The 72089-nt window shown below is 27.0% G+C and overlaps 6 protein-coding genes across 8 annotated transcripts; 5 read left to right on the top strand and 1 right to left on the bottom strand.

The window, feature by feature from the left end:
* The first annotated feature begins 2659 nt into the window (after positions 1-2659).
* Positions 2660-16125, top strand: LOC119666709 (myosin-9-like). The gene is made up of 7 exons (XM_038075992.1): positions 2660-4850; positions 5094-6144; positions 9355-9543; positions 13983-14124; positions 14199-14351; positions 14464-14836; positions 15760-16125. Exons 1-7 carry the CDS (start codon positions 2688-2690, stop codon positions 16036-16038), a joined length of 4350 nt encoding a protein of 1449 aa, XP_037931920.1. The 5' UTR covers positions 2660-2687; the 3' UTR covers positions 16039-16125.
* A 2941-nt stretch (positions 16126-19066) lies between these two features.
* LOC119666708 (carboxypeptidase B-like) lies at positions 19067-26038 on the top strand. Its single transcript, XM_038075991.1, has 6 exons — positions 19067-19112; positions 20249-20596; positions 24709-24906; positions 24993-25134; positions 25199-25730; positions 25802-26038. Exons 1-6 carry the CDS (start codon positions 19067-19069, stop codon positions 26036-26038), a joined length of 1503 nt encoding a protein of 500 aa, XP_037931919.1.
* A 10407-nt stretch (positions 26039-36445) lies between these two features.
* On the top strand, positions 36446-52842 carry LOC119670145 (carboxypeptidase B). Of its 3 annotated transcripts, XM_038080285.1 has the most exons (6): positions 36446-36818; positions 36888-37047; positions 42283-42647; positions 42732-42926; positions 43113-43266; positions 48131-49083. In XM_038080285.1, the coding sequence occupies exons 3-6, from the start codon at positions 42338-42340 to the stop codon at positions 48891-48893; spliced, it is 1422 nt and encodes a 473-aa protein (XP_037936213.1). In that variant the 5' UTR covers positions 36446-36818; positions 36888-37047; positions 42283-42337; the 3' UTR covers positions 48894-49083. The 3 variants fall into 3 exon arrangements, with proteins under 3 accessions (XP_037936213.1, XP_037936217.1, XP_037936212.1); XM_038080289.1 differs by lacking the exon at positions 48131-49083 and adding an exon at positions 52040-52842 and having other exon boundaries at positions 36446-37047; XM_038080284.1 differs by having other exon boundaries at positions 36446-37047.
* A 2168-nt stretch (positions 52843-55010) lies between these two features.
* Positions 55011-57015, top strand: LOC119670144 (inhibitor of growth protein 3). Its single transcript, XM_038080283.1, has 5 exons — positions 55011-55041; positions 55204-55275; positions 55345-56242; positions 56305-56872; positions 56924-57015. The coding sequence occupies exons 1-4, from the start codon at positions 55014-55016 to the stop codon at positions 56840-56842; spliced, it is 1536 nt and encodes a 511-aa protein (XP_037936211.1). The 5' UTR covers positions 55011-55013; the 3' UTR covers positions 56843-56872; positions 56924-57015.
* Positions 57016-57724: 709 nt separating this feature from the next.
* LOC119670146 (mpv17-like protein 2) lies at positions 57725-58594 on the bottom strand. The gene is made up of 2 exons (XM_038080290.1): positions 58565-58594; positions 57725-58503 (listed from the first exon to the last, which is right to left on the bottom strand). The coding sequence occupies exon 2, from the start codon at positions 58481-58483 to the stop codon at positions 57884-57886; it is 600 nt and encodes a 199-aa protein (XP_037936218.1). The 5' UTR covers positions 58484-58503; positions 58565-58594; the 3' UTR covers positions 57725-57883.
* A 1068-nt stretch (positions 58595-59662) lies between these two features.
* LOC119670141 (phosphatidylinositol 4,5-bisphosphate 5-phosphatase A) lies at positions 59663-61414 on the top strand. The gene has a single exon (XM_038080281.1). The coding sequence runs from the start codon at positions 59731-59733 to the stop codon at positions 61186-61188; it is 1458 nt and encodes a 485-aa protein (XP_037936209.1). The 5' UTR covers positions 59663-59730; the 3' UTR covers positions 61189-61414.
* The last annotated feature ends 10675 nt before the right edge of the window (positions 61415-72089 follow it).

Below are 72089 nucleotides of genomic sequence, written 5' to 3'. Positions count from 1 at the left end.
TTGATAGCAAAAATTTGGAATAATGTTAATTTTTATACTTAAAAAATAAATTATAAATTACTATTAAAAACCCTCTTAGTCAAATATGTTAAACAAATCTTCTTAGTTTTTACAGCAAATTTCTATTAAATTCTGACTTAGCTTTCTATGCAAATCTAAAATTGTTGAAGTAAAAGAAGTAAAGCGAAGAAATAGATTTTACCAATTGATTATATCAAAAAACAATATTCCAACACCAAAAATCTGCCAAAATACTAATAAATTTCAGTATACTTCGTTTCATCTTGGGCTATATTCTTCTCAAATATAAGCAATCCAATGATATTCCAGCCTTTCTATAAAAAGATATATTGAGATCCTCAATAGACCTGTATTTGATGATTACTTTTTCATACAAGATATATTTTTTTACTAGGAAAAATTGGTTTTCTCATGAACTAAGTATGTGATCAAAATTTTGATTTTAATTTTAGCTTTAACAGCTAAAGCATAATAGAGTTCAACCGGTTTGGAAACGTATAGTAGCAGCTGTTCTTATCACATTATAAATCTATATATTACTTTTGTACAGTTAAAGTTTTGTTAAAAGGAAAAATAAAATACAAGAAACGGTGAGCATCAGGTTTCCGGCAGTAATGGAAAGGAAAAAACTAATGAATTGCTGTCGCAGGCTCATAGCCAGAAGGTGACCTAAGATCGATCAACTCCTTTACCACTCACAACAGTTAATATCGTATTTTGTTATTGAAAAAATAACAATTTTTTAACAAAATTTAATGCATCATAAAACAAAATGAGTGCACTCGAATAAATTAATTTACGTGATTTATTCTATCGTTATTTGATTTTCAACCTGCCAGATACTTCCAAAATAAATATCAATTATAAACAACTACGTCTGAGTACGGACGTGTATCACCTATTACATGCAATTATGACTAACCAAATAATTGGTTGGAATTTGTACTGCTAGTACTCTTCGGGTTGAATAAAAAAATATATGTTAAGATAGACAGAATTGTACAAGGGAAAAGATGTTAGGTTTTATCATGGCTTCGCTAGACCACACATACTTATCTTTAGAAAGTCAGTAAACTAAAAGGACTTGGATTTAAAAGTTTTGTTGTATCAACCATAGATGCTATAATAATACCGTCAAATAACCATTCATTTGGACTTTTAGAAGTCTATTTTCATGTATAAAATTTATTTTAAACGAATATTTTAAAAACATCTACGGCAGTTTATCAAATATAAGAATTCTACTTTAAAGTAATGTTGATATTAGCCAGAAAATTAAGGATAATTATAGAAAAAGTTGTCTATATTTTAATTAATAATAGCGTTCATGAAAAAAAAAATTTGTTGACTTAAAACAACCAAAGAATTTTTGTTTATTTAATATTTATTTATTGTTTATTTAATTATTTATTGTTTATATAATTAATATAATATTTTTTTAATATTAATGCATCTACGATAGTTTTTCAAAGATAACAATTCCACAATAAAATGAATTTAGCCAAAAAAAATTAAAGATAATTTTGGAAAAAGTCTACATCTACATCTTCTACATCTTGATTAATAGAACGTTTTCTGGTGAGACCGTTTCCGAAAAAAGAATTTTTTGACTTAAAATCCGAATAATTCTTGTTTATTCAATAAATTATTTAAATACACTAAAATAAAATAAATTAATATTTTTTTTAATGTTAATGTTATTAATTTTAATTTTAATATTATAATTATAATATATATATAAATTTAAAATATAAAAATTATTTTATAAATTATTATAATAATATGATCTTACAATATTATATAAATATTATTTGTTTATCTAGTTTGAATAAGATAGTATTATTAAATTAATAAGTTTTTAGTTTTTGGACAAAATATTATGTTAAGAGTATATATTGTATTTTATAGTTTTCAAATTTGCTACTGAATGCTTTGAAATTTTTTCCTCATTTATATAGAAATGAAAAGAATTATACATTCATGTCACAGCTTCATGCAAACAATTACTTTGCTGGACCTATTTTAATACACAACATATCTGTAATAATTTATGCATCAAAAGAAAGCGACAAAGCTCTCAAATCATTTATAGTAGCAGAGCATAAGAGAGGCTTTTACCCAACTGCACCGACTATTGCAAGTACTGCGTCTTAAGCCAAGTTTAAAGCTATAATGTTGTCGGTTTAAATAATTTAGTCGTTTAGCATAATATTGCGTTTCATTTCTGAAACTTAAATATGTAAATATAATATATTTTAAAGACATTATATTCGCTCTCTTGGTTTAGCTATTAGTTTAGGCCAGCACTGGTTAAGAGATCGAACGCATACAAACATGTATGGTGTTGGAAGTTGACCAGAGTATGGCTCATGTGTGCGCATATTCGCCCGCATTTAGATACATAACACGATTACTTATACGTACCGTTGAATTGTTGAATTGTAGATACAAATAAGCAAATGCACGCACACATTCACACACAGTAGCATAAACAATAGCAACAACAAAATGAAGAGATAAATGAAAAAAATGTAAAATAGTAAAACGTTGGCGACAATACAGCCAAACGACAAGAAATGGGGAATTACTTTCCCAAATGTGGTATAAAAGCGCTTGTCCAGCTATAGCACATGTCTCATTAGTGTTTAGTGTCAGATCTCGTTAAGATGTCTCTTGGGAGATCAATGTCGTGCGCATCGTCGTTATCATTATCAACGCGTTCGGTTGTGACGTTTATCGCGTTTATTAGTTGCATATTTCTAATTGTCAACGATATAGAAAATGTGTCGTGTATGTCATTGGATCGTTTAGGTATCGAAAGAAATGAATTACTAGCAGATAATGTTGAGGATTACAATCCTATTAAAACCGCAGTGTTAGTTGATGACATGGAACTAGAAGCAGTGCCATCGGTTGGTAATACGTATATGCTTGTGCCGGCCGGTAGTGCAAGTGAACGTGAAAGTGTTGAAAAAAATATTATTGAAAGTGTGTCGGGCGGTGAAGAAGAATTCTTTAATCCAAACGAAAATGCTGGTGATATGTTAATGATGGAAACGAATGATGCACCAGCTATGCAAATAGTGGAATTACCAGTTAATGTTGCTGCTGCAATTGCTGAAGAACAAGTTCAAAAGGAAAATGAATTCTCAAATGTTGAAAATGAAAGTATTATGGAACCAGTTGTTATGGAAGAATTACAAGAATCTGGTGAACCAATTGCGTTAGTAATGACAGACTCGTCAATACAGGAAGCTAATACAAATGAGTTAGAAAATAATAAAATGGAGGAAATTGCAGAGATAGTGCAAAAACTTGATGAATTACCAAATGAAACTATCGAACTAGCTGCAGATATGCCAAATACAGATAAAATGGAAAGCATAACTGTTGAAAAAGAACCGGAAACTAGTGCCAATATTGAAACAATATTGGATGAAGGAATTGAAAGTGCACCGGTAGAAATTATTGCTGTGCAAGAAAGCGCAAATGAAAACTTAAGTGCGCCTATGGAGACATTTGAAACTGCAGAATTAGTTGAAAGTACTTCACAAGAACAAATTAAGCCAGAAATACAGATTCCTGTAGAAGTAGGATTAGACTTAGATAATACAGAAAATGCAGAAAAACAAGAAGAAAATAAATTAGTGCTTGATACATCTGCAGTTGTTGAAACCGATGCAGCTAAACCAGAAGTGCTCTCAGAAGAAATAGTATTGAATCTACCAGTTCAATCTTTACCAGAAAATGAAATGGAAGATAAAATGGAAGAAAATGTCAAGAACGAAGAATTTGAAGTTGCTGAGACCATTGCTAAGGCTGACGGACAAACTGTCACTGATACAGTAGAAGAAGAAGAAAAGAAAAACCTTGAAGTACTTGAACAAGTTATACAAGATGTCGAAAAAGAAATAGATACAGCATTAGAAAATCAAGAAAAATTAGAAAATGAATCTGTGTCTAATGAATCAAAATTAGAAGAACCATCAGTTGAAACTGCAGAAACAGTTGAAGAAGCAGCTAAAGAAACTGAAGAAGTAGCTAAAGAAACTGAAGAAAATAAAGAAACTGAAGAAAATAAAGAAATGGACATTGACAGTAATGTAAAAGTAGAAAATAAAGTTGAAGAAGCTGATAAAACTGAAACTGAAGAAAAAACTGAAACTGAAGAAAAGAATGAAACAATGGAAAAAATTGAAACTGAAGAAAAGAATGAAATAGTAGAAAAAGATGAAACGGAAGAAAAATCAGAAATGGTAGAAACAAATGAAACTGCAGAAAAAAATGAAACACAAGAAAATGCTGAAACGGAAGAAAAGTTTGAAACAATGGAGGAAAATAAATTGAATATGGATGAACCAAAAGAAATAGAATCTATGCAAGTAGAAACTGTAAATGTAGAAAACACAGCTGATAAACAACTAACTGGTGAAAAAAATGTTGATAAAATTGAGGATGAAATTGTTAAAGAAAATGTAGAAGAAGATATATTGAAAACAGAAGAAATGATAAATACTGAAGATAACAAATCTGAAATTGAAGATGGAAGCCAACAAACAGAAAATATTTTTGAAACTCTGCAGAATACTAATTTAGATGACAATTTAAAACTAGAACCAACAAATGAAGCTGCTGAAGAAATGCAAAATGAAAGTGTTTCACTTGTAGAGGAACCAGTACAACAACAAGATAAAATCGAAGAAGCTGAAACAGATAAAGTTAAACTGGAAGAAACTGCACTAACACAGGAACCAGATAATAAAATGGAACAAAATATTGCTCAAAACATTCCAAATATTGCAGAAGATGAGCATAGTATGTCTGAAATGGTATCTAATGAAAATGATCAAATTAAAGAGGAAGAACTTGAAAAAGAAGATTTAAAAGAAGAACTTCAAAAAGAAGAAATAACAGAAGAACTCGAAAAAGACGAATTGAAAGAGGAACTTCAAAAAGAAGAAATGAAAGAAGAATTTAAAAAAGAAGAAATGAAAGAAGAACTTGAAAAAGAAGAAATAAAGGAAGAAGAAATTAAAGAAGAAGTTAAAGAAGATGAAATTAAAGAGGAAGAAATTAAAGAAGAAATCAAAAAAGAAGAAATTAAAGAAGAAGAAATTAAAGACGCAGTAGAACAAGAAATCGATATGCCAACAAATCAAGAATCAGAAAAAATTGAAGTTATTCCAGAACTTAAACCAGATGCTGAAATGGAGACCATTATGGAAAGTGAACCAAGTGAAGAAGATGTAGAAAAAATCAAAATTGAAAGTGCGCCTTTAGCAGTAGAGAACTTAGAGACACTTATTGAACAACAAGATACTTCCGCTTCAGATATTCAACAACCAGCTCAAGTAGCTGATATGCAATTGGACACTAATACTTCCGCTCAACAAGAAGAAAATAATAAGAGTGAAGAAATTTTAGAGCAAATAGTCGGGGAAGTATTAACTGAGAAAGAAACTGAAAAGGAAATTGAAAAAATTGCAGAAGAAAATAACAAAGCTGATATTACACAAATTCAAGAAGAAAATGCAGATGCAGAAATGAGTGATATTTCAATTGCTGCAAACAATAATGTTGAAAATGTTGAAATTACTGATAACACAGATACAATGCAAAATCCGGAAAATGCAGTGTCTATGCAGGAAACCCAGCCAAGTGATATGAATGAACCCACTTCCATATTAACAACCATTGTACAAGTACCTCAACAAGAAAATGAACTAGTGCAACAACAACAAATGCAAGCTCAAGTATCTCAAGAAGAGCCCACGCAACCATTACAAAATGTTGTCGCTGAATTAACCACAACTAAATTGGAAAATGAAATGGAAACTGCAGCTACCCAACAAACGCAACCACAACCACAACCAGCTGCAGCAGATGCAACAATTGAAAGTAGCACTCAAATGCCACTAAACGTCATGGATAGTGTGCTCAACTATGTGAACGCCTCATTTATGCTACAAAATAATAATAAACAGCAGCAGTTGCAAGAATTGCAAAACAGCGATGAGATATTTAATTCGAAATTAAGACGTTATGATGGTGCTCAAGTCTGGAGAATTGTTGTGCAAAATGATTTCGACAAGAAAATGGCAGATGAGTTACAAACGAAATACGGTAAGTTTAATTAAGATTTAAATAATATTCATTACTGAAATAGAGAAATCTAAGTCCTTCTTCTTACTTGACGGTAAGCAAAGCAATTATTTTCAATGCCATTTAAGAGTAGGTATAAAAATATGTATGCATAAAAGCAACTTTAATGATTCATATTCAAGGAATAACCACTGTGCTGCATATAGAGTAAATAGTCACTTGTACAATAGTCATGCTATAATTAAAACAAAAGGAAAAGTTTTGCATCCGATGCAGCCAAACCATGTTGCTTGGTATTTATCTCAAGCGGTTAAGTTTCCTTTTTGCATATGCTAGTCAAGCGACCGACCAAACGACCGACCCGTGCCATTTGGTATGTGAGCAAAATGCTTTCTCGACTGGAATTCGTTTTTATTTTTGTCGTATTATTGTTATTATTATATGTTTTTTTTTTTTTGTATAAGTTACTTTTTTTCGTATTTAATGTAAACAATAAAAGCGTCTTTAGCAAAACGTACACGAGCCAACGACAAGATACATAAAAAAATAAAAAAATAAAAAATAAAATAAAATAAAATAAAATTCCAAAGAAAAGCGATTTTTATGTAAAAACAAAAGCTGAACAGCTTTCTATAAAAATATTTAAAAGACTTACAGCAGGCGACGAATTTCTAATTAGGACAATGTTCCAATACAAGCGTATCCGAAAAATTGAAATTCTGCTAGCATCCGAAACAGATTCAGATACAATAATTCAAATGAGTAAACAAATTCGATATTAAACCTAACGATAGCACAGCACAGAAACAATCAACGTTAAATTAAAACTGCAGAAAAAATGGCAGATGATGATGAAGAATTTTCGAAACGGTCAAGGTTAGTGAGTCAAAATCGTTGATGGGTCGAAATCATTAACACAAAAATAATAAAAATGTTATTGGACGGACAACGACCGAATGAATGTGTCTTGAATTCGTAAAATAAAAACATTGAGATACGCTTTTCACTGAATTTAATGAGATTTTTCATAATAAATAAAAAATTCATTAAAACCACACTCAGAACCTTAAACTCATTACTGTTGATGCCTTTCAATTTAACTGAGATTTATATTAAACTTTAGAAAAAATAAGTGTGTCGTGTAAGGGATTTAAAGGAAGAATATTGACCAATATTGTGGATCAATATTGGCAAAAAAAGCATTAAAAAAATAAAAATTAAAGCCATTCTGCTCAAAAAAAACAGAATCTTGATGAAATTTAGAACGCGGTATCTAGAAATATATTCCACAAATTTTTAGCATTCTTAACAGTTTCCATGTTTGCTTTTGCTAACTGATTAAGCTTAATGTATTATTATCGGTGCTAAGACTTGGGTTTATTAATAAAATATCAAAATTAATCATCTATCAAAATCAAATATCAAAATAAATTTTTTAAGTAACATAGTACTTTGAAAATAAGTGAGATGAAAGAATGAGTATATACCATAAATTATGATTTATGATTATCCTTTCATGATATTTTATAATATAAAGGCAAAATATTATAAACAAAAATAATTATTTAAAAATAAATAAAATTTAGAAACCATACCAACTGATAGTTGCTTCTAATCTCATGAGAGAATTCAAATATATTTTTAAGTATTTTCAATTTAAATCTTAAGTGTAGAGTAGGTGTATTTGTAAATACCAGAATTTGGAATTATATGGGGCCTTCAATACATCGATAAATAGCGTGCTGTTAGATTACGTATATATGGACAGCGAAGAAAAAGTGTTTCCCGGAAGTCGATATTAGTGGTAGACTTTCTGTAGACTCTAGTTGAGTAAATCTATCTTGATTTACGCAAGCACAGTAGAGGTAACAAACCTCCTTCAGATATAAAACTGTTAGAGATTTGAGTGTCTATAAGAAATATTTTACATTTGATTCAATAATGAATTATTAAATAAAAAGATAAAGAAATGAATTAAAAAATGAATAAATAAATAAACAATTATATAAAATTAAAAATGTAATTTGAAATGAATGAGTTGTCTACCACATAAAATTAATAATAATATATTAAGAGACTATTTAAAATAGTAATTGAAATTATAATTTAACACTATATTACATATGATTTGCCCCATTTAATTTTATTCATATAAATTTTAAAGTAAACTACTTGACTTTGCTTTCGCATGCAGTTAATACTCAACTTAGCTTAAATGCATACATTAAAATAAGCAAGAGTCAATATACCAGTTATTACACCAAGAAATTGAAAATATCGCAAAGAATAGAAACTTAAAAATCAAAAAACTCTTAGCTAACTTCTACATTAGTAAAGAAATTAAACTGTCAGACTATGTTCCATATGATTTGCCCTATTAAATTCTGTTCCTGTAAATTTTGAAGTAAGGTACTTCACTCTCCTCACACATTTAGTTAATACATTTAGTTAATACTTAGCTTAAATGCATACATTAAAATAATCAAGAGTCAATGTACCAGCTATAGCACCAAAAAATTGAAAATTGAAAAATTGAAATTGAAAAAGAATAGAAATTAAAAACTAAAAGAATTTCCAACTAAGTGCACTAAAAACGAAATAAAAAAAAAGAAAAAAAACAAATTTTTTAAGAGTCAAAGTACCAGCTAAAGCACTAAAACATTAAAAAAATTAAAAAATAAAAAATTTTCAACTAACTGTTTAGTGCAGTAAAATAAAAATAAGAGAATAACAAATTTTTTCTGTAGCTCTGTATAAACATAATGAATGTCAAAAATTTATTATTATATCAAGTAAATTTTAATCTCTCTAATTGTTGTTTTGGCACGAAAAATTACTTAACAAAACTTTATCTTTCAAATTAATTTAATTTACTTAACTTAATATTGTAAAAATATTATGTAATATCTAGAAATTAACATAAAAAATTATAACGTTATTCATTTAGAAAATTATCCGGCGTCAAACTAAGTTTTCAAAAACAAAACTTTTTAGAGGTGAAAACGTAATTGATTTATCCGTCCGAACTTTTTTCTCCATCTTCCCAATACGACAAATCAAACCAATAAATTTTAAAATTATAACATTTTTGCACTTTGTAAATTATATTTTTAACTTTTACTTATATTTTTATTTTTACATATTTTTTTTTTTTCAAATAAACTTGTACACTTGTAAACAATCTACAATCAACTAACCGATTGAACGATTTCAACAAATCAACAATAAAAGATGGACAACTATGGAAGGAGGTCAAGCAAGAGGTTGACTACTTGTTGAAGCCACAAGTTTTGGCTGAAGCTGAGAAACATATTCGGGCAGCGAATCTTTCGCGTATTGTACTCATTGATAATCTGCAAAAAGTCATTGAAGTCGAAAATCCACCAGCAGATGAAATCGCACAACTACAAAATAGAAAGGGTAAGTAAATCTCAAAAAAAAAAAAAACAAAAAAAAACTGAAAATATTACACTAAAAGCAATTTAATTGTGAGACACCTAAGTAAATGCTTTTATAAGCCATCAAACCGAGCCAACCAAGCAAATTGGTAAGTAAATGTTGTACACTTAAAATGGGGTAAAAGCTTTTCCACGTTACCAGTCGAAGTATCTACTCTATCTACTGTATCTGAAGGTGTTTGAATGTATGAGGCGCCTAACTGAATGGCTTAAAATCAGTTCAACAGTTAATAGTAAAAGTTTTGCTACAAAAACAAAAAACACACTAAATGTAAAAAGTAAAAATGCGAGTAAACGTGCAAGGTTTATTGAAATTCCTTAATTTCTATAGACATTTTGTGTCACCAATGAGGTGATAAATGCCATAAAAGTGGCATTTAAATTAATGTAGTTTCTTCTATTGCATTTTTGTTTACTTAAAAGAAAAACAGAGTGTAACATGCACAATAAAATTCAACGAATATGTGCATGCATGAATGGACTAATATACATAGTTCTTCCAATGTACGATAGACGATATTCAAAAGGAGTAAATAAAATATAATTTTAACCTAACACCATAGATACGAACGAAACACATATGTTGACTGGTAAAGCCAATTTCACAACAGTGTAACCCCTTCTAAATGATACTCGGGCTATAAGATTCTTTTAAATTTCCACATAACTTTTATGAGGGGTGAGATAGTCATATCATTGAAAACCAATATTTATATCTAAATAAAACTTATTCATATAAAAAAGATATATGGAAGAAGTATGGAAAAAATATGTAAAAAATAAAAAAGAAATAGAGTAGAAGACTTTTTATTAATTTTTATTATTTTATTGCGATAAATCTAAAAGTCATTTGGTAAACTCTTAAAAACACATTTGCTTTCAGTGTTGTAATTTACACTTGTGTTTTTTATCCTTGACATTAGTTGCATGTTTCATTGAAATGTTTGATTTGTTTGGCCAATTACCAAAAATTGTTTAAAAAAACAAAAAAGAAATTACAATAAAAGTTTAACTTATATTTGTTTTCTTATCAACGCCAAAAATAACTTTTTGGGTTTTTTGGGGTTGTATTTTTTGACACCTTTCGCTAAGTAATTTTAACGCCCACCCTTTCCTTTAAGGATTTTCGCCTTACTTAATGCTAATGTAACCAATTAGAATTACAAATGTAATTTTGCGGTAAAGTTTTATTTGATTTTTTTATAGAATGAATTTATAACTTTTAATTTAACCTTCGCAAATAAACCTGAAAGCAATTTCAGATACTTCAAAAATAAAATTTTTCTTACAATAAGGACTTTATATGACTTTTGTATAATAGCGATAGTATTATTATTGTTAGGGGATATGGCTCTGCGACCGTCGGATCTATTGTGCCACCTTCTAGGTTTAGAGTAGGTCTTTAAGCCCTATTGCTTCAATAAAAAGTAGTATAAAATCTACTTTACAGAGTTTTATTGCCATTTCCGTAAGAATATACATTCCCAGGAGCATATTCCTGGGAATGTATATATTTATTTTCTAATTATGTGTACTATTTAATTGATAGACTTGATATCAGAATAGTAATCAAGTACTCTAAGAACTTTAGGTATTATGATTAAACAGAAAAATAGTATTATCAAAAGGTTACCACCTGTGTATGTTTATATGAATATATGTAGAATTTTAAAATTAAAACTAAAAATAAACTTGACTCCACGAGCAAATATTTTTACTTAAAACGTTTTGCTCATTTACTTAGTAATATTAATTTTAATTCAAATAAATTTACTTTATTTGCAATGTTAATATTTTAATAATATTAATGATAGTAATAATAGTAAATAAATAAAACAAATTAACATAAATTTAATTTTAATAGTCGTAATAATAAAAATAATGAACAAATATGAGCATTTTCTTACATTTTTTCATTAAAAGAGCATTATAAGCGTTTTAACTTAATTTTTTTATTGAAAAAATATTTTTTAATCTTTAGGAGAAAGAAACTGAAAATATATTAAAATAAAAAATAGCAATTACACTAAAAACACACATTTTTGTTTAAATGTGGATACTATGCAAGACATTGTATGCATCCAGTCTTTAAAATATATACGCAGATTCTCTTTATGATATTTCACTTATTTTTTTAAAAATAGGTCAATGACCATAAAACATTTGGTACAATCGGTATTTAAGTGTGTCTCTGTACCTTACAGACGATGATGAATCAATCGTTTGCCAACTGACCAATTTATAAAGTAATATAGTATTGTTTAGTTTATGTCGACCTGTCTGAATGGCATAATCCATTAATTCCATTGAGGTCTAAGATGATGAATCAATCCTTTATAAAGTAATACGGTTTATAAAGTAGTGATCAGTTTATTGTTAAACTGTCTGAATGGCATGATTCATTAATTCCATTGAGATATATATAAACTAGTAGTAGTTTCAGCTTAATAAATAAATTTTTATACATATTCGAAAATATTTTCAAAACAAACATTATAAATTTTATTGTAGTGGTCTATTCGGAATCGGAACTGATTTTTCTTTAACATTTATAGATAGCTGAGTTATTATTTTAAATGTGTTTATTTTTAACAAGAACCGAAATTACTTATAGTCATAGTTTATACTTATATTTTAGTATACCTTCACCTAGGTAGAAGAACACAATACTATTTATAAATAGTATTCTTAACAGTAATGTGAAACATCTAAAGAGATTTTATTCTTTTACCATTATTTTTAAATCAAATAAATTAAAATAAAATTTTAATTAAAGATTTGATATCCTATGACTAGAAACCTATCTTCGCATAGAAAGAAAAAATTTTTAAATTTAACAAAATGTTTAATTACGGAAAATCTTGAACTGACCATACAGTTGTTCCGAAGATTTTATATACCATAGATCATAATACTATAAAATGCTAAAAGTTTCCATTACTATCAAATAAAATGTTTATTATATTGATTAAACGTTTAATACCATATGACTAGGAATTTTTCTTCGAATAGGGAAGTTGTAGTAATGAAATTGTAAAAAAAAAGTGTTTAATCGGCTAATTTTTTCAGCTGACTCTACAGTTGTTCCAAAAACTTTATATACCTGGATCATAATAATAGAACGGGTCATTTGCTTTTAAATAAAAATTACCATTTCCTTTTAAATAAAGTGATTATTATTTCAATTTAACATTTGCTGTAATATGACAAGAAATTTATATTCAAATAGAAAGGAGAGTAGTACTGAACAAATTTTTCAGGTAAAATCTTGAGCTGACCCTACAGTGGTTCCAAATATTTTGTATATCATAGATTATATTATTATTAGTAACAAAAACTTAATTATTGTTTTTTAAATATGTTAACTGAAATATCTTTATGATGGTTATTAAATTATTTATTATTATTATTATTATTATGGTTATTAAATGGAAAATTTATTAATTAATTACTTTGCATTAATTCTTATAATCATTGATAATAATAATATACATAATTTCTTATGTTTAAAAAACAATATTAATTTTTTATAGATATTAAAAATATTTTAAATTTTATATTTTTAAATACAAAAATAGTTAAAAGTTTGTATTAACACTTACAACGTATAGAACTTTTTATACATGGAGTTTGTCCTATTGAAGGCAGGTGTTTCAGTCTTTTATAGTTCACATTGTATAAATCGTAAGGATATCGGCAAAATTGCGTAAATTCAAATCAAATTAATTGTGCGACAATTAAAAGTTCAAGCAAACAATTTTACTCACATCAATCAAAAGGTAAACATATTGTTTAATCAATAAAATAATTTTTGTTGATAGACATTAGCAATAAATAGGAATCCCTTTTAACATGTTTACACAAAAAGTATTTGCAACAATAATACTGATGGAAATATTTTGCTAGAGTAATCATTTTTTTAAATGTTTATAACCACGTTAATAAATATTTATATTGAAGTGTTTTGATGGTGATTTTAGCACTTTAGCACAACTTAACTTGTTTACTTCACAAATTGTATAGAATGACTGGTAAAATGTTGAGTTTATTTACAAGAAATGTTTTGTGAAATACTTTTACAAATATAAAATCAACAATTTTTTTAATAGTGCATATGCGCAAAATAATGCACGTATCCAAGACTGCGTGTAAACGCGGCAATTTCCCTTCACACTTATCGAAAAACAAAAACTTTTTTCCCTAACAAAGCAACAAATTTCAAATTAAAACCCCACTAAGGACGAAGAAAAACCAAAGCTTTTAGGCGCTACACCATAATTACGATAGGAATAAAGGCGAGGGTGTTAAATTTAAGGATTCGTGCAAGGTTTCAAGAAACCTTTCATGCTTGATTAGTTTTCTTACTTTGATAATAAGTTCATGGCTTTTTATTTCTTCTAGGACATCGTTTGACTTGGCAAGCCTATCACCGCTTAGATGATATACACGGTTTCTTCGACTATTTGGCTAAGACTTATCCTGATATTTGCACTGTCGAAACTATTGGTTATTCAATTCAAAAACGTCCATTGAAAATATTGAAGTAAGTCGGAAATATGAAAGTAATATGATATTTTATTAATTTCCTTTTTCAAATAACTTGCAACCTTGCAACAGAATATCGAATGGCAATGCAGGCAATCCTGGTGTTTGGATTGATGGTGGCATGCATGCACGTGAATGGATAAGTCCTGCCGCAGTTACATACATCGCAAATCAAATTGTTGAAGGTTGGGATGATATGCCAGCACATATGAAGAATGTCAATTGGTAAGTTTTGCAATTTCATTACAGCACCAAAATGTGCATGAAAATATTGTAATAAAAACATTATTCCGGAAAATCACTTTCAATAAATTATATTGATGTTTTGCTTTTTCAGGCACATACATGCTGTTGCTAATCCTGATGGTTATGAATATTCTCACACCACAGATCGTTTGTGGCGTAAGAATATGCGTTCACATGGTCGCAACTGTCCTGGCGTTGATTTAAATCGTAACTTTGGCTATAAATGGGGTGGTAAGGGTACCTCAGCTAATCCATGCTCACAAACATACCGTGGCAGCAAAGCTTTCTCCGAACCAGAAACATTCTATATTTCTAAATATATAAGCAACTTCCCACGTAATACATTCCAAGCTTACTTATCCTTCCACAGTTATGGACAATACATATTGTATCCTTGGGGCTATGATTACCGTGTAACGAACGACAAATCAGATTTGGATCGTGTAGCTAGACAAGCTGGCACTGTAAGTTTTTGTTTATATTTATACAGACTTATATATAAACTTATTTCAACAAATCAAGTCAAATTTTTTCTAACATAAATGTTTAAAAATTATACATTTTTATAAAATTCAATTACTAAAGGCAATTATAACGAGAGAAAACTATTTAACTAATAGAAATTTCTTTGAATAGTAGTGAATAATCACAAAATTTTATTTTAATTAATAAAATTAAATTATTAAATTTATTTTTTGGCTGATAGTAAAGAATCCATAACTTTTTAAAGTGTTAAGCTACCGTTAAGGCTTAAGATGCAATGATTTTAACACACATATCCCATTGGAATCTTAATAGTTTCCATCGATACCAATTAAAGGTTTACGTTTGGATACAGTCTTCTCTTTAAAAGACAGCAAGACCTATCTAACACGTCTGTTCTTTTTTGGGGCAAAGCACACGGTCAGAAAATGCAACGTGATGACTGTGATTAAAATCTAACTATTAAATTGGAATATCTATTAGTTAGGACACCGAATCTTTAGGCTCTGATTTCTGTGGCAGCAGATATACATCTCTAATCGCGTGCCGAAAGTGCAACTCACTTTTTACTATTTATACTCCAAACAGTATCGGATGGTGCCTACTGTTTTTTAGTCGCCTATTACGACAACCATGTCTTACCTTCGGAGTATTCTTATTCCTTCCCGTTGGGTGATTTACTATACAATTGCTTTAAGTATGAAAACCAATTATTATTATTTCAAAGACCATGATGATAAGTATTTGGTAATATGTACTCATGCCAGCTGTATGGTCAGCCAAAATATTTAATGAATTCAAATAAAATTTTGTTGTTGAAATACACTACTATTCAAAAACTCTATAAATAAAAAATTTTACTTAAAAAATATACTAATAATATTTATATATTCTTCCATGACAGACAATCACAAAGAGCACTGGTTTCAAATACACAGTCGGTTCTTCTGCAACAACATTATACCCAGCTGCTGGTGGCTCGGATGATTGGGCTAAAGGTTTCGCAGGCATTAAGTACGCATACACCATTGAAATGGGTGACACTGGACGTTATGGTTTCGTCTTGCCCGCAAGTTATATTGAACAAAACGGTAAAGATGGTTTCACCTTCGTCGAAACTGTGGCACGCGCTGTGACAAAAACAAAGGACAGTCGACGACGTAAAATACGTAGACGTAGTTAAATTAGTTACATAAAAAATTTTAATTAATTTAATTTATTTATTTATTATTTAATTTAATTATTTAAATGGTTTTGTCTGTTTTGTGTGTTGAGCACACAAAGTGTGCCTTTTTTGAGTTATAACAAAAAAAGAAACTTTTAATAGTTTATTTATTAAAATATTATTTATTTATTTATTTATTTGAATGTTTATTTAGTTAACTTATGTATTTAAATTAATATATTTAAATTATTTATTTATTTTATCGTATTAGTTCAATTACTTAAGCATAATGTGAAAAATTTAAATAGACTAAGTTTATTTAAAAAATTCTCATCAAAATAAAAGAAATTTGTTTGAAAAATCTTAAAAACTATTTTAGTCTTTACTTTCACATACTTTTATACTTCTTTGCATGTCCACATACGTAGTGATTTAGGAAAAATTTAGTTTCTTTGTAAATCTTCATATAAAATCAACAAGACTCAACACAATTGACTTGACATCATGGCAAACTCTTGAAATTCCTTCAGAGCAACCTTGAACTTTTACTTAGCGTCCTCTTTGGCTACATGTAAGGAGACCGCTGATTTGGAAAGGAAACAAAGCACATTGTTTGGTATCCTTCCTTTCTGTTAGAAAATTTATTAAAAAGCTACAGGCAAAAGTCAAATGCATAAATTTGGCAAATTTATGAAAATCCAATACAGATACCAACTAAGGCTCCGTCCTATTGTTTCCACTATTCTATTATATGAAGCAAAATGTTGTAGAATCAGGGCGAAGTGGTTTTAGGTAAATTGCACTCAAATCACTGTCGGTAAAAAGTGCAATGATAGTCTAAGTTGAGTGCAAATAGAACATTGCATTAAAATTAAATTGATATTGAAGCAATATACTTAATGAAAACAATGCGAATATACAAAGTTATATATATTATATATATTGGATATCCTTAACGTTCAACAAAGTATTTTTTCCTCCAAATAGAAACCTACTAATCTTTTTAGAAGAACAGAAAACGAATCATTAAGTACAGTAATGAGAAACTGTACAGTAGGGACACAAAGTTACATAGTACCCTAAAGCAGAATAATTTTTATTAGGTAAATTTCTATTCTAATTCTAGTTTTAATTTCTAATTTAAAACAAAACAGATAAAAAAGCGGAAAAAAAACTATTAACTTCACACTTTTTATACAGATGCCGAACCATAACCAAGAGTGGATTTAAAATTTATGGAATCTCCTTCTTAGTTAACTCCGAATAACCATCAAAAATTTTTATTATTAGCAAAAAATAAAAGCACCAATTTGAAGAATACATATAAATTAAAGAACTGCAGATAACTCATGAATCAGGAATGCACGTGAGATGACTACTATATAGATTAGTTTCTAAGCCACTAGAATGGAACAAATCTAATAATAAGCGACATTGTTGTGTTTATTACACATCAAACCCAAAACAAGCTGTCTACGTAGAATCTGTAACATATTCTTCTTGCCTCTCTTTATTTTTATTGTTAACTTTAATAATTGTTATTAATTTAATAAAATAATAATTTAACAATTATTAAAATTAATATGATAAGGGATATATACTTTTACTAAAACAAAACGCTATGATCTATTTAGATCCTTTGTGTTATCAATAAACAATCAGATCTACATAACAATTTAGAATTAATGAAATTTAGAAATACAAAAAAATATGTTTCTGTAATATTTCAACATCGTAGTTGAAATTTACACTTGGTCATTCAAGAAAAAACTGTTCCAAAGAAATTAAACTATAATATAACAATACTTATATTAAGAAAAAGACAGAAAACCGGAATATGACTAAAGAAGTATAACACTAGTCAATACCACTCTTACAATTTTTACAAAACAAATAGCAGTGTTTCTTTAAAAGAAGAAAGCTGACACCACAGAAGGATTCCGATAAAACAGTTATGATCAGGTCAGCTTTAGTGCTACCACAGTTTTCTCTTCTAAAATCGTGTAATATCATATTATCACCACAAAGCCGGTCATGATAATCTTAGTTTGAAATGCAACCTGCGTGGTTGATAAAGGAAGTTATTTTTGGAAAATCTACGTTTAGGATGCTCGTCAGTCTCATTAGTTCGTAGACATCTTAGTGGAATGTGTATCTTTCTTTTCTCTCTTCTTCCTTGCAGTTTGTGCATTTCTGTTTAAATCGGTTACCCAATTTTTTGTCATGGGTGCTTACTAGCGACTGGCCTCTCTGCACTGCCACGAGTATTGTCATTTTTATATAAAAGATCTAAATAGACGCAGTTTTTACCACTAGACAAACCAAAATTGGAAAAAATTGAATATCGTTCAGTAATAAAATTCCTCCATTTAAAAGGAATGAAGAATGATGCAATTAAATTGGAAATGGATTCTGTTAACGACAACCTTTTAATATCATCCATTCAAATGGAGAAATTTTATTACTAAACGATATTCATTTTTTTCCATTTTATAAAAAATCACAAAGGTGTACTATTTCAAACTAAACATCTGATAAACGCGAAATTTTACAGCTAAGCTGTCGTTTAAAATTTGCCAGATATACAGAACATAATTGATTTTATTCTGTCGTTGCCACCTGTTATGGAGTCACGAAGAAATCAGATAAGTATCAATTCATTTAGTACAGACACCACATATATGGCGCAAATGTTCACAGCGACAGAAACGTAAGTTATCCATTTTATTACCAGTTCAATACATCAAGACAGAATTTTGATCATAGGGATCCAACAGAGGTGCGGTAGATATTCTCAAATTTAGCAGAAAACACTAAATGGACACCTAGTGAAAATGACTATGGCAAAGAAGAATGCTGAGTTATACATACGCATAAGTATAGCCATATTCTACCCAAATGAAATCTGTAAATACTAATTATAACTGTATGAAAGAAGTATAAATAATCAAATGAAGAACAAGAACATTTAAAAATTTTATTCCATATAGATGAAATCTATATTAAGTATATTCATATTAACTGTGCCACTATACTTTGTGCCACTATGGATGCTTATGTGGTTGCTCGCTGCGGTCCTCATCTACGCGAGAGTAATTATATGAAATACAGTACAATAGTTGAGTAAATGACAAGATATCTATTTTCGTACAGAAAAAATGTTCAATAGCAAAAAAAAAAATTTAAGAATAAAAATTAAACATTAAACATACAAGAAATTAAATAAATTATTAGTTTAAAATAAGTAAATATCTATATGTCATTATATGAAAAACTATATTAAGCATGTTAAATTAAGATTAAATAAATGATCGAAATCATTTAAAAATTAATAATTATTAATAAAATGTTAAAAATATTATGTAACCTAGTTAAAAGAAAATAAATAGCCGTTAGTTATTGTTTCATAATAAAAGAAATTTAAAAACAAAAAATCTAAATTAACATAATTGTAATGTTGTACCACAATTTGGCAAAATTGAAAAAAAAACAATATCTCATAATAAATTATAAAATTTATATTAATACTAATAAAAGATAAAAGATGAAGATACGAGATGATTTTGGCCAACTTTCTCACAAAACCTAACTTAACCACATTAATTGCGATTTCTTGAAATTTATGAGCTCATATGATTATATATAATGCAAAATGGACCAAAATCAAATCTTTATATTATAATTAGCATTGAGTCGCATAAATTTTATGAATTTTATAAATAAAAAAAAATAATTGCAAATTTATTGTACATTAATTTTACATATCATTTAAATAAATAAATTTGTAAATGATAAAAATTTTGAAAAGTAATGATAGTGTATGTGAAAAATTATCTCATTATTTATACAAAAATAAATTTATTTATAATTTGTCTAGAGTTTATCTGCCAAATACAATACAAAACTTCTTTATTCGAAGAGGTGAAACTTTTGCACATAACTTTGAACCGCTTTAACCTCTTGAAGTTAATTTTGTAAAAAAAACTTATTAATGAAATAAAAAATATAAAAAAAAATATTTTTAATATTTTATTTTCATTGATTTGAATATGTTTGGTAATTTTTTTCCCATCGATTTTTATGCTTCACAAAAATGACAAACAAAATATTTATTGATGAAATACTGAAGACATTCATAATTCAGCACTACTTTCGTCAACATCGTCGCATTTGCCGGTAATCGGTTGGCAAAAATTATTTATTATTCATTCATTTAGTATTTATTTAGAAGTAGCAATGCGTTTCATTAAATATTATTGCACAGTTTTGCTTTGTATATTTTTTCAACTAACAACTGTCACTGTATGTCAGAATGAAAATATTAATTTAATTCCATTAACACGAAAATACGGGCAAGCACGGTTTACGCTACCATTTTTTGGTAGCTTTCGTAGTCTACTACGCGTTCTACGCCCCAACACTCATATAGGTCGGAAATCTGATTATCGCAGTGACTTTGATGAAAATTACATAAATTATCATGGAGCACAATTATGGAAGGTACTCTTTCATCCAACAACAAAACGTAGCAATGGCACGGATCTTGGACGTTTACAAAAATTTATCGAAAAATATGGTAAGTTAATAATTTAAATCTATAATCCATAGTGGAATCTTAATTAATATACTTTATGTGTTAGTTTGTATTTTTGATTAAATTATCAAATTTTGTATAATTAATTAAGTATTGTTTCTAAGAAATCAAAAGAAGTAGCTTAGAAATTTACAGTTGATTGTGTTTCCTAACATAAATATTAAAAATAAAATAATTATAGATTATGCCAAAGTCAGCTGTCTTAAACATTTATAAAAGTAATAAATATTTAAATTTATGTATGTTAATGTACAACATTTTATAAATATTATTTAAATCGAAAACATTGACCTTTCACAAGCTTTAACGAATTGTCTTAAGGGCTTAAATAGTCAGAAACGTTAACAAATCAAAGTAAAACAGTGGGCAAGAAATGTAAAAAAAATAAATTTGTGTTTAAAAATAAACTAAATATCAAAATAAATTTGTAAAAATATTTTGTTTTATATTTAAAATGAAATAATAAATAATATTTAGAATAGTAATCATATAAAACTGATGTTTGGCAAGAAAATCATAATAGTTAATACAATTATGTATAGCTGTGGTTTATGCATTTATACCAATATACGAATAGCAAGCGAATTTGTTAGTGAAACCTCAAAAAAACGCCAAAACTAAGCTGGAACTACAAAAGTACAGAAAAGCCTTCAGTAACGTGTCTAAGAAGTTTCTCTGTGGTGCAAATACGGGTGGGTTCGAGTTCTATCCTTCTTAGTTAAAACCTAAAAACTTTATATATATCATATTTTTAAAAAAAAAAATATGTCTAAAAGCGATTAATGATGGTCATTTGGCAAACTGTTATATGGTCAGCCAAAACATTTAATTAATTAAAAATAAAACTGTCATTATATTTATGTTCATTATTATTATTTGAAAGGTTGTTTTATTTATTTTTTTATTAATGGTTTAATAACTAAATTAAAGTTGAACTTATGTAGCTATAGCTAACTAACAGTAGCCGTAAGCTTTTTAAAAGAATTTATGCCGAACGTTAATAACAATGTGATAATACCAAAAATACTGGTGAGCACATATATCTGAAAAGTTTTCCAAAATGTTGGCAAACATTTTACGTAGAGTTAAAAAGATAAGACACATAACGTGTTTATATTAAAAAGCAGATTACGAGAAAACAATTACATAAACTTTAATGAACTTTTTAAAAAGTGTTGATTAAATGTATTTGTCAATTAAAAAATTGGTTAACTCTAGTGTAGTCCAACTAATTCGATACTCGTTACCAAAGCGTAAAGGACCATAGATCTCTCGAAGAATTTTTCTTCCAAATGCGCCTAACGCTTTCTCATTATTGCTGCTAATTGTCCAAGCTTTTGCACCATACATCAGGATAGGCATGATAAAAACCTGTAGAGCGTGATTTTTGTCGAGAGAGAGAGCTTTATTTCTCAATTGTTTATCTAGCCCGAAGTGACATATGTTGGTTTGCAAGAGTGATTCTTTGTTGAATCTCTAGACTGACGGCATTTTTGGCGTTTACGTTGGTTCCCAAATAAACAGTCTTTCACAACTTCGGACTTATAATTTCCAACAGTGACATGGGAGATTTGCTTGTTGACAGAAAGTACTTTCTTTGTAGTGTAATAACATTGTATAGTAACTATATTAAATGAACATTTTCAAAAACAGTATTTACCTATTTTCCCCTAATTAAATCGATTATCTTCAATATAGTAACAAACATTTATAAAAATTACAATAAAAGCTGTATTAAATGAACGCTTTTTTAAAACAGGCATCTCTCTTTTAACCGGGCAAATTTGTTGGTCCCACGTGTGCTCTTAAAAGAGCTTTCACTGTATTTATGAACTCAATCGCTACAAAACATGAGCAGCAATAAGCAATACCTCGTAAATTTACTCAAACACATAAATTCAAAATATTTTCACAATTAATGTTTTTTTCACTACAAAATTAATTTTATTTTAAATAAAATTTATATTTGAAATTCGATCTGTTCAGTAGCGGAAGGAATAGCATAACACATAAAAATTTATAATTATAATACACAAAAACCACATATCATTTCTTTGAACCCAGCATATCTTAACATAATCTGCTTCAAAGCATCTTGCAAAAAATGTTAAAAATACTATACAATATATTAACATAAATTAATATTATTTTAAACTAAAAGAATGACCAAAAAGAATTTAAAAGTAACAATAACTAAGACCTCTGAGTTTCAACAAGAACACATTTCAGTTTAGTTTGATTGTAAGTTGCCGTACCGTTGGTTCTCTTTCATTCGGAGTAGAAAGTAGTATTAAGAAATTTAACACATTTAATAAAAAATAAAAAAAAATGTTGCCAAGAAAATGGCACTATAATTTCGTTGTAATTTCCTTAGGTTTACTAACAATCATTCAAATAACTAATGCTAACAAATCAACGCATTCGCCCTACGTCATATTTCGTAGCTTTCCAGGTTTACCATCATTTTGGTTTTCAACCAATGAACTCTACGATGATACAATAGAAAATCTACAATTTATAAGTCCGGTGGATTTAAGACGTTTTAATATATTTTCACCTCAATCCACTTATCAAATAAACCGGGTCTATCGTAACGATCCTTCCGTGAAACGTTACAATAAATTCGAGCTGTGGAAAATACACTCAACCGATGTGGAAAATGAAGTTATAAGAGCATTTTGGTGGCAATTTGGTTAGTGATAAAGTGAAGTGAAATTTTTTAGTTTGCCAAAAAATTTTTTAACCTAATGCGGTATTTTGTGTTCTTTTTATAAGAATATAAAATAACAAAATTATATTCAGAAAAAATTTGTAATTCTGTATAATACCGTAATTTATGTAAATTATAAAAATCAGTGATTTATGCAAATGAAAGTCGATTTCTTTTAATAATATTGTTCATAAAAAGAATTTTATATTATTGCGAATTCGGTTCACATTTCATATTTTAATTTTTATCTGAAACTTTTAAGTAAAAGTGAATTGAACCATTTTTTTTTTAATAAATATTTCTTTAATAAAACAGCAAAACGTTATTGTAATCTAGACATGGAAATATAAAATCATTACATTATCCGTAAATTCCGCCTAGAACTATAAAACAATAATGCTCTATATTATTTAGCAAAGCAATTATCTTATATATTAAACATACTACTAAATTGAATTCATATCAATTACGAAGAAAATCCGTTAACTTCACTTACTAATGAAAGTAAACCTTTTTATATATAGTATATTAACATATACAAAAATCAAAGTATCAACAAACCGCATCAAAAATCGAAAAGAATAAAAAACAAAAATAATAATAAATAAAAATAATAAAAAATAAAAATATTAAAAATAAAAATAATAATAAAAAATTAAAAAAATAAAAAAATAAAAAAATAAAAATAATACAAAATAAAAATAAATAAAATAAAATAAAGTAACAATAATTTAGATAAAAATTATTCGATAATTTTATTCTAGCCAACTAGCTGTTGAAAAAAATACCATGTCTTAGTCTGCAAACAGTGCATTCTTTAGGGCACATCTGTAACATATGGATCGCCTGTATCTCCTTTACTTCAAACTGTTTTTTACTGCAAGACTGTTTTCTTATTAAAAATCTCCCTAAGCATAACTTTATGGACCTCAGTAAATATTTTTTTTATTGAAAATTATTTTGGCTATATATACATACGAGTAGACAATCTACAAACACTGCTTGAAGTTTGCTGTTTGCTGTAACACCTGTTTGAATGCCGGTGAATATATAAAAATAAGGCACGCAAAAGCTTAAACCTAGTTCTAGACAAACCTGGTCATAAACACAATAAGTTTTATTTACAATAAACTAAAAAAATAATATTAAAATATTAACAACTCTGAAGCTATTTCCAGCTTTACTGAGTCTAGAATTTTTCCATATGAATATGTAAAAAAAGTTTAACGTAATAGTAATATTAATTATTCATTCTTAATATAAAAAAAAAAGAAAATGAAAATTCCAATAATTACCTACAATGAAATGTAAATGTCTTAAATGTATTAAGTTGAACTCATTTCATTTACAGTAACAAATTACTAACAATATACTTTTTTTTCAGGTACTGAAGTATGGAACATTAATCAAGATGGTATTGATATATTAATTGATTACAAACACACTGCGGCGGCAAAAGACTTCATATCGAAAACAGAATTTACATACAATATTATGATCGATGATTTAGAAACGGCCATCGATGACACTTATATGGAAGTGAACAATAGCAACTCAAACATGCCCTGGTTGGAGAGAGAAAGTAAGTTGAATTCAAAAAATACAGAGAAAAAAAGTTACAATTACATTAAAATAAACTAAATACAATTTTTTTTTGATATTTTAAAGGTACAATAATGAATTGGAATCGATATCACGACATTGGTGATATACAACAGTTTATGCAGCACATACTAGAAACTTATTCAGATTTAGCAGAAATTGTGCAGATTGGGCTAACAAATCACAAAAGACCATTAGAAGTTTTAAAGTGAGTATATACGTTAGACATTTATTTTTATTAATTTATAATTTAATTAAATTTTTATTTAAAGAATTTCAAATGGTGATCCAAATAATTGGGCAGTTTTCATAGATGCTGGAATGCAAGCCCGAGATTGGTTAAGCCCAGCAGCTGTTACTTATGCCATTTCTAAATTAACTTGGCTTTGGGGCAATTATACAGAACGAAATGCTATGCGTAACATTGATTGGTATTTCTTGCCAATTACAAATCCTGACGGTTATCAGTACTCGAGAATTACAGATCGTCTTTGGACTAAGAATCGACATTTTGATAGACAAACTGGTTGTTATGGTGTTAATTTGGATAGAAATTTTGAGTATCAATGGGCTGGTGCAGGATCTTCAGAAAGTCCATGTAAAAATTTATATCGCGGGCCTACAAAATTTTCTGAACCAGAGACTAAAGCAATACGTCAATTTATGTTAAAAATGCGAGACTATTTGGGTGCTTATATATCATTTGGTGCTTACGGGCAAGCAATTGCTTATCCCTGGGGTGATGCAGACTATGTTACCAATAATCAAAGAAGTTTACACAAAGTTGCACGCAAAGCAGTTTTAGTAAGTTATATTTATTTAAGAGAATATACAAATTAAATTATTAAATTATTTTTTTATATCTGTTTTTATAGAATTTTCGTAAACTAAATCAAGCAGAATACCGTATTGGTTCTGGTTATCGTCTTAAACTGTCACACGCTGGTAACTCTGCAGATTGGGTGCAGCATCGCCTCAACCCAAAATTCGTTTATAATGTGTATCTTAAAGATCAAGGACGTTACGGTTATTTAATGCCACCACATTATATTGTAGAATCGGGTGAAGAAGTTTACGAATTTATGAAAACTATTGCTGCAGCTTTAAGTTGAATATTTTTACGATGTAAAAGACTAAAAGAATTTATAAATCACTAGACAAACTAATTTATTTAATTTATTTTTTTGAACAAGTAATTAATAAATAATTGAAAAAATTAAATTATTGTATTTTATTAAAATTAGAATATAATTTTATCACATATATTATATTTGAAAAAGTGAAAAAGAGAAGTGTTGCAAAATACTTTCTTTTTTTTGCAAAAGTGAAAATGTAAATTATGCGAATAAAAGCATACTTTTAGGAAAAAATATATGTAATACAAATAGCTTGAAAAAACTCTTGTTATGAATATAGATTTTATTATTTTAAATCATGTTATAAACTTACAGTATGTTGAATGTGACAATTGTATAACTCTTAAGTAACTTGTGGATCTCAAAAACTGAAAAAAGTAAGAAAGCCTTGGGATGTCTATCTAGATAAGCTGAAGATTATAATCCACTATCTGTTGACACACGATAGTATGTGTGGTAACGTAAAAACCTTAGAGCATTTATCTATATAAGTATAGAATCATAATTTAAATTTGTTTCAATCCACTGATCAAAACATAAATGACAACATGAGTAAAACAAATCAAACTCAGATTTATGTTTTCACATTCATAGTTTCTTACTTAGATATAAACTCACTAAACATGATTCAGTTATATACTTAATATTGTGTCATATGGTTAAAAGCAAAAATGTGTGTTGAATAACTTTAACCTATTCATATTTTTAGTAGCATTCATTTCTAGAATTGAGAAAAGTGTAATTTTAATAAACACAAATCGAAAACTTAAAAATATACTTATATGATACCTCAAAGCGAGTATATAGAACTTACAGATTACATTAATCTTTAGGTTTTAAACCACATCGATACTTTTAAAGTTAGTGCCGATGCTAGAACAGTCGTGGATGTCAACGAGATCAGTTCAGCGAGATCTTTCTCATTTCCAAGAGTTAGAAAAAAACATTAAATAATTTATAATTATAAATATATAAATAAGCATAATCGTTTTTAATTTTTTTTTTAGTACAATAAATGCTTTAATTATGATGTAAAATATTTTTCTGAGACCCCTGTGAATGCCGATAACGGGTCGTAATGCGTATCAGTCTCCAAAGCATTACGTTACCACTAATCAAGTTAAGATTTGAATTGGTATTTATAGTGTAAAATATATTATCAAAAAGAATGCACACTTATTGATTTTAATGAATATTTTAAATGAAAAAAGTAAAAGAATACTATCAATGCTATTTTCATTTTTGTTACTGAAGAAAAAAGAAAATCAGGTGCAAATGGATGAAAATGGATATAATGGATATCAGCTAAAATAGAATGCAAATCACTTTATTAGTTTCGAAAATCTTAGAGTAACTGCAATTTAAGCAATTTTTATTACTACATCAGTGTTAAAAAGTATAATAGCTTAATAGTGATGGCTTAATATTTGTGTTGATTATATATCAAAGAGTAAAAGTCAATCGTGAATCGTTTATCTAAATCATATTTATCTCCAAAATATAAACCATCTTTTAATCGTTAATTATAATAGTAATTCTCTTCCAGTAAGGCACATTAAGCAATAATTTCTTAGTTATGATTATTCACACATATTTTTCTATGAACATATTTTTTTATTTTACTGAGCTGCTGAATTGTATACTACAATATAGCATCCCATATATTTAAACTTCTACAAGTTTAAGCATAAGGCTATAAGGCAACTCTAACTAACAAGTCTAACTTTGGTTTTGTAAATGAAGTTGAAAAAAAAAATTCTACAAAATTTTTGAAGATAGAAGGTACTAATTATATGCCCATCAATCAGAATTCAAATGCTTCTAACATAAAAATTTTTATCACAAACATACTTTGGTTTTTATCTTTGAAATCTTATATATATATATTTTAAAAGTAGTAGACAATTTTATCTCGGTACTTCTATTGGAAACATAGATATCAAGTATTCAATAGTGTAAATATTACATTTTCAATGCCATATTGACGTTTACTTTAGCTAGATATAACATATATAACTATTATGCAAAAATTATTTCAAAAAATAATTTTTATCTTTTCTGTCAAATAATTTTAAATAAAAAACTCACTTCACTTTACAAAGTCTGTTTTGTAAACTTAACTATTGGCATTTAACATAAATGTGTTAAATAATTTTGCTAATTCCCAAAATACAAATTCATAAGGCAAATAATATTAAATATTCAAAGAAATTATGTAAGGGAAATTATGAATAAATAATTTTATTAAACTTATATATAAAAAAAATATATAAACAAACTTAAAAACAAAAATAAGAATATTGTCGTAACCACATAATAACTCCACTCCGAATTTGAGATTATGGATTTAATAATAAAAAAGTATAAGTATATCAAGCCAAAGAGTGGAGTGCTTCTACAGTCAAGTAGAGAAAAAATTACTAAAGTAAAGGCAGAAAACTTTCTCTTTCAAAAATATCGAAAACTTCGAAATTTATTTGATTAAATATTCAAATTAAATCGGCAACAAAATTTCATGATCAAATTTTACACAAAAGCATAAATACACCATTAGGAATGGATAAAAATTGTGGTAGAAGCGACAGTAGCTTGCTGAGTCATTAAGTATCTGAGTTTAGCCGAATAGTCAATGAATCGTAAACATAAAAATAAATTATTTATTCAAGATAATTAATTTAATCTTAACAATATAAGTATTGAGTGATATAATTAACACAAATATACAATGGAATTAAAAAAATAATTATAATGCCATTATGATTTAATAGAGAACTAATATAAGTCGGCACATGATTGGGAAAAGTAGCTTAAGAAGACGCTTATGGGTCGCTTTTTTGAATGGAAACAAACACTTGACAAAAGTGTTTGACAATATCAGTTAATAAAGCTCAAAATAGATTTATAAAGAAAAGGAAAAGTATGACCGATTTTAATGTATTGTTAATTGATTTAATATTTTAAGCAGTTGCCAAAGTGAAGAACTTTAACAAAAATGATCGGTCATGTTGACTTTTAGATGCAGGTATACACAATATTATATACAATATTATATACCGATTTTTTCCCAATTATGGAGTTGGCATTGCAGATTATGATTTTTAGGTTATTTTGTTGTAGCATCATATTAGATTGACGGTTAGGCAGAAGTGTCTGCAGCATGGATTGCATACCTATTGTTAATCAAAAAATTATTTACTCATTTTTCATTCAATATTATTTAAGACTAATAATAAATTTATAATTTACTAAAATATGAGCAACAATTGCACGTTTATATAAACTTATTTAAATAATAATTATTCAAAATTATTAAGGAAAAATTACAAAATTATAAATATAGAATTCGTCTATCTATAATACATCTTGTAATTTTTTTGCTTATATTAAATAATTATTTTCAAATATTCTCTTCATAATAATTTATATACTATAATTAGTATGTATCTTTTTGATTAATTGTGTGCTTTTTCATAATAATTATTTATAATTAATTAAAGTGTTTTAATAATATAATATTTTCAATTAAATACTACTATTATATAGGTATTGATAATATTGTGTGGAAAAACAAATACAATATAGACAAAAAATAAATATATATTTCTTAGTTCGTCTTCTGAAGGCTAATCTATAGTTTAAATAAATTTATTTTACAACAAATAATATAAATATGAAAAAAAAACTATATGAAGTAAGAAAGAAATGCTAAATAATATAACAATATTGAAAGATACATATAATTTCAAATAAATCACAGAATACATTGAGAATACATGATAATATTTTTCATCATATATCTATAGTATATATGGTATTCTGTTGTTTTTACATTGCTAATTAAATAGCTTAAACATTTTTATATAATTTTACCCATCTCATAAAAAAAATTGGAACAATAAATTAGACCTGAAGAATCTACAAATTTTATCAAATCACATATATGACAACCGTGCTACGCTCAGTAATTACGTCTCTTGATTTATAATCTTCTAATGTAGTATTAATATAACGATGGTTGCTACACACTTAAAAACTTATTTATAATATTAACTTCAACATTGAAAATATTTTAGAAGTTTGCTCCGGTGTTACCCGTATTCATATATGGTATAGCCCGAAACCACATATCTTCTTAGCCTCTCCTTTTCTAAAATGTCTGTCCAATATCACTAGTATAGGAATTAAAGATATTGCTTGTTTCTCCATTTCTGAAATGTCTGTTCGATATCACTAGTATAGGCATTAAAAATATTACTTATTTCATTAAAGCGACTTTGTATGTGTGTATGCACATATATAGATATATGTATATATAAACGGCCTCAATTCCCGCTCCTAAGTGTGCCTAAGTGGTAAGACGAGCTGCTATGTGTACCTTACTTCAACCTTAACTCTGCACAAAAAAAAATTTTTACTTCATTTTTATTATAAAAGTATTTTCTGTAATTTTTTTACTACTGCCGCTAATGTAGTCATTATTTTGATAATGTACGAGTTCGTCTGTATATTCCGACTTTGTATTAGCTCGGTTTGTTCCTACCTGAATTCTTTCAACTTCTCAACGTTTAATAAGGTGTTCATTTTTATTCCAATTTTCATTTACATTTTTTATCACTTAAATTTTAAATTACTTAAATTATCAAGTCTTTTTAAGAAAACATTTTCATAATATTACCACTTCAGAGCCATCCAACTAACTTAAGCAATAACCCACCTCTTTCGTACAGTTATATTCACTAAGAATATCTAAGAAGAATATTTGGTTCCTAATAGACTTAGAAATTTATAAAATTTAATCAGAATAACAAGACTACTAGATATTTTATATGGTTACTTATTTAGTTATATGGTTAAAAATATATTATACGGATTATATACACTATGCAAAACTTCGTTCTTAAATTTGAAGCCTTTATTTTGGTGTTATTATTATATATTATTATTATTATTATATTATTATTATTATTATATATTATATTATATTATATTATACAAAAAAGGTAAATTAGAAAATTACTAGTAATCTACTATATTATATTTGCATTTGAGCAAACAATAATCTGCTCAACGAACCTGGAACATCATAATAATGATAATAGCAATGAACTAGCAAATGATCTAGTTCACGTTCTGGGTCACTATAGAATATATGAATGTACAAACCAAACCTGAAACGTAATTAATTAAAAATGTCGTTGACAGTGCGAGTTATTTATATGATATAGTATGATACTAAATATAAGAATCAAACATTTATTGAAAATGGGGAGTCACAGGTAAAAAGGTAAAACACGAATGAAGACCTGACAAATATAACGCGTTGACAATGCCCCTTCCGTTTGTGTTTTGTATACTTCCAGAGCGAAAAAGATCCAAATCATTTTTTTTTATTACCAGTTTCTTTTAATAACTTAATTTTATTAAGTTTATTTTTACTGAATCATAATAAGGATTAATAACTAATCTCATACAACTCTGTACTAAACAATATTTGTATATTACGTTACTACTTGACGCAGTAACGTTTCTCATTACATTTTAGGAGGCTATTATAAAAATTATATTCCCAGGATAGAGTTCAGAAGATTAATTGTCAATTATAAATACATATGAAATTTATTATAAAAATGCATAAAAATAAAATATCTGTGTTCAGTTAAGGTTATTTATATTAATTAATTATTTATATTGATACTGTATCTACGAGGGCGGTTTGATAAGTCAGTGACTTTTTGAATAAAAAAAATTTTTTTCGGCAAATAAATATTTTATTTTTTTACATAATCCAGTGCTTTTCTAATTTTCTTATTCCCTCCAAATAATAGTTTTTTCAAAGCTCTCAAAATACGTGTTTGTTTCGGTAATGACATCTTCATTTGACTCAAATCTCTTACCGCCCAGCCATTTCTTTAGGTTTGGAAACAGAAAATAGTCGCAGGGGGCTAAATCTGAAGAATATGTTGGTTGGGGTGGCAGTTCGTATTTCAATTCGTGGATTTTGGCCACTAATGCTTAATCAGCACACGAAATTCACTTTTTTCCATTTTCGTAAAAATTCACGAGGTCGTCTACTTTAAAAGGCTATCCAACACCAACTGAACGACGTAACTTGCTCAAAATTAGAAAGTTGACCACTGGTAGATTACAGCTGACGGAAGCACTGTTGCATTTGGAGTAACTGCACGGGAAAACTGCACGGAAGTCAATGACTTATCAAACCGCCCTCGTATTATAAATTGTATGTAATACATAAAAATATAATCAAGTTTCCTTTATATATATAGAAAAATTCAATATGCAATAATGATTTTTTAATGAAGTCAATATCAATCGCATATAATTAAGTAAATAATTGTGCTTAATCACAAATGAAGTAGAATTACTGTAAGGTTTATGCGAAGTCATTGAGTTCATATATGTTTAATAATTAATTTCTGCAAAAGAAAGTAAAAACATATACCATATAATTTTTATTCATGATTAAGCCATTTCAAGTGGTAGAAAGTGCACTTGTGATATTTAGCATTTTATGAATGATTAAAAACATATCTTATACAAAACAAAAAAATTTATCATAATCATTCATTTTGAATAAATAATATAAGAAAGTTTTTCTTTAAAGCAAATTTAAGAAAAAAATAAATAAAAATTAAAATTAATTTGTAGCTAAAAATAAATATCTCATGATTTTGAGATAAATAGTTAAAAATTTATTTAAAATACAAAACCTTTTATATACGAAACATAACTTAAATCAAATAAAATGAAATAAATAAATAAATAAATATATATTTAAATAAATACAACTGAATAAAAAATATATTTGAGATTTGAAAATAATACCCCATGGCAGTGATACAAATGGATTTATTAAAATTTTGTTATTATTATTATATGTATTTATTAGTATAAAAATATCGTATATATATCAACATCCCTATTGTTTTAAATAAATTAAACAATGAAACTTTCCGAACAGTTGTGTAAATTATTTTATTTAACAATTTATTTATATAAAAATTTATTTGAAAATCTTTAACGTTTGCCATAACACAAATATGAATTGCAAATAAAGACGTTTTATGCTAAATAAAAAACTAACTAATCACGTAATTAAGGTATACAATTAAATTGAAATAAAATTATTACGAAAAGTTTTAATACATTTTATGTAGAACGGACTTAACTAGATCAAGTCAATTGGCTTGACTTTTATACGATGTCAGGTATATGTATACATATGTATAAAAAGTGGGTCAGAACATAAAAATTATAATTAGAATATAAATGGCAAAACCTGTACTGCTTTAAAGTTAAAATTAAGTAATTTAATAATGAAGTAAGTAGGTATAAACAAACTGGCTTGTAATAATAAAAAATTATTTGCATACACCCATAACTAATGACGTCAATTTTGATTTTGTCTTAGTCTTATTGGGTTTACCTATTTTAATTTTTTTTTTTTGATTAAATTAAATAAATAAACTATTTAGCAAGTGAGCTTGAGTGTAACAAAGTGTTTTTTCCATCTTATATCATAATAAATAAACAAACTAATAAAAATTAGTAATAAAATCTATTTTTTAATTTGTAAAAAAAGAATTATTTGAGAATTTTCCTTTTTTTATTACTCATGTGATTTTAAATTTAATTATAATTATTAATTGCTATTTCATAAAAAAAATTTAAAAATAAAATGGAAAAAATGGTTTTTCTGAGAACAAAAACATATAAGTTTCATTAATAATTTAAATTATGTTGATTACTTATTGAAAAATATCATAATCCATTCTAATTACAGAAATTAAAAACAATTAATGTTCCATATATAATAATGTGTATTAATAATAATATTTCACTAATAATAATGCGATATTAAAAGAAGAGACCAGTAAATTTGTGCAAGACCCTCTGTGCCTTTTTTGTAGTTTAGTCTCTGATTGTCCGGAACTTGCATTATTAAATTACGAAATAAAAGACGAAATAAACACAGGCTTAAGACAAATATATTTAAAGCAACAAAAATGTGCTTAGATATAAATCCTAGAATATTTGAAGTCTCTGACTCAGATACAACAGTATGAAAGTATAAATGTATAAAGTATTCTGGAAAAATAGTCTTAATAAATAAAGGATGTAGTATGACAAAATTTAGTTACTTATCACTCTCTCTCTCGTTGTCCGTATCTTTTTAACTAATAAAGAGTATATAAACATAATACAAAGTTATTAGTCGTCTACGTGGAGTAGATTTTCAACAAAATTTCCATTATCATATATATTTACTATCTATCTATCAATCAATCTATCTATATATTTATCAATCTATCAATCAATATATCAATCTATCTATATTTTCTGTCTTTTCTATCAACAAATTACGGACAAATTTCAGAAATCAATCATCAAAAATAACTTTAGCAATGTCAGTCCCTATAAAATCTTTCAGTGTTGCCACTCCCAAGTTGATATAAAGTAATTTAAGGATTAATGCTTCCAGCTTAAGGGCATTTTTGCTCTTAAATGTACCATGACTTTAGTCAAATCCGAACAAGTTAAAACAAAATTTCTTGTTTAGATGCACTTTCCGGTTAAAAATTCGAAAAGATATTGACATTTATTCAAAAATTACCTATATTCTACATATAATATTAGAGTTTAACAAAAATATCCATGTGTATATAGTTTATGTGATCTTTGATATATCAGTCAATAAGTTCATAGGATTTTACCACTAAACATAAATCCTTATGATATTAAGAAAATAATAACAACCTCTCACTGATACGTGTTAAGATTTCCTAACAATCTGACTCCATTAAATTTGATTTTAACGTCAATGTTTATCTTACTTAATAAAAATTTTTATATTTAATATAGAATTACAACAAAAATTTTTTTATTTATTTTTAATTAACTAAATTTTTGGTTGACCATAGAGCTGTTACGAGTATTGCCAACAATATCGAGTATCGAAAGTTCTCTAAGTTCTTGATTTAGGTTAGGGCTGCAGGATGACAAATTATATAAATATTTATATTTATAAATATATAAATCAAATTACCGAAAAAGCATTTAATTTTTAATGGATCATTCCCAACGAACTTCAAGGGACTATATACGGTTCATGCAGTCTTTGACATCCCAGTCATCGCATTAACAACAACTTGAAAAACTTACTGAAGTCTATGTTAACATAGGTTAATGACTTTCTTTTATTATATTTAATTTATTTTATTATACATAACTTTTTTTATTTTAATTTTTTTTCATCATATATTTTTTTATACTTATTTTTAATCAACTATTTTTATTTAATGTTATTGTACCCTTCGTACTGTTGTGAATGAATTTTTTAAGATCTGTGGTGCTGTAATGAAGGCAGTGAAAATTTTATATTCCACATTATATGAAAATGAATTAATGAATTAATTATGGTGAAAATTTTATATTCAATATTATATGTAAATAAATTAATGCAGCAATAACAAATGTAGTTGTGTTTCTTAAAGTACCTAAAAAAACTATTTTTAGTTGTCAATAAATTGTTAAAGTCTAAAAATTCCCACTTTGCTTCTTAGTATTTTAATATATATTTTTATTTATAAATTGCAACTAAATTTGCATAAAGACAATAAAATTTTAAATATAGATGGAAAATGTTATTTATATAAAAATTAACTTTAATAAAAATGAAACGGAATATGTGTCATTGCAAAATTTTCATGAGCTTTAAAATTTTAATAAACAAAAAACCTAAAAAAACTCAACTTGAGTGCAGCTTCAAATAAAAGTAAAAAGCGTCGAACAATCATAAATGCAGCTATAATGTGATATATGCAAAATAACGACTCAGAGATATACTGCAATAAATTACGAATGCAATAAACTGCAGAAAAACTTCAAATTTGCCAGTAAATTAACTACTCAACCTCAAATCTGAAACTGAATCTGAATCGGAGAGCGAACAAACTTGCAGGCGTGAAACTGTTACGCTATCTGTTAGTTGTTGATACAGGAGGGTCGGTGTCAGTTTCATTCGCAAAGGTTTTAGTGCGTTTCTCGAAGTAACAGCAAACAAGCAAACAAACCAAAACAAAAAGAGCCACATTGAGTAAACAATCGCACAGTTTTAGTTACTGTATCTGTATCTCAAATATCAACACCACAGCATATACTAACCTCATGTGTGTTCACACCGGCAACTGTAGTAGCGACGGTTACAGTAGACAGCGGTACTAGCAACAACTGTGACTTTAGCAGTGACGCACGACGTAAACGCCGACGACGGCTTGCTTTTAATATAAAAATTGACGACAACTCATTTCCGACGTTTAGTCTGCTTTAAAGTGTCCGCGGCGTACTAAGCAATATCATAGGCTCGAGTACAGTTTTGGCTGGTTTAGAGCGCACGCACATGCGCTGTTAAAAACTTATTTTTAGTATAAATTTTATAAAAAAATTTTTCGTTCGTTTTGAGTTCAGTACGAATTTTTGCTTAAACTAAAAAAACAGTAATTAAAATTATTTTTTTAATTCAAATCTTAACTATAATAAGAAGTAAACCGGTCCGGTTAAGTGCAATTTGAGTAAGGTTTACAAAAGGAAAAGCCGCGTCCAGATAACAACCCACAACACACCAAAAATTTAACAAAGGAACAAGTTTTGGTTTTAATAAAAACCGTTTCGGTGAAAGAAGGCTAAAATAAAAAGAAAATCCTAAACAAGTTTCATTTTTGCTGTTTTGTGTTAAAAAGTACATATATATATATATATATTTTTATACCTTTCTACCTCAAACTACAACTCTCACCCTTGCCATTAGCGGTCAACATAATTCAGTTATTGCCGTAAATCTCAAATGCAAAATTTCAGTTTAAGTTAAAGATATAAACAGACAGCGTCGTTGCAGTAATTTGCAAAAACTTATCTATCTCAAAGCTGGGATATAAAACAAACCGCAACGGAAATACGAAATAATTAAAGGTTTGTAAATATTTTAGTTTTATTCACTAAAATTCTGATTAAAATTATCAAACAAAATTTTTCTACTTTAATAAAAAAAAAAAGTTAACATGAAACAATTTTTAACACGATTTCAAATTTGACTGATAAAAAGTTGAAAAAATATTTTTTAATAAAATTTTTTTAAAATTAAAATAAACTGTAATATACAAAAAAGAAACTACTTGATAAATTACTATTTATAGAAATTAAAATTTAACAAATTTTAAAAAAATTAAAATAAACTAAAATATGCAAAAAAACTACTTGTTAAGTTACTATGAATGGAAATACAAATTTGCATTAATAAAAACTTAATTTAAAAAAAAACTTTAATATAAAAATGTTATCAAATTGTTTTACGATTCATTAACAAACAAATCGGCACATAATTTTAAAAATAAATTATGTTAAATATTTATTTTTTTGTAATTTTATAAGAACACATGTTATTATAAATACGAAATTAATAATAAAAAAATGTTCGTCAAATTATGTTCAGAAGTACTTATTATGTATTAACATTCGTTTAAAATATTAATTTAATATTTTTTATTTATAATGTGTTTATATTTATAATGTTTTTATATATTTTTTTTATTTTCGGCATTTGTTTATTTTTTTATAATATATTTTATATTCCCTCCTTAAGAGTCATTATCATGATAAGAACTCTACAATTAATAAACATAAATAAATATTAAGAAAATATAATATATACAACAAATCGTCACATTTTTAGTTCTGTTCTATAGTTCTATATTGCACTCATTTTTTATTTATTTATTTATTATTATTATTTATTTTTTATTAATTATTAAAATTCAGAAAGTTGAAAACAGTTTAAATTAATATTATTATAAAAATATGATAACAAAAAGGGACAATATGAAAATTTTATCAGAAGCGAATGCGAATGATATAAATTATTGATTATTTGAATAAAAGTATTGATTTTATAATAATCATTGTTAAATAATACTCTTCAGATACAATGTGTATATATATGCTCCTCACCAAATTGCAATAAATATAAGTGTTGATTCATTGATTTAAGAAACGAAAAATATAGTATGAGTTAAAATTCAATTTATAATATTTATATATTAAAACAAAGAACAATACCATAAAAAATTTTTGAGAACATCGATATTTTTAAAAAAAAAATTTCTCGACTAGTTGAGATTGATGGTTGTAGCTACTTGAAGTAGATTTTTTTCAAAATTTCCATTTATTTTGTTTTTGGAAAATATGATTTATATAATCCCAAACATTTTTTTCTTTATTTCAACGTATATTAGTTCTTATATAGCTTAGGAACATTTCCTTTAAAAAATATATATTTTGTTTTCCACATACGTTTTTTCTTGTTTTTACGTCGAAAATTAAATTAAAGTACTATGTTACGTGGAACTCTATGAATATGATCTTGCAAAACAACAGCTATTATAGTGCTAAAAGATACTTTTACTCGTCACTTAGTTTTTATGAAATTAAAATTTGTGTTGAATGTTCAAAACCTGAAACTTCCCCAACATACTTACATTTCGATTGGATTGTTGTTTGTAGAAGGTTCCAGCCTAGCTTTTCTATATATATTTTACTGGACTTTCTTAATTCTTCTTCTACAAAATTAATTTTCATGTCCTGATGCATGAAATAATTTGTTGCATATCTTCAAATTTTGATACATTTGTTGATATTTTTGATTGACACCTTCGCAGATTTTTATCCTACTTTCTACTATGGTATACCTTTGTAGGAAGGTATCTGCAGTGCCACAAATTTGTATAGTCTACATATAGATCAGTTTAAGCATAATTTTTTTCAATAGAACTATGTTCCTCACACTTAATTAAGAGTTTGGTCTAAGTACCCAAACAATTTTTCTCGATTTCAGGACGAATTGCTGCTGTTTGGATATTGCATATTTTACACACTTAACTGTGATATTACAAAATTATTAAGATTACCTTTTATTAGTCTGAGTAAATGTAACAATTTGTGCAGATGTTTACACGCTGACTTTAATTTTCTATTTTAATAACCAACATAGACTAATTTTAGCTTTACTTAAAGATATTGAGATACAGCTGCAGTCTTATTTGAAATAAAAAATCTAATAACATTTATTTTGGTTATAAAAATTAAAAGTTGAAAATTAATTCACAAATTTTAGCAATAAAGTTGAAATTGTAGCAAAAAATACTCGTGCATATGCAATATATAAATAAATGATTATAAACAAAATCAAATGTTGTAGACGGTGGAAAATGATTTTTTTTTCTTCATTAAACAAAATCTTTCGGTTTTCGTCTTTTTTTTGAACTTTTTATTTATGACAAAAAATTTTATAAGAAATACCTTTCAATGTGTCCAAAATCGCCACTTTGGATTGGACAGGTTATGAGTAAAGTTACTCGTAGAATACATGTCCATAACCTGGATGAACTAACTACTAATAAATGTTGAACAAGCTTAGATTAAAAGTAATTCTAATTTATAAAAATTAAATAAAAAATAAAAAAATTTCGTATTTAAATAATACGACAAAAAAAACATTTTTAATACTACATAAAATTAGTTAAACCGTAAATATTTACTTATCAATTTATTTGGTTAAAAGATTGCATATAAATTATTTGCATTGACTGAAAAAATTCATCATGAACTTTGGGGAAAAATATACACTTATATATATGTTATGTATAATAATATATATTATAAATTAATATATTCAAGAAATAAATTTAGTAAATATTTACGAAACCTCAAAAATAATTGCAATGAATTTCTTAGAAAACAGTATGTATAATTAAAGATTTTTGGAAAATCCTATGTGGTCATAAACAAATGATATTTATTATTGGAAATTTCAATAAATTAAATAAAATTCAATTTATACATTATAATGATAATTTTAAATTTTATTAAAAAATATTTTTTCAGTCTAATATTATTTTATTTAAATACTAAACATGTAACACTGATAAGCTATAGTATTATAGAAAACAATATAATACACATAGCAATATAAACACTTTTTATTGATATAATATAAGCATTTCCTAAGAAATTTAAATTATTTTAGAATAAGTATTGTATACTTAAGAGACATGTTGATGTTTGGGATTTGCAATAATGATTCATCTATACATCCGAAGAGATAACGAATGTTTCGAATTTAAATATTTAAATTATAAAATATGTTATATATTAATGTTTATCAAATTATTATTAATGGTATGTAAAACCCAAATTTAATGATAATTTTGATATGCTTTTATTATTATAATGGAATTTTTTTTACCGCTTATGTAAGCCAATAAATTAAATTAAATAAATCAGATAAATATCACATTTATTGTCAATATATTAGTGAATATATAACGTGCATTAAATAAGTTATGAAGAGCTTTTTGAAGAGCTGTCATATTTATCAATGATGACCAGAAATAGAAAAATATAGATCATTGTTCAAGTTTGATTTTTTGCTAATACATATAGTGAACGTATTATTCGTGCTAGATAGTAAATATATTAATTTCTAAGAATCAATACATGATAATTTTTACAAATCTACGACATCAATGATTTCAGCAATTATAAAATCTTAGTTAATATTAATTGTGTAGTAATAGAATTGATTCATATATTCTGGCCTGCCACCATAACCAATAGTGAGCTCTGGTTTAAAACGAATCTGGTTTATAGCTGACGAAATAAAGACGCGCAAATACTGATGGCTTTGACATACTTCAAGAAAACTCGTTGATGATATCGCAAGAAAAGTTTTAGATTTCCACCCTTAAGACCGAGGAAAGAAACCGAAACGCCCACAGAACTTGAAAGAGACAATCTGAAACTGAAGTAAGAAACGCTGGAAAGAGCTGGAGTATAACAGCTTTTATTGGATATTTTTACGATATTACTAGAGAATATCAAACTGTGACTAATAGCTAGATATATATATAATATACATAATAGCTAATCTTTTGTAGAATCTATAACCCCTTAAAGAGAAGAATGGTAATATATATATATAATAATAGATAATAACAAGATAATAACAGACATTTTTACTTATTATTAATCTTAAATTTAAGTAGTTGTACTACCCAAAAATAGTCAAAATGATTGTCATACAGTTATTAATAAAATTATTAATAAAATTATTCAGTAATAATTAATATTTATTAGACGATAATAAAATTATATGATTTTATGATAATTTTATTAAATTATTTAGTAATAAATAATATTTATTAAATATAATAAGATTATATGATGATTTTGTGATGATATAAGATAATTTTATTTATGATAAATAATATTTATTAAACAAAGTAAGATTCTATGATTAAGCACGAAGTATATCTGCAATTATCATGGTATATATTTAACCTTAATAAACTTACATTATTTTTATTAGATTAACTGAATTAACTTAATATAAATTTTATTATAATATGATAATTGCTGAATTGTAGGAAGCTTTTGTTGAAAATAAAAATTATACTAAAATGACTTGAACTGTTCCATATTATTTTTTATTAAGTTGAAAAATTTCACTTCACTCTAAATTCATTTCAAGGAATTTTATGGCAATTGATCAATCACCCAATTATTACAATTAATATTATAATAAACGTTTTGATCAATAACTTTTAAATATATATTAAATATAAAAAAAAAAAAATATATATATATATATTTAATTCATCGAACTTATGGGACTTTTCAACGTACCATGGTACATTAGGACGAATGACATCCTCAGGGACCTCAAGATTGATCCGATCAAAAAATACATAAAGGACGAAGCCCTGAAATTATTTGCGGAAACTGACAGACTTACCAACATCGTGGTATCGAATCTCAGAATGTTTATAAGCTCCTCGGGGAGGTATGCAGATCTGAGGTCAATAATTGCTTAATCTGATGAAGTGATAAACAATAATCTAGTCAAGGCGTAAAGAGGAGTGTTGAAGATATCTCGAGTTAATAAAGAGTAAAAGTACTCAAGTGCACTGACTCAAATAGCTTCAATATAATAATATATTTAATTATTTAATTTAACTTATAATTACTTATTTAATTAAAAATTTTTTGCTTTATATTAATTTTTTTTAATTTATTTATGATATTTTGTATGTAATTGTTTTAATTAAATATATACGTTCTTATTTTTAACTTTCATTTTATTTATTTTTTACAGACTTTAATCAACAATCCAAAAAATAACTTACGAAATAAATTTGATTTAATAAAATGATACGAATAAGGATATTTGTGATGCTTGGCGTAGCACTGATTTGCTTTACGGTAGCAGCAAATGCATTTGATGTTATGAGTTTACCTCCAATAGCTGACAAAAATATACAAACCGGAAACAGGATGTTATATGAAAAAGAAATGCTTGAAAATTCCACACAAGTGGAAAATTTAAGCAATGATTATCTAATGGATGTAAACGAAATACCTGTGCGATTTGATGAGACACAATTGTGGCGAATTTATAACATATCGAATGATATGCGAAATGAAATGCCAGTAGCAGAAACCTTGGAGAATAAGTTCGGTATGTTAAAAATTTATATTCAAGATTTTTTAAATTAATAAAATTTGTTTAACATAAATTATAAAATATTTATTCCATTTATAGGTGGGGTTATATGGAAAGAAAATTCCAAATTTTTGGATATTTCAATTGGCAAAGAACATCTTAAAGCGGCACGTAGTTTTCTCATTGACAATCAACTTGATAGCGAAATTCTTAATGGCAATATACAAGATCTAATCGATATGGAACAATTGGAAGGAGCAGAAGCTACACAAGGCATTGCTGGACGGCGCATAAGTATGTTATATAAAAATATATATGACTTTGTGTAAATTTTTGATTCTATATAAAATAAGCTTTATACTCTAGCAGAAATTTAACATATTAATAGTTATAGTAAATTAAAAAGAAATATATGCATATACATATACATAAAGATACAACTTCAAATATATATTATACAAATGATTTATTTATTTATAGAAAAAGCTGCCCGTAGTGGCATGAACTGGAAAGACTATCAGGACTTGGACGTTATATATGCCTTCATGCGTGAAATTCGCGGAAAATTTCCAAATATTTGTCGTCTATACACTATTGGTAAAACGACCGAGGGTCGCGACCTGAAAGTTTTGAGGTGAGTGTAAAGGTTTTTTTTTCTAAATTAATTTATTAACCAATTCACTTTTTGACAAAACACTATTCATTTGTTAACGTAATTGTACATATTATTAGTTGTATACAGAATAGAATGAAGCTTTTTTTAGTTTTTATTTTAGCTATTGACTATTAGATAATGTAAATAAAAAACATTAGCACAATTTTTAAATTAACTAATTGTCATATATCATCACAGTCAAGTGAGCTGTACTCAAAAAAGAAATATACAATACAATAGATGATGATTAACAGCATGCAAACGAAATTCATACTAAAATATTTACTTACACTGTACTTACTTCAAAACACATTCATACTTTTCTAATAACATTTTCACTAGTTCAAAATAATATTAAAAAAGTAATGGTGTTAAATAAATAAAAAATAATAGTAATCTGATATAATTACCGGTGAAATGTGTATTTATTGATATATAGTATAAGTTTTTGGTAAATAAATTTGCTGTAAATATTGAGATTATTGACAATATAAATTTTAATTATAAGTATTATAATAATTACGTTTGTAAATTAAAATATTGCATGGAATTATAATTTTTAAAATTAATATATATACAATATATATTTTATTTACTATATATAACAACATACTAATTAAATTGACATGATAATTTTGCTAGAGAAATTTTATCTCATGTGGTAAAAAAGATATGGAAACCAATATCTGGTATAGTTGAACCAACATGATGCGTCCAGTAAGAATATTTTGACCTGAGATTTAGTTAAAATCTTGTTAAATCAACCAAATTATTATTTTGAGCATATATATAGGGTCCTTACTTTGAACGTTGTACGAATGAAGTCATAGATGATTTGGTTTATAATATGAAAAGAGTCTTACAGCATCCTATATGCAATATATAAATGGGGCTTCCTTTCAGCGTTATAGTATATGAATTCAGTCGTAGTTGATTTGATTTGAAAAGAGTTTTAAATGAGTAAACTCTTTCAAGTATTAACCAAAATATAGAATGTGAAAAGGAATTACATACGAAAGTAATTTTAAATAACAAAAACCTTAATATAAAATATTGAGATATTCATTATAATTTGAATTCTGCTAGACATAATGCTATTGTTATTCCACCATTATGGAATGATGTTCTGGCTATGATATGATTATTATTATGACTATAGCTAATATGGCTATTATTATACTGTAATATACTGTAATATATACTATATACTGTATAAACTTGAATAATTCAAAAAAAAAAACAATTACTAATTACGAAAGAACAATGCTTTTTGTAAGAATTGACTTTACCTTTCAATATATGTAATATATATATATTGAATATATATATTTCAATATATATCGACAACAATAAAAATATCTTAATACTTCTATTTCTCTATGGTGAACCTATATGGTTCTCAGGCGTTTTTTTTCAGAGATCTTTTTATAATCTCTGGATCATTATTTCAGAACACATATCTAACAATTGCATGCATTTCTTATAGAACAATTTTTTTTATCTTAAGTAAATGCTACATTTACTGCCAATGAGGATGAGGAAATAATTCAAACCAATGACTATGTTGCATTGGTTTTGAGTGGTAGTTCAATTTTTTCTTAAACAATTTTTTGTGATTTCTTTTTTTAAATGACAAACGAAATAATTATTCCATATATCTCTAGGTGATAAAAATCACGGTATGTTGCATTTACCATATACATTGGTTGATGAAGTAATTCAAACCAATGAATTGTGTTATGGTCCATAGGTTTTGGGTATTTGTTCACTTTTTTCTTCGGTAGTTTTCGTGATTTCTTCCTTTAAATGACAAACCATATAATATCTCCATATGTTTGTATTATGATAGTCTTTGTGTGAAGATAGTCTTTGAATATTATATCAACAGCATCATAGTCTGAATATTATTTTATCATGTATATATGCATTAAATACATACATTAATATAGTGAGACTTGTTTTTCATTTCATTAACATTTTTTTCCGTCATACTTTTTGCGTAAAAATATACAAAATTTTTAAAATTGTCTATGCAAAAAAAAATTGATACATTTAAATAATAAGAAACGTAATTTACTTAAATATTTTTTTTTTCCAAATGCTAATAACGATAATGGATTTACTAAATAATTGTTAAAACTGAAATTTTATATATAATTTATATATAATTAATAAAATTAAAAAGTATACAGTGTGTGTATTATCAAAAAAAATATCCAATCAAGATTTCTTAACGAAAACAACAACTTTTAATTTCTAGTTTTTGTGCAATAAAATTAATTTGTTTTTTTTTGTGATTATTTTTTCTATATTGTTTTCGTTCTGTAAATAATATCACGTTTTTTGAAAATGTATATATATATACATAAAATAATACTATTGAGTTTATTTCGAAACATTTTAATTCACACATTTGTACTATGTACTCTTTTCATTTTTTGAATGCATGTTGAAAGAAAGCTGGTTTTTAATTCCAATCATGATTTAGATCACCTAAATGAATTCCAATGAATCACGACAAAAAACATAAAAATTGATAAAAAAAAAAGCAAAACTTGAAAAAAAATTCAATCTATATATGCGAATCCCTAATTATTAACAATAAAATTCTGATAAAATCGTTCATATATCATTAGAGAGATTATATATTACCTAAAGCACCTTGAGTCATTAAGAACTAAAACCTACATAAAGTAATTAATTTATAAGTTATATTGAAGAAAATTAAAAGTTATTCTACAAAATACCACTGAAGACAGAGTAAACAAGAAGACTTTAAACAATTTACAGTAAATTAACTCAACGAAACTGATGATAATAGAAGAGTTATCACATTTAAGACTTACTACTATTATAGTGCACTTCCCCCAGTGGGGCATAGAGCCTCAATAATTATTCTAAATTTGACTCTATTTGGTGATTCTCTTTAGATGTCGTTCCATATATGTCGTGCTTCAAGCTAGCTCATTTTCGAGCGTTCTTCTCCACGGTCTCGCTGGCGCACTAGGTCTTCTGCTACCATAAACAAATTAAGTATAAGTAACTCTACTATATCTAATTAATCTTACATATTTTAAATTCAATGGAACTTAAAGCATCTATAATATTTTAGTTTAAACAAGTTAACTTATTATTTTTATAAAATAGATTGATTAAACTACTAAACTAAAATGTTATTAGACATTAAAGTGTTTCACTTAAAAATAACCTTTATTGCATTGTTTCTGCGATCATAAAAAAAAATCAGGGTTTTTTGGTTATAGTATTAATATATAGAGGGTTTTCTAAGTGACATAAATCTGGGAATTGAATTTTTTATCAAAACAAATACAATAAAAGTTGTATGAAATGGGAAAAGTCGTATGAAATTATATTAAATGTTATCGTGAGCTTACTAGCTTTTTAACTAGCTTTTTCATGTTGAGATCCGTTTTGTGCCTTGTTACGATTAACACCTGGAACATGAAAACTCGCCGGCTGGTTGTGGTTTGCCCATTTACAATATTAAATGAGATACATAATGGCCTAAACGAAAAATATCTTTAGTAGAAGACAAACCAAAATCTCATAAACGTTATATTCAATTTGCTAAACCTATATATAGTAATTTATTAGCAGGCTAATTGGTCAATTTAAATAGCAATAAAAAAACTATAATTTATAATTGTTATTTAAAAACAATTTATATATTATTAAAATATTTTTCCGATATTTCGAGTATCTTCAATATTTTGTCATCTTCAGGGAAACTCAAGGAAGATCTATGTACAATTTTTTAGTTAAATAAATTCTTGCTTTGTTACCCAATTTTTTTTATATATAAATTAGTCATTAGGGTCATTAGGTTAGGTTGGAGTAGAAGCCTTGTGCACCAAAGTTCACATAATGACCCGTTTCCAACCACGAATGATACACTGTACATTCGCTAAACCTGTAGATCACCGCAAAGAGAGGTTTCTTTCAGAAATCACAAATCTTCCATTCAAGTAAAGGAAAACCAAGCTGTTAAGTCTATGAATTTTGTTATATCTCTAATTTAAAATTGTGACATCTGTGTCAGGTTAGTAACAAAACTAGCCCAAATTTATGATGAATCAAATATTATTTCATTAAAAAAAAATTTCATTTATCTCGAAATGTTTATAAGTTTTATCGTTTAAATTTTATATATATATTTTTATATATATATTTATATATTTTATATATTATTTTCTTGGAAGCATTTTTTTAATAGAATTTATCATCTGTTACTCATTTTTTATCTGCAGTCCATCTCTGAAGTAAAACATCTAATGCTTTTTTCTTCATGTATATTTAGTAATACATTGTTTAGTTAAACTATTGACATTCTTTATGTAAATTTTTTAGTTAAAAATATTGTAGTTATTATTAATATATCTTTAATCATTTATAGAAAAGAATCACTTTAATTCTATACATAAAATACATCAAATAATTACTACAATTAAATTGTAAATACTACTGATTAGTCAATTAATTTATATAATTATTTTATGAATTTACGTTGTAAATTTAACTTTAACAGGTGTTAAGGTTTTTATTTTGATGTTTAGTTTTTTATTAATTTGTAATAAATTAACACATGAATTTCAATAGAATTGAAGGACAACAACAACAACCATCATAAAACTGGAAATTGTAAATAAAATTAACCGCACATCATAAATATAAAAAAAAAAAATTTTGAAATAAAATTTGCATGCAAAACTTGAGAAGTTAATTAAATTAAATAATTAACTAACAAAAAAAAACTAACAAAGAAAATTAATAAAACCGCCAAGAATTATGCTAAATATTTTGTGTGATTATTTCTAAATTTCAGAATATCAGAAAATCCGCGTGAATATAAAAAAATCTGGATCGACGGTGGAATACACGCACGCGAATGGATTAGTCCCGCTACTGTCACTTTTATACTATACCAACTGATGTCGAATTGGGAAAGTCAGCCAGCAGCTATACGCGAGAAAACCTGGTATATAATGCCAGTGATGAATCCCGATGGTTATGTCTACAGTCGTACAGTGAATCGTCTATGGCGTAAAAATCGTGCACCATCAAAACGTTCCAATTGTCTTGGTGTTGATTTAAATCGTAACTTTGATATTGGTTGGAATGGTTTTGGTTCATCGACAAACCCTTGCAGTGATACATATCGCGGCTCTAAACCTGGCTCAGAATTGGAAACAGACGCTGTTGTGAAATTTCTAAGCAAACGTAAATACAATATGGAAGCATATTTAACTTTCCACAGTTATGGACAAGTATTAGTCTATCCATGGGCTTATAAAGCTGTCAAAGTTAAGGATTCAGCAGAGTTGCAAAGTGTCGCAAACACGGCAGTGCAACGGATTGAAGAGAAAACTGGCGCTATATATCGTGCCTCTGTTACACATGAAATTTTGGGTATTGCCGGTGGTGGTTCCGATGACTGGAGCCGTGCCGCCTTAGGTATTAAATATGTATACACTGTTGAATTGCGTGACCGTGGTCATTTTGGTTTTGTTCTACCACCCGCACAAATTTTAGACACTGCAATTGAGGGTTACACCGTTGTCGAGACCGTGGCGCAGGCCATAGTATAAAACTATATACGAAATTATTTGTATCTATGCAATTAAGTTAGAGTTTTTTCATTTTTCGTAATATCTAAGAGTTTCCAGTGTGTTAGTAATTTAATGCATTTTTTTTGTATGAATGTGTGTTTTTGTGTGATAGTTTTACAATCCATAAATTCTTTTTTGGATTACTTTAACTAATTTTTTATTATTTAATATTTACTCGCAATGTAATCAAATTAGCATTTAAGAGAATTAAATATTTACAATAATTTATTAAAAGTTTAATATTAAAAAAAAATTAAATTATATATAAAAATTATTTTTAAGAAGTTTTATTTACAACAACATATTTTGTGTCGTATTTACAAAAAATATGTTGACGATATATATCTACACCTAAGAATACTTAAGGAAAATATATCTCTATTCAAATTAACTTCTTTAAATCTCGTCCTATAGGTAATATAATTTCTTTTGATGTCAGTATATATTAAATATTAGAAATAAAATATCAAAAATTAGAAATAAAATTAGAAAATTTTATGTATTAAGTAAAGGCTAGAAATCATGAAACCACTAGCACTATATGTTAATTCTACTGAGAATCATGTCACAGTAGACTAACGACAAAACGTGGTAGTTTATTGTAAAAAAAAAAAACGAAAAAAACAATTCTTAAAAAATATATCACACTTTTTTCAGACAATTGCAATTCTTGATAAAGGATATTCCAGTCTTCATTAGAAGTTTAATTTTATACATTATCCTTAGACAACAGAGAAAGAGTTCATTTCCAAATTAACTCTACGTAAATCAGTTATTTCTTTGAGAAATGATACTTCGTTCTCTATTAGAGGTTCTTTTTAGACAACTGTAAAATGGTAAATTTCAGAAATCAGTTACAAAAATTAGAGAGATAAATGCCAAAGTGAAAGTTTCAGAAATTAGTTTATTTTGATTAATGCCTTTCCAATCTTTATTACGGGAATATTCTTTTTAGATAATTGCCTGATAATCAACTTCTTTTGTTAGTTACTCTTTAATAATTAACATTTCAGTCTTTATATAACGTTAATTTTGGCAATAATTTTCTCCTTGCTAAAACACAGTTCAGGCTTAATTAGATTATAAATTTTGTTTATTCTTCTTAGACAACAGATCAATCGTTATTTTTGGAAATTAATTGCTCTTCCATAACAAATATATTGATCATCATTCAGAGGTTAATTTTGTTCATTCTTTTTAAACATCTGAAGGATTAATTTCAATAATCAGTTTCTCTTCGATAGACATGCCGGTGTGCATAAGAATGTTTATTTTGTTAATTATTTTTACTCCAATCACTCCTCGATAACTGATTTTAATGGTTTATTATTAGGAAAAGGGATAGTACATTGCGACTTAAAAGATCTATTGTGTCCTTTAGTTGGATTAGAGCGTTCCTCCAAGCCCTTCTTCAAGTCTTTCTTTAATGAAACACAGTATAGGGCCTATCTTTCCTAGCCATGAGTCCCTATCTTCCATGAAACACCTTCCTGGTTTTTCTTCTGCTTATCAGTGCCGGGCATACTCCTAACACTACTATGAGGTATTTCTTTCTCTTCTTTGCAGTATTTGCAGTTTGAGTTGAATTGGATTGTTACCTTTGCTAAGTAACTATTCAATTTACAGTGACCGGTTAGTATTCGCGTTATAATTCTTAAGTTACTCTTTGTTTGTTCTATACAATCCTTAAATCGTTTCAGGTTGTATGTCCCTAAAAGCATTTTAGATTGTAATAGTCATCGTAACCCTTCTCAATATAATCATCTTTCCTTTTCTCTATTAATCGTTAGTTTCAGCCATTACTTGCTTGTAAACTGGTGTAAAATGTGAAATGTCTCTACATATTTGAACTCTAAACGACTAACTCAAAAAAAGATATATGCTTAATACAAGATATATCTTTTATATATTTAGAATGGGATAGAAATATCTACGGGACGAAAGTTGTAAAAAGAGACTCTATAAAACCGTGCATATAAACATAAAAAATGATAGGTAAGGATAGTTTTCATATCTATACATTTTTTAAATTATAAAACAGATTCACTATTATTTCTATAATTTTCTGATGATAGCTACAGTTTATTGTCAATATTTTGGATTTATATAAAATAAAATAATTACGATTTTATTTTTTTGTTTTAAGTGTAGTTCAACATCACTTTTTGTTATATATAAGTAATACTAAGTTAACATTATATCAATATAAATGAATTTTCAATTAAAAAATTATTATTAATAATATTAATTATTATTAATTATAAGATGATTATACCATATCATTTTTTGTTATATTAGAATAATACTAAGTTATAATTATAGCGATAGTAAATTATATATTAATAATATAGATATTATTATATATTACATGGATAACGTATTTAATTAAAATTTCATATGATAGTTATGGTACAGCATGCTGAAATTTTTAATAAAAGATTGTAAGACTCAACGATATGTATGCAATCCTGGCCACGTTCCGATAAAAGGAAATTCAAAATTCTCATTGAGATATCCCGTAGAGATTTCGGTCTTTTGGTAGGTTCGCTTACAAGTTGCTAGGGAACAATGCTAGAAGATTGGGTCTCTCTTTCAATCAAATCTGTCACAGCTGTGGGGAAGACAATGAGAATGCCTCCCATTTACTATGTTTTTGCCCAGCTCATGCACGGTGACGACTCAACACTTTAAGAGCACCCTTTCTTGAGGATCTTGTTTAATTGCAAGACCTGACACTAAATAGCATTTTAGGCTTCGCCAACGGTTCTAGGTGGTTTTAAATTCGGAGTTTTTTCTACATATACGGTAACACAATGGACTAATAGGCCTAAGTGAATCCACCAGGGGTCGCCGGTATAATCTAACCTTACTTATGGCATAGCTTTATATATTTACAAGGTTTCGAATGATACATAATATTAATATTATTAAAATATTATTGTTGTTAGCAAAATATTTGTTGAGAAAACATCAGGGGTATTATAACAAACTTAAAAGTGTGATACTTTCAAAATTCCGATAAGTATGCGCTTTATTTTTTATCTTTATTGAACTAAAATTCATTTATTATATACAAATTGAGTTTATATACTTAATTATAACTTATCATTTTCAACAATTCGTAGAATCACCGAATCGGAGAGCAATAATGCAATATGGATTGATGGTGGCATACATGCACGTGAATGGATAAGTCCCTCCACAGTTACTTATATACTCAATGAATTAATTACCAATTGGTCTAATCAACCTAGTTATATTAAACAAAAAACATGGTACATAATGCCAGTATTAAACCCAGATGGTTATATGTATAGTCGCAAAACAAATCGCTTGTGGCGTAAAAATCGTAGGCAAAACAGCCGTTCTACTTGCAGAGGTGTTGATTTAAATCGTAATTTTAATATAAACTGGAGAGGACAAGGATCATCTTCAAATCCATGCAGTGATGTTTACCGCGGCGCTTCTGCTGCATCTGAACCAGAAACTAAATCACTAGTTAATTTTCTTGCATCACAAAAGTCTAAACTTAAGTCCTACTTAACATTTCACAGTTATGGGCAAGTAATTGTATTTCCATGGGGCTATAAAGCGGCAATGGTCAGCGATGCTGGCAGACTAAAAGCAGTAGCGAATAAAGCTGTTAAAACGATTAAACAAAGAACGGGTGTTACCTATCGTGCTGGTACAACCTATAAGTTACTTGGTATAGCAAGTGGTGGTTCAGACGATTGGACTCGCGCAACTCTAGGTATTAAGTATGTTTACACAATTGAGTTACGTGATCGTGGACAACGGGGTTTTATTTTACCACCTAAACAAATAATTGGCACTGGTAAAGAAGGCTTAGCAATGGTGCAAGCAGTTGCACAGGCATTCAGTTGAGTTGATGTGATGGAACTTTAAGTAAAAGCATATTTTTCTAGTGAGCGAATTTTTTAAAATAAATGAAAATATTTTTTGTATCCTTTTATTTTTATATATACAATATGTATTTTATTTTGAAATAAAAGTTTTATAATTTCATAAAGAGGTTCACTTACCGTATCGGTACCTTCATCTGTGTCGTCTGAATTTTTTGTTTGTGCTGCCGTGAAAGTAACATTCTCAGTTACAGTACAGTTTAGATCTGGCGTAGACTCTTCGGAGATGACAGATTCAGAAGGCAAGTTTTCAACAAAACAATTAAAATTATTAACGATAGCCTCCGTGGGTGTTGGCGTTTCTAAAGCCACTGGTGTTATAGAGTCAACCATTGGCAGTGTATTTGTTGACGAAATGACCGGACCATTGAAATGCATTACCGTTTCTGTTGGTGCAGTTTCAATTGGTCTTACATACTCATATTTGGTTTTATTTTTGATGCTTTGTTGCTTTTCTTTTGATTTGGATTTGGACTTATTCTTAACTGTAACATTAAATATGCTCTGCTGTTGTATAAGCAATTCAGCTTCGCGTAAAATTTCATCAACACTACGTGTATCTGAATTGTCAGCCAAGCGGCTAACTTCCTGAAAAATGCTATCTGCATCTGCGTCAGAACAACACTCCTGCTCCTTCGAAAGAAACTCAATTATTGAACTGGTCGTGGTGAAGTCATCAAAATCAACAACTGATGACTCTTTGGAAATATTCCCATCCATTTCATTTGTGTTTGTGTGTTTTTTACTGTTTTGTTGCAACTGCACCATCCTTTGGGGCGTTACTATTTTTGACATTTTCACTAAAATTCTATTTTATTTATTATATACAATTTATACTAACAATGCTAACGGGCATAACAGTATACACATATTTCAAATAAATTTCATTTCACTATTTTTTTATATTAATCATTTTTATTCAATTAATCTACAATTAATTTATTCTCCGCCATAAGATTATTGCAATTGGAATAACTCGAATTAATCATAAGAACTCGGACGGCAGGACTAAAATTAAACACTTTGATTCGCAGGACGAAAACTATACTAAAGTTCGTAATTTTATTTACTTGTCAAAACAGAGTTGCATTTTTTTGTAGTATTTGTTATTTGGATTTGGATTTGCTTGAAAGCTCAAACTAATATAAAAGTAGTATTATTATCAAATTAACATTTTTTAAAAAATACAAATTTATGTAAAAATTTTATTTATAAACTATTCAAACAGCACAAGTAATTATGTCCGCGTGGTTCATTCCACATATACTACATACCAAAATCAAATTAATATCAAATCATAGTTTTATTCAAAAATTCAATCAAAAATTCGATTGAGTTATATGCCACCATATTTGCATTATAAACTTTGATGGTGGAAATCGACTGTGAGTTCAAAACTAGTTATAAATAGATTATTTTACGATTTCATTCAAAAATGCAACAACCAAAAATTTGACTGACTTATATACTAGGTCTGTTCCACGAGCTACTCGTAGTAGAAGTCAAATAAAACACAAGTAAAGTATAAACTGAAAGCGTAACACAAATAAAGTGCCAAATTTCGCTTTTTACACAAATTTTCATGGAACATCTATATACAAAGTCTGGTGAGAACACTAGTAACGCGCAAATAAGCAATACAGAATTTTAAATTCAAACGAAAACATACATCAACACAAATTTTACTTGAAATAAAATGTATAAGTAAAGTCTGTGTAGCATTTTCAAATTTCGACAGAGATGTTACGTACTTTTAGATGCTCTCATTGACAATTACAATTACAATTAATGGCACTTATTAAAATATATGCCAAGTTCTAAAATAAACTAAATACACATTGTCTGATAACTACAATATATATTTATATTAACTTAAATAATATATAATTCTATATGCATTGTTTATTTAATTTAATTTTAAGCTTATATAAAAATTTATATTAAAAAAGTACAAAAAATCATGTTAACAATAATTTTAAATTTTCTACTTTTTTGCAAAAAGTAGGTTTTGTATCATATTTGAACTGAGCAACCCTGTTAGGTTCATTTATGCTTCACATGACATTTCTAAACTTATGAGAATTGGTTAAGAAAATTTTATACGGAATAGCGTGAAAATTTTTACAGAAATAAAAAACTAATTTATTGTTCGGAATAAACTAAAAATTACAGAAATATGTTATATTTAGAGGATTATCTTGAAAGTAAGTATTTTTCATATTATTTTTTATGAAATAATATAAATCTACAAATGGGTGCTCCCCTGGCCATTGTAATGTAAACAATTATTTTTTTTTATTACTTGCCTATTTTGTTTATATATACATTTATGCGCAATTTCTAAATATATTTGTTTATGTTTCAAGTGATTGAGCATTTGCCTCAAGAGTTAAGAGATCGTTTCACGGAAATACGTGAATTAGACTTAAACGTACAAAGTAAGTAACTGAAATCTACGTCAAGTATTAAATGCAAACATCACAACCAATTTTAAATCCTGTTAATAGATAACATAGATACAATAGAAAAAAAGACTAGTTCATTCTTGCAGCAATGCAAAAGATCTGAAATTAATGAAGAAGAAATTGAAAATGGTACACAAAAGATACATGATGATTATATCAAAGTAATGGAGGACGCCGACGAAAAGGTATCAATAGCCACGCAAGCACATGAGTTAGTTTTGCGTTACTTACGGCGTTTGGATACTGAATTATTTAAATTTAAATGTGAATTAGAAGCTGATCACAATGGTATCACAGAAGTGTTGGAAAGACGTTCTTTAGAAATGGACAGTTTCTCAAATACATCAGCTGCAATGTTTAATGCACTACAAAAAGAAAATCTTTACTACAATTCGCCTAGTCTGTCTGCACACAATAATCATAGTGTGATGGGCCATTCAGGTGGTATAACATTGCCAGCTACACCTAATACCACCACAAAAGATAATCGTTATCGTACAACGAAAGCTGAGAAACGACGTGATAGCAACACATTACCTACAATACCAGAAAAACGTACAAATCTAAATACTAATATAATACCGACAGCAGCACCAATTACTGTAGTACGTCCCGTAACTCCTGCAGCTCATACTCATAATGTTATAAATGCAGGAGGTGTAGCATCACCTAGTCCAGGTCCCGCAAATGTTAGTTACAATTTACAACAAATAAGTAATTCTGGTTCCAATGCTATCGCTGTAGCTGCAAGTCAAGCTATTGTAGCTACACAACAAATGCAACAAGGTAGACGTACGGCTAGTTTGAAAGCAAGCTATGAAGCGATAAATGGTGCCACTGGGCCTACAGAATTTTGGATTAGCCGTGATATGGCAAGTGCTGCCCCAACGGCCACACAAAATTCACCCACACCCACCACTACTGAAAAGAAACAAAAGAAGTATGTTTATCGAATGAACACGTTAATTATATTATCCCGTTTTTTCTTTATTTTTTTTTTAGAAAAATAAACACAAACCAAGCATTTGCCAACGCTGCAGGTGTCAATACTGCACCTCCGTCAACAATTTCTTTGGCTTCTTCGTCCTCGTCATCATCATCATCCGTTGATTTATTACCATCAGTAGCTGTTGTTGCTGCTACTGCTACAGCGAATTCAACCAACATTCCAAGTTTAAGTTTAACAAGTACAACACCAAGTTTAGCGAATGCAGCAATTAATAATACTAATCGTGCCAGTTCTGTTGCTTCATCAGCAACAGCTACAACTCCCATTGTTACGGATACAAATCCTGTAACCGATAATGGTTTAAGTGTCGATCAGATACAAGATGGTGATTGGACTTATGATCCAAATGAACCACGTTATTGTACTTGTAATCAAGTATCATACGGTGATATGGTAGCTTGTGATAATGAAGCTTGTCCATATGAATGGTTTCATTATCCATGCGTTGGCATTACTCAACCACCTAAAGGCAAATGGTACTGTCCAAAATGCACTACTTCAATGCGTAGACGAGGAGGACGAAAAAATTAAACTAATATGTATGATGTTTTCAATTAAAAGGTAATGCATGATTAAATGTATAAATTATTTTTAAATTTCATCTTTCTACAGCAATAATTACATTCATAACCGTAAAATATGAACTTCATTATTATAAAATAAAGGAAAATTATGCTTTGCTTACAATGAAACCATTTTTTTTTTATTGCTAAAAGTATACATAAGAAAAGTAATAAATGGTCAAGCTTCTCTTCAGGAGCGCCCGAGTCTACGTCTTAGAGTCACTAAGGTTATTTATCTGGAATAACAAGAATAAGGTTGAGTTGATTCTCTCAATGCAGTTGTTCATTTCAAAAATATAAACTCAATTATGTTGAGGCTAGTTGAGCCAGTGCACTTGAGCACTTTAACTCTCTTTTAACTGCGAGGTTTCTTCACAACCCCTCTCTACGCCTTGACAGAATTATTGTTTATCACTTCATCAGACTAAGCAATAACTGACCTCAGATCTGCATACCTCCCCGAGGAGCCTGTAATTATTCTGAGATTCGATAACGTGGTGTTGTTGGTAAGCCTGCCAAAATAATTTCAGGGCTCTATCCTTTATGTATTTTTTGATCGGATCAATCTGGAGGTCCCTGACGATGTCATTCGTTCTAATGTACCATGGTACTTTGAAAAGTCTTTTAGGAGCCTAGCTTTGCCCAATTTCCAGCTGGCGAATAGTAGTGTTTGAGGCCTTGCTAAGCGCTACACAACCATATAGAATTGACGGTCGAATTATTTGCTTGTATATCAGCATTTTTGAATAGGACTTACTAAGATTTATAAAAAATAAAATTAAAAACAATCCAAAATATTTATTTCATATTTTACAATAAAAATATTGATTTTAATATTTTAGTTGCCAATTATGTATGAAAAAAATTTGCTTATTATCATATATCACAATTTAGTCACTACTACATAATTTTATGCATATACATATAGACTCATATATATGATTTTTAAATTTGTGTCAATATATAGTTAATTACAGTTGTATACAACACAATATACAATATATAGAAGTTAATCATTGTGTTTTACTTGGGAAGTGTAAACATCATAGCCCAAACTTATTACATTATCATAAAAAACGCGATATTTTAGAGGTAACCAATAAAAATTTACAAATTGTGCAACTGGCCATACAATCCATTCTGCTGTATATAATTTCCAAGCTTTTTGTTTCATTTCTTCCCACACCTCTTTACTTGACTTTCTTTCGAGTATGCCAAGGGTTATAAAGAATGCTGATATATATACAGGTGAACATATAAATTGATCGAGTACAATTTTCTGCATGACAACCTTCAACGTCCTACCAGGCATTCGTTTATCCAGGAACTTATACCAATAATGACAAATAACTCCAACAGTTACACCAGATGTTGCCATGTGGGAAGTGCGTTGTAAGCTATAACATTTAATGTCACCACAGAGATATTCATATTGTTGCTCAATGATATCACCAGTAGAGCTTAAGGACAATGATATGCCAACATTTGTAAGCAATAAAAATTTATCACTGAAAGCCTTACGATGCGCGGCTTTTAAATGCCGAAAATAATTTATTTTACTGACAGTCTTTATTGAACTAAGTAGACGAGTTATAATTTTGGAATTCATGTGTGTGTATATGAAAATATCTGCAAAAATAAAATGCTTTTTATTAGAAATTCAAAAATAATTAATTTATCTTTGCTTTACCTGTAGTAACAAAATATTAACCACTATGAACAATTTTATAACATTTTCTGATTTCTAACAATAAGAAAAAGTTTAGACAGTGAATATTTTTAGGTTTTTTATATTAATATAAACTGTGCAATTACCGAAAATGTAGTTGTCGTAGCAGCTTTGTTACCACCCCATTCTTAATTTTAGACTAAAGTCGCCGGAAAATACCACTTGCGGATTACGCAGAACTAAAGGGATATATTAATTATGTTATAAATAATATTATTTCCGTCACTTCATAGTACTTACTTCTGTTTATATAAAAGTTATTTTGTGTAGTTTATAAATTTATTTATTATATAAAACTTTTTCAATTATTTCGAAGCTGTAAGTTTTGATTATTAAAGTAATGTAAGCTATTTAAAAATATTTTAAATCTCTGGTAATGATTGAAAAATATTGATAAAATTTGCAAAACACAATAATAAAATTAACTTATTAACAAACTCACTAGAGCTGATACTAAAAACACAAAAATGACAACAAACATATAGATATGTAAAGCATTGTAACTTGCACGCGGTGGAATGGTGGCGTATGTTCAGTGCAAAATCTGTGGAATTTGTTGTTGATATTATTTCAAATTAGGTTCCAAATTATTAAACATATTGTTGAGGTTAAAAATTATTAAAACAATAGTAAAATATTAAAATAATAATAATTTACATTATTGAAATGAAATTTTAATTAATTAAAAATACAATTTCATTTATATCAGAATACATTTCATATATAATAATGAGTTTTAATATTTTCACTCCAATTTACGTTAAGTTCCACTGGTAGTCATAACAAAAACAGCTGTTTTGCTGGCAGCTACGGCCTTGATATAAATAAATAAATGATGAGCGCATTTGATATGAGCTCAGGTTTTATATTAATATATTTTCTCACTCAGCTCTTATTGTTGTTTAATTATTTATGCATAAAGTGTTGCTTAAGTTGCTGCATATAATACGCGCTATTTAATTAAAGTGTGTAACTTTTTTTTTTTTTTAAATTAGGCAAAAATTGTTTCAAAAGTTAATTTTTCGAGTGCAAAGTTGAAATATTTTATCTTTATAATTATTATTAAAAATACATACAATAAATATTGTAGTTAATACATTAATTAAACAATAATTAAAGCCAAAATAATGACAAGTGAGAAAGAACAATCAAAGTTGCAGCAATTGAACGATTACACAGTTTTTGTAGTAACCTGGAATGTGGGCAGTAAATTTCCAGACAATATATCGTTACGCAATCTTTTAGGTCTGCAATCCATTGCTGATGCAACAACTCTACCAGATATTTATGCTGTTGGCTTGCAAGAAGTTAACTCGCAACCACAACAACAGGTGTTGGGTCTATTTAAAGAAGATCCATGGTCACAAAAAACAAAAGATGCGCTGCGTGAATATAATTACGTTCTAATAAAAACGGAACAAATGCAGGGCTTGCTACTCTCAATGTTTGTTAAACGTATACATGTGCCACATTTGCGCGATATAGAAGCGGAATTTACACGTACTGGCTTCGGTGGTATATGGGGCAATAAAGGTGCCGTAAGCATACGTTTCACACTTTATGGCTGTGGTATGACATTTGTTGCAGCACATTTAGCTGCACATGACCAACATTTGGATGAACGCATTGAGGATTATAAACAAATTTTGGAAAATCATCATTATCATGTTACACGTTATCGTGAAATATTTGATCATGATTATGTGTTTTGGTTTGGAGATCTGAACTTTCGTTTAAAGGGCGAAGATAGCTCAGAAGAGGTTATAGAAGCTGTACGTAAAGAAAAAACAGCCGAACTTTTAAAACGTGATCAATTGTTAGATATTAGAGAAGTAAGTCAGCAGGCTTTTCAATTAATGCATGAACGTACACCAGAATTTCCACCTACATTTAAATTTAAAGAAGGCACATCCGATTATGATCCCAAACGAAGACCAGCTTGGACAGATCGTATACTTTATGCAGTACAACCATTGAATCGACAACCCAATATGCCACTCTCTATCGAACAACGTTCTTATAAATCATTTCCTGGTTATACAATGAGTGACCACAAACCAGTTACCAGTGAATTTTTACTTAAATTGTATCCAAATTATCGTGCACCTTGTGTGGAATTTACTGATATACCAATTTGGGAAATTGGTGAAGAATATACTGTTGAATATAAAAAACCAAACGATTTTGAGGAACGTGATCATGATTGGATTGGTATCTATCGTGTAAATTATGCGAGCCTTACTGAATATATAGCATATGAATATGTGAATCAAGCAGAAACACCGCCATCATCAGACTCAACTGAGGTGGATACATATTTTGATACACCATCCACACATAGAAGAGGACGTCATCATCATCGTAATCGACAACGTTTACGTCGGCAAAGAGAAGCTAATGATGAATTAGTGCGTATCGATTTCTCAGATGATATTGAATTGAAATGTAATGAAACTTATTTATTGATCTATGTTCAAAACACTGGTTTACGTGGTGTGACGAGCATAGCTGGCATGAGTAATGCATTTCAAACTATAAAACGACGTCGTCGTTCACGTTCACCACGTGCTGAGCATGCTGATTAGATGTCCAAAAAAATAATTTTGTGCTGCTATAACACATATGTTATAGGTATATGTTAGATAAACCCAAAGGTCGGAAAAGGAGTATATGAATTACGTGTAACAATTTTAAATAAGTTTATCTATATCGCAATAGTTATATTTTGAAACAAAATACGAATCAATATAGAGATGAGCTTTAGATTTTTATATTTTTATATATATTTTTAACAAATTAGTGGGTCTTAAGTTTTTATTTTTACTAACATATTTTTAAGTTATATTTAATTAAAATGTACGCTTTAACATGTTATCTTTAACATTTTTATCTCTAACATATTATCAAAAAATCACAAAAGCCTATAAATTCTATTAAGCTTAGATAACTTAAAAAGACAAATTGTTAAACACTGGTGCTAGTGTATCAATCCTACAAGTGCTATTAGTTTTGTTTAAATAATATTGTATTTAGTTGCTTAATTAGCTTAAGTTTATGTGACATTTAAGTTATATAAATGTATATACATACATAATATGTATATATAGCAGACCAAACACACATTTTGGAAGAAGAAATCAGTTAGTCCTATACTAACAATAAAGCTTCTGCTTAAGATCTATTTTATTATTACACAAACGCTTCATATTTAATCCAAGAATATTTTTATTTAAAATTTATTGGCAGATTTCCTTACTTTATTATGTTTATATGTAAAGATTATATTATATATATTTTAATTAAAATTATTTTCATTTTAGATAACTTAAAAATTCATATTTAATGCAAGGATATTTTTTATTTTAAATTTATTGGCAAATTTCCTTACTTTGTTGTATTTTTGTTATGTTTATATGTATATTATAAATATTATGGTTATATGTAAAGATTAAAAAAAATACTAATATAAAAAAAAATTGTAATTGATTTTAAATTAATTAGAGTATAACTCAAAAATTAAAAGAACTGTAAAATAGTTTTAAATATTAAATATTTTTGTGGACTTTCTTTCATTGCTATATGATAGCAATTAAAAATATAAAATATTATTTAATATTCCATATAAATATCTAGTATAATAAAATTATTCAAGCATGTAACAAATATTAAAATTAACCGAACAAAACCTTGTATTAAACAATAATAATATAAGCTCATGATAAGGGTATTAAATACTCTATAGAAGAAACTATATTAAAGTATTGTAAATCATTTAATCAAATAAATATTAAATTTAATTTTGAAACAATGTATATTCAGTAAAAAAAGTTTTTAAATTAGTTAATCTAAAGAATTTTATAACTCAACTATGAACAAAAAAAAGTTGCCAACAATATAACAAATTACATTTAAAAAACAAACTATTTTATTCAGTTAATTCATATAAATTATTTTTACGTTACATATAAAATTTTATTTTTTCTATTGGTTAAGTTGTTTTTTAATTATCACTTTTGTAAAATAAATATTTAATTATAATTTTGATAAGATTTCATGTCGATAAGAAAAATCTAATTGTATTTTGTGATAAGTAAAGTAAACATTGCATTTCAGTAATGTGGTTTGTGGTTAAATATTAAAACCAGAACCACTCTTTTGATATACTAAACGATTTCACACACATCTATTTTATGTATGTATTTCTAAAATGTTTATACAATTATAAAAAAAAAATTATATATGAATTTTAAAGCAAAATTGTTATTTTATACCATTTTAGTAAATAATAAATGTTTAAATAAGAAAAATATTTTAGCACTTCTTGATTCAGCAATATTTTTATGAGCAATAGCAACCAATTTATATTGAATCTAACATCCATATTAGTAATCTGGGCGTAGGTTGTATACGTCTGTCATCTGGGTGTAGTTCCGATTTACCGGGTACACCCCTTTGACAACGGATTTTTGAGTATATGTCAATATTTTAAGAAATTTTTTCCAAAACAATAGAATATGCCAATATAGTTTACTTATATAGCTTAAGATTACATCACATCAAGTAATACACACCATCAAGTAATACTAGATTTTACAGACATCTGAGTGCTATTTCCAAATCTACACTTTTCATAAAATTAAGCACAACCCTCAAAAAAAAAACAGCGATAGCCTTCATCGGAATACAGCATGACCATACTAGAAGACTCAAAGATTCTAATATAAAATTGTGTTTAAATGACAAATCCATCAAGTTTGCTAATAAGGAGTCACTTCTAGACACAATTTTATTCCTCATATTCCTCAGAATGTTCAGAATGCCATTTTTTAATATATTCAACAGAAGAATCCTTTGGGTACGCGTAATCTAGTCGAAGTAAAAACTAAGATGTTCTACTATGAGGAGATCTTTAGCGAACGTGTTCGGAATTTGGTAGAAAATAAACTTAGCACAATAGAACGCTTCCGTATTATTGAGAGGAAAGTTCTTCGCGACAGTATCAACTACAAATACAAGTACAATGGCCTCTATAATAGAGGCATTTAAGGTGGAAAGATTGAATAAGTACTCGCACAATCTCCCTCCTAATATTGTAAGATATGTCTCACACTGTGGCTTTCAAACCTTTTAACCTACAGCTAAAAAAAAAATATGACGCATCCTTATTGTTGGTGGATCCACGTGAAAATATTCAAATTAAAATCCAGATATCCCAAAAACTAAACTAGAATAGCTAATTCGGTATAGAGGTAATACTGCTATAACTAAATACTCTGACAGTCACACATCCGACTAGAATTCTAACCTCTTCTGTCTATACTTTAAAATCAGTTTTTCAGCACTTGGCGTCAAACGTAGAAGCAAGTAGATCGTTAAAACTTTACACTCCTCTACTTTTATTATTTCAAAATAAATGCATTTATATAGAAATAACTGCCTTTAGGTGTAGAATCCCTCTAATGTGAATTCCTGGTACTAGCAACAACTGCCCTAAAATGCAAATTTATTCTATAACTTGTAAAAATTCGGTGTGTTTTTTTATGTTAGCGTTGATATATAATATATATATTTTTAGGCTTTATTCCGTTGTTGACGATGTTATTCTATGTGTGATTTGTTTGGTGACATATAACAAGAATTTATTTAATTAAGAATGTTGTTTAATGCGCAAGTAAATTCTTGTTTGTTAAAAGCAAATTCTTAAGTTTGTTAAAAATATCCGGATATTTATCTAATTTGCATAGTTTTTAGGATTAGAAACACGTTTAATCATTCTTTAGTTTTAAAAAAAACTGTTGTTGTTTTTGTTTTACAAAATATAAATATTAACAGCAAAACTGAATAATAATTTAATATATATATACAATTTAATATATATATACAATTTAATATATAAATAATATAATATATAACGCAGAGTACAGGTAACGTTAACGGAAAAATACCAGTAAGTATCGGAATTTTTATTAGCTATAAGTATGTCTATGTCCACACATAAAACCTCATAAACCATTCCCATAAACCTTTCTTTATGAATAAAATAGTTGGATTAATTACATTTCCTAATTTAAATTAAACAAATAGTTTAATAAATCAATTATTTTTATATATAAATTTATAATGCATTCATATTTAGTCTCCGATAATTTTCAAAACTTGATGGCCTTTCCTGGAAATGTTTAAAATATTAAATCTTATACGTGTTATAGAAGTGTTAAGCTTTCTAGACTCACTTTAAGAGAGATATGTAAGATCTATTAAACACATCATCATCTACATAATTAATAGCGCAACGATCCTATTTGAATCTTGACCTTGCTATATTAAATATATGTTCAAGTTATATACGAATATTCATATATATGTATATGATATTTTCTTACTATATATCGTTTAAAACATGATATAACTCTACATTTATTGTAAACAAATTAGAAAAGTGTTTTGTAAAAGTAGTAGTGTTTACTTACCTTGATCCAAAAATGCGGCGACATCTGTTTTTTTTAAGATAAATCATACACAAACATATTAAATCAGTTTAATTTAAGGATCATCAACAATTTACGGGGTTACCAGATTTTTGTTTTGGTTTTCATTGGAGACTTAATTATATGGTGGATTCAAATTCCGACGTAAAACCTCATATACATATGAGTGAAGTTTCGCTGTATATATTAGTTTACTACATCCAGATTGGATTAAATGATGGACTCTAATATTAATGCATTACATCACATATGTAGTTATAAATGAAGTTTCGTTGCATATATTGGTTCACTATATCTTGATTATTCTAATTATCCAGCAGACCAGTATAGAAGTAATGTGTCAGCTTGTTAAAATACCTGACGTGATTGGAGATTTGTCTATATGGCGGATTCCAAATCCGACGTAAAATCTCTTATATCAATGAGTAAAGTTTTGCTCATGTTGAGACTTACCGCTCATAATAGACAGTGTGTTAACATGTTGAGACTGCTATAAGAACAACGTTGGCATTTATAAAATCAATTCAATTTATTTCTTTGTCTTGTTATCAATGTAAAAATGTAGTGTATAAGGATCCAAGCTATACCGACAAATGTGTTAGCTTTCTGGAAATATTTTGTGAAATTGTGGCGCTCAGAAAACTGTAGAAAACTCGTTCCATATTGGAGAATATTTTCATATACCTTACATTCATAGATATAATGAAATATGTGTATATTACTTGTTAATGGTGTGACAATGTTACAAACTGTAACATGTCACAAATTATCTTTACTAATTTCTATAAAAATTATCTTAAAAACATGGTTTTTATGTAAATATATAGATAATTTCTTCTTTTCTTTTCTTTTCATTTTTCTCGTGGTTTGATAGTATCAAATCATTCAACTCAGACCTCTTTTATCAATCTTAAAAAAAGATCGTTTAAAACAACTGACTTATAAACTATGTTATTAAAGGTTGAAGCTTCTTTATTCGTTTATACAAAGTATACGAAATTATTTTATTGATATAGCACTTTTTTAAATATATTTTTTACCAGAATACTTTCACGTGTTACAAAAAAAATCATAGCCTAGCATTTACTTCACAATTCTGTAATTTAACACGTTTGAGGAAGTGAGTAACTGAATTGCAATATTTATAGAATAATTATTTAAATGATAATATTCCATTTTTTAATCTTCGAGTACGATTCATTTTTGGTAATACATTCAATTCAAGGCCCTAATAATTTGGAGTGGATCCATTCTGGTTAAAATGTGATTTTTTACCTTATGCATCTAACTTAACCTATTCTAAATTCAGTTTCTATTTGTTTTTTAAAATACTTTTAAAGTATATAAAAGGTGATTATATACACACATCTGGATATACATTAGATATAATACTCGTAGTACTAGGTTATATATAATAAAACTTCGTTAATAGCAACTAATTTTATGTAAAATAAAAAATAATTTGTAGAAGCTCTGCTACTCTTTGTTGATGTACAGCACTTAACTTCATCTTTATCTTCCTATACAAAATTATCTCAATTCCTTTTGAGGGGCTTAAAATTTATTTTATATTTCCATTATAATTTCTATATCTTATGTCTAAAAATCTATTTCAAATAGAAGAAAAGGTAATGGTTGGGAAATGATCAAATCTTATGTTAATTAACCGATTCTTTAGATTGACTATATAGCTGTTTTCGATATATCTTAATTTCTATGTATGTACAGTTATCTATACTAGCATCATTACGTTTACAACGTCAATGATTTGTACCAATAGAAGTATGGAGATTTAATGTCATCTATAAAGATATAATTATAAATATATATTTTTATCGTCAAGTCTAGAATATATATAGATAAATAAAAACGTTGAAAAGCGAAAGCCAGGCGCTATCTATAAAGCTATTTTAATTTTTTTGGAATAAGTTTTCATGAGGAGCTAGCTGGACTTGCCTTATATGACCTAACCTAAGCTAATACAAATCTCTGTATTCGTATTAATCTATATAAAAAAATGTTCTAAAAAATACTTTATTGTAGTAATTATTATATACACATATGTCGTATATATATATTATTTTTATGTACATATATATTCATATATATCATAAATCAATTAGTGTAAACATTAGAGAGATGTCTTCAAGTCCGCGTCATTTGTTGATTTTCAAGTAGTAAACAGGATAAATTTTATCCTGTTTTATTTAACTTATCATCTTGTTCCTTTATTATTATTGTTTTAATTTTTTTAATCCTTTTTTATCTAGCTACTACTTTAGTGAATCTTTACTAATATAAGTACTGGTAGCGCAACTATATTGTAATAATTGGCTATGCTAGGAGGGTTATTTTTTGAAAATCCTAGCCAGCTCCAGGACTGGCGTTTAAAAAACATTTTAGACTTAGCTAAAGGATCAAGGTAGTAATAAACAAGTCTATATTTTCTTTCAAATAAGAAATAAAAAAGTTTTTTTTTATGTTTTAAATAACATTTTATATAAAAGGTTTTATTATCGTTGTATATTGTTCCTTTTAATAGTTTTAATAAATAGATTCTTATTTTTAAATACAAAATTATTGTTTACTTTTATATAAATTTTATTATAAATTTTTCACATTTCCAACAAAAAAAAAATTATTGTATTATTTAAATATTTAATAATTTTATTTATTTATTTAATAATTTGATATATATTAATAATTAGGTTTGGCAGAATTTTTTCTTAAAATTTAAATTTAATTGATCGTTTTGATTTTGTTCATGTAAAATATACACTTATAAGTAGTATTTTTAGTATATTCGAGAATATTTATCATATATTTATATATTTTTATATATGTATATATATTAAACTCATGCTTTTTTATGTAGTATAATTTATTCAAATTGTTAAAAATGGACAGTTTTAGAATTTAGCTGCTTTTCAGTCATACAAGTTGCAGTAAAATTATAATATTTTATAAATAAAATTTTATAATATTAATACGATTAAATTTACAAATATTATAGTACATATTTTATGATAAAATATGGATATACAAAATGTATCAATACAAAATAAATTTTTATCAAAATTTTTAATTCATATTTACAACATTTTTTAATTTTTTAATGCAAAAATTTTATAAAAATTGTAAAAATACGTTTTATATTTTCTTATAACATTTAGTTTTAATTTGACTTTATTAGGATTTAACATTTTTCCATATAATATTTTTATATTTTAAATCAAAAAAATTAAAGCATTAGTTCACAAAGTTTTTTTCATTCTCTTATTTAGTAAATCAAAGCAAATTTCATTCCAAATTTTTGCATAAAAGTAAACATTTAAATATATAAAATCAATAAATTAATTAAAATTTAGTTTTGAGTTATATAAAATTTATGTTTATATACTATTAAAATATATACAAAAAATTCATAATTGCTAAAACTACTACAGTATTCGTATTTTGTTAATTCTTAAACAAAATATATAAAATTTGTTAAATTTATATTAATAGACATATAGTAATAAAAAGTATATTCATGTGCGATGAATTGTGCAATTTAAAATAATTATTTAACTTATTATTTATATTTTTAATATTCATTGCTTGTTTGTTCGTTGTTTTGTTAACAATGTAAAATTTAAGATCACAAAACTAAAATATAAATTTTTATAAACTAATAACTAAAATGCTAAATGGATGAGAGCAATAAAAAAATGTTATTAACTAAAATGAAAAATAATAATATGTATTGTACTGTTTATAGTTTCTTTGAATAAAATTTATAAATTAAAATACATATACAGGGTATTATATAAGTTTTTAAAATATTACTATTAAATACAAAATAAAAAAATAAATATATTTAATAATTACTATATTTTATTATAGTTTTGACATCATAATTTAATTTATTTTAATGTAACTAAATTTTTTTTTTTATTTTAAATAATGATTTATAGTTCTGAGGCCTAAAAAGGGAAAAAAGGGAATACAAATTAAATACTGAGGATATCAAAAATACTGAGAAATCAGGAGTCCAAAGTTAAGTAGGGAGAAAATATATGAAATAGGTGTTATAAAGAACACCTTATCAAGTTAGAAATGAACTGAAATAGCTGTCAATTGAATCATCTTATTATTAAAAGCAGGAGCATCAAATCGGTAATTAACCCATTCCGATTTAATTTAAAATAATTATATCGGTCTACACCGATTTTGATTCAAACAAAAATAAGTTTCTTTTTGTTCAGTTTTGTTTGAATATGTTTTATAGTATTTAGCTATGTTACAAATTCTATTCATTAAAATAAAATAAAAAAATAAATATTGTTTTTTAAATTCTATTAATTAAAGTTTTAACAATCGATGAGAAATGCACATGAAGAAACAAATACCAAACTTTACGGTGCTAAACCGAAATAATCCATTATATTTTTTTCAGTTCGGTTCCGTTTTTGCTCTATAAAAAAAATTAGTTATTTTTGGTTTTCGTTTCAGTTCCGGTTCGAAGCTTTGAATAAAAGTAGATAAAATAATAATAGTTTTATATTTTCTTAAGAGAAAAAAAATGAAAATATTTAAAATTTTACGTCTTCTGGATAAAACTTGAAGAGGTAAGCAGAGTATTATATAGAGTAGAGTTTTTCAACCCAAAAACGAAAGACGAACAGAAAAAAATATTTGAAGTTAACGAGGTAAGCAGAGTCTAATGTGGAGCAGTGTTTTCTAACCCAAAAACGAAGTATGGACAAATAAAATATTTGATGAGTTTTTCAAGAACTGGTGCTAATATTTTCCAAAAAAAAAAAATATCATAAGAGACAAAAATAATTTTTTTTTTGTAGCATTGATATGAATGCCATGGACCGGTGGTTGAGAAACGCTGACATAAGAATTTTAAAATATTAAATATATTATGAAATATATCATAAACCTTATTAGAATATTGGAAGATTATACAATTATATTATGTTTTGAAGGTAGATCTGTTATTTCACAAAAGGGAAAGGATTAAAATTCAATGAATAAACTTGTTTAGGTTCGTCCTATCCAACTATAAAATTTGAATAATTTTCGAAACTAAATCTGTTAATCTGGCAAATAAAAGATTTACGGAAAAAGAACAAGTTTTATTGGGACACGAGAAAGATGTCAAATCAAAAAAGTTTTTGAAAATAAATGTATTACTTTAAGAAATAGTTTGTATTTGAACCAAATGTGAAAATAATATTAGACTCTAAGAAGATTATAAAATCGGAATGACTTTCAAAAGTAGAGGGATTTACAAAACAAAAAAAAACCACAAAGGCACAAATTTAATTAGAACAGTTTTCAGAACTCCTTACTTAGGGCATTAAACAAACAAGATATCTATGAAACAAAAATTAAAGATAAGATTATTAACTCAACATCTCTTAATGGAAAATTTAAAGAGCCAGACAAAGAGCAATGGGACATAAGAATTAATAAACTAGAGAAATTTTCGAAAATGTTATTCAATACTTTAATTACTTTACTTTATTATAATAATAATTTATAGTTATTATAAAAAAATAATTATAATAATTACCATTATAATATAATTATAATAATAATTATAATTTAATTATAATAGATTGTACTTTCATATATTATATATTATTTTACATATATTATTATTATAATTATTATAATATAATTATAATAATAATAATTATTATTATTATAATAATTAATAATTATAATAATAATTATAATATAATTTTAATGATACTCATAATTATAATTATAATTATAATGATAATTATAATATAATTTATAATGATAATTATAATATAATTATAATATATTTTCGAAAACAGATCTTTTATCTCAAGAAAGGGAATAGAGACATTTATTATAATATGTTTAGTATAGGTATAAAAAATGTAACAATTGTAAGGACCAAGGAAATAGCATTTAATATATAGTGAGCACTATATATTAGTGCTCACTATATATAAGTAAATTACAAAAATATTAAAAAATAATTTAGACATTCTTCTCTCTACATGTCAAATAGGCCTCTTAGTACCTCTATCGTAAATTTACTAAAAAATTGATAATTTTTGTTCTTGAAGGTTTTTAATTCTATAGTGATATAGTGATGCTGAGTAATATAAAAATTGTTTAAAAATGAAATGATTTTTTAAATAATATACAATAGTGCTTTAATTTCAGTATAAATTTCAAATTTTAAGGTTAAATTTGAACATTGTGTTCAACCACTGTATATATCCAAAATTATTCGACCTACTTGAAGGTGTCATCTGCTCAATATATCTTTTATTTTCGGTTTCTATAATAAAAATACATATTTCAGCAAATCTCGAATATCGAATGTTTTATAGTGTTGGAACACTTTCGAGAATATAGTTGAAGATTGAACTTGATTTTCGGTTACAACGAATCTTAAATCGATTACAATACATAAACAGTATGTATATTGTCTTTATTCGAACAACGAAATACTTCAATCAGTGCGAATAATATTAAACACTGTGTAGAAAATAGTATAGTTTAAATATAAATTTATACTGTATATAAAAATTGATCAAAATCTTGCAGTCAATAGTTTCAGTTCATATGAAATAATAATTAAAATATATATCTACACATAGTATCTGTTACATTAAAGGCCAGTTATAAATTTACTGTATTATTATCGAATAATAAAAGATCATATAATATCGCCCACAAAAAACGCATCGTTTTGTGTAAAACTGATATTATGCAATCTGTTTCAAGCCTCTTTACGGTGTGACCTTAAAAGCCAAGCCAAGCCAAAAAAACCCTTTTATCATTTCAGTATATAAAAAATGATTGTTTAAAATATGTGTACGTATATATATGTAAAACTTGCTATACATATGCACTTCACATTATTTCAACAAACTCTATATAAAAATTTATACAATACCCTGTAATATGTTAACTTTTCAATTATATCTTATAAGGAATACTTTAGGTGTTAATGTAAATGT

This window comes from Teleopsis dalmanni, chromosome 1 (genome assembly GCF_002237135.1).
Source record: "Teleopsis dalmanni isolate 2A chromosome 1, ASM223713v2, whole genome shotgun sequence".
In the NCBI taxonomy this organism is placed as follows: Eukaryota; Metazoa; Arthropoda; class Insecta; order Diptera; family Diopsidae; genus Teleopsis; species Teleopsis dalmanni.
The sequence above is the reverse complement of the archived record's forward strand: the minus strand, read 5'-3'. Positions and strand labels throughout refer to the sequence as shown.

Excerpts from the sequence above, each read along its gene's own strand:
- LOC119666709 (XM_038075992.1), top strand. The coding sequence starts at position 2,688 with ATGTCTCTTGGGAGATCAATGTCGTGCGCATCGTCGTTATCATTATCA. Across the intron at positions 6,145-9,354 it reads TGAGTTACAAACGAAATACG|ATGGACAACTATGGAAGGAG; the intron begins GTAAGTTTAATT and ends CAACAATAAAAG. Across the intron at positions 14,352-14,463 it reads CATATGAAGAATGTCAATTG|GCACATACATGCTGTTGCTA; the intron begins GTAAGTTTTGCA and ends TTGCTTTTTCAG.
- LOC119666708 (XM_038075991.1), top strand. The coding sequence starts at position 19,067 with ATGGATGCTTATGTGGTTGCTCGCTGCGGTCCTCATCTACGCGAGA. Across the intron at positions 19,113-20,248 it reads CGGTCCTCATCTACGCGAGA|AAGTAGCAATGCGTTTCATT; the intron begins GTAATTATATGA and ends GTATTTATTTAG. Across the intron at positions 25,135-25,198 it reads AGACCATTAGAAGTTTTAAA|AATTTCAAATGGTGATCCAA; the intron begins GTGAGTATATAC and ends TTTTATTTAAAG.
- LOC119670145 (XM_038080285.1), top strand. The coding sequence starts at position 42,338 with ATGATACGAATAAGGATATTTGTGATGCTTGGCGTAGCACTGATTTGC. Across the intron at positions 42,648-42,731 it reads AACCTTGGAGAATAAGTTCG|GTGGGGTTATATGGAAAGAA; the intron begins GTATGTTAAAAA and ends TTCCATTTATAG. Across the intron at positions 42,927-43,112 it reads CATTGCTGGACGGCGCATAA|AAAAAGCTGCCCGTAGTGGC; the intron begins GTATGTTATATA and ends ATTTATTTATAG.
- LOC119670144 (XM_038080283.1), top strand. The coding sequence starts at position 55,014 with ATGTTATATTTAGAGGATTATCTTGAAA. Across the intron at positions 55,042-55,203 it reads TTTAGAGGATTATCTTGAAA|TGATTGAGCATTTGCCTCAA; the intron begins GTAAGTATTTTT and ends TTATGTTTCAAG. Across the intron at positions 56,243-56,304 it reads ACTGAAAAGAAACAAAAGAA|AAAAATAAACACAAACCAAG; the intron begins GTATGTTTATCG and ends TTTTTTTTTTAG.
- LOC119670146 (XM_038080290.1), bottom strand. The coding sequence starts at position 58,483 with ATGAATTCCAAAATTATAACTCGTCTACTTAGTTCAATAAAGACTGTC.
- LOC119670141 (XM_038080281.1), top strand. The coding sequence starts at position 59,731 with ATGACAAGTGAGAAAGAACAATCAAAGTTGCAGCAATTGAACGATTAC.